Source organism: Amphiura filiformis, chromosome 10 (assembly GCF_039555335.1).
Source record: "Amphiura filiformis chromosome 10, Afil_fr2py, whole genome shotgun sequence".
NCBI lineage: Eukaryota > Metazoa > Echinodermata > Ophiuroidea > Amphilepidida > Amphiuridae > Amphiura > Amphiura filiformis.
Window position 1 is genome coordinate 68,186,328 of NC_092637.1, and position 72,089 is coordinate 68,258,416.

General features: G+C 37.3%; 4 protein-coding genes across 4 annotated transcripts in view; 1 reads left to right on the forward strand and 3 right to left on the reverse strand.

Moving 5' to 3' along the window:
• Nucleotides 1-310: 310 nt before the first annotated feature.
• On the reverse strand, nt 311-10,736 carry LOC140162377 (cytochrome P450 2U1-like). The gene is made up of 4 exons (XM_072185581.1): nt 10,310-10,736; nt 5,004-5,775; nt 4,141-4,338; nt 311-556 (listed from the first exon to the last, which is right to left on the reverse strand). The coding sequence occupies exons 2-4, from the start codon at nt 5,158-5,160 to the stop codon at nt 366-368; spliced, it is 546 nt and encodes a 181-aa protein (XP_072041682.1). The 5' UTR covers nt 5,161-5,775; nt 10,310-10,736; the 3' UTR covers nt 311-365.
• Nucleotides 10,737-20,364: 9,628 nt separating this feature from the next.
• On the reverse strand, nt 20,365-29,373 carry LOC140162071 (cytochrome P450 2U1-like). Its single transcript, XM_072185360.1, has 4 exons — nt 28,983-29,373; nt 26,342-27,115; nt 23,819-24,016; nt 20,365-20,561 (listed from the first exon to the last, which is right to left on the reverse strand). The coding sequence occupies exons 1-4, from the start codon at nt 29,371-29,373 to the stop codon at nt 20,365-20,367; spliced, it is 1,560 nt and encodes a 519-aa protein (XP_072041461.1).
• Nucleotides 29,374-33,918: 4,545 nt separating this feature from the next.
• On the reverse strand, nt 33,919-41,333 carry LOC140162072 (cytochrome P450 2J1-like). The gene is made up of 4 exons (XM_072185361.1): nt 40,943-41,333; nt 38,558-39,331; nt 36,345-36,542; nt 33,919-34,570 (listed from the first exon to the last, which is right to left on the reverse strand). The coding sequence occupies exons 1-4, from the start codon at nt 41,331-41,333 to the stop codon at nt 34,374-34,376; spliced, it is 1,560 nt and encodes a 519-aa protein (XP_072041462.1). The 3' UTR covers nt 33,919-34,373.
• Nucleotides 41,334-57,418: 16,085 nt separating this feature from the next.
• Nucleotides 57,419-72,089, forward strand: part of LOC140162073 (uncharacterized) — a 21,180-nt gene continuing 6,509 nt past the window's right edge. The window contains exons 1-7 of the mRNA XM_072185362.1: nt 57,419-57,755; nt 62,151-62,304; nt 63,567-63,623; nt 63,790-63,873; nt 68,088-68,155; nt 69,663-69,714; nt 71,314-71,419. Of these exons, the coding sequence (XP_072041463.1) occupies nt 57,502-57,755; nt 62,151-62,304; nt 63,567-63,623; nt 63,790-63,873; nt 68,088-68,155; nt 69,663-69,714; nt 71,314-71,419 (775 nt within the window). The 5' untranslated portion in view covers nt 57,419-57,501. The remainder of the gene's footprint in view (nt 57,756-62,150; nt 62,305-63,566; nt 63,624-63,789; nt 63,874-68,087; nt 68,156-69,662; nt 69,715-71,313; nt 71,420-72,089) is intronic.

Sequence of the window (72,089 nt, forward strand, 5' to 3'; positions counted from 1 at the left end):
AGGGGGTGCAAGCCTGTATGGGCGGGGGCCCAAATCCACCAAACAAAAATTTTGCCGCCCCTTCCTCAAAAAGGTTGACCCAATTTTTTTTCGGTGGTTTGAAAAAGTGAAGAGCAAAAAAAAAAAAATGAATACAAGGGATAGCGACTTCATTTTTACAAATTTTTTTAAAATGTTCAAATTCTATCTGTACCTATCGTTGGTTGACCTATGGATTCTCTCTTTCTCTTTCTTTTCCCCTTTTTTCCATATCTCTCACACCTTATTATTTTGCCCTGCGCTAGGGGGGGGGGGCGGGGGCCCAAATAGGCATTGCCAGGGGGAGGCAATTGCCCCTCTGCCCCCCGGCAGCTACACCAATGCTTCTATTCACCTGTACCCTTGGGAATGGCACATATTTTGAAAGGTGCAGGAGTCAATACAGCACCACTTCTTCCTCTGAAATCATAACTTTGTACATCATCTGGTTTTTGGAATGAGAATCGGCCCAGTAGATGGGTTGTGAATATAAACAGCTCCATCTTGGATAATTTTTCTCCCAAGCAAACACGACGACCTGCAGAGAAGACATGCAAACAGAATAAATAATTAATATAAAGTATAGATGAAGATATATAAAGATGAAGATGCTAGTTTTGCTTCTGATGTAACCTGTAAACTATTGTCTGCTCAATTAGCTTAGCTATATCAACCGGAGATAACTACTTCCATCAATTCCAATTAAATACATGTATACTGATTGGTATTGATGCAGTATATAGGTATCTACTGCAGACAGCTACTTTATCAATACCATTATCAGCAGTAGATAGCTACATCATCAATACCTATATCAGCAGTAGATAGCTACTTTATCAACACTGATATCAGCAGTAGATATCTGCTTCATCAATTCTACTACTACTAATAATAATAACTTTATTTATACACGGTAAAAACATGTTCAATACAGTATTGTTCTTCCACATGTCCGTGTGGATATTAAAAATATTACTAACAAACACAGGTTAAGTTAAAATACAATACATTAGTGTACATAGACTAAAAACTAAAATTATATATAATAAATAAAATAGTAACCCTGCATTCTTCCTCATACAATCACACTCTCACTCCCACATGCACACCCCTACACACCCCTCTCAACACATGTCATCCATACATCTTTTCACAATAAAACGTTATATTCAAATTATTAAAACACATCAGCTACTTCATCAATCAGCTACTTCATCAATACCAATATATCAGCAGTAGATAGCTACTTCATAAACACCAATATCAGCAGTAGATAGCTACTTCATTGATACTAATATCAGTAGTAGATAGCTACTTTATCAATACCAATATCAGTAGTAGATAGGTACTTCACCAATACCATTATCAGCTGTAGATAGCTACTTCATCAATACCAATATCCGCAGTAGATAGCTACTTCATCAACACTGATATAGGCAGTAGATATCTACTTCATCGACACTGATATCAGCAGTAGATATCTATTTCATCCGTACCATTATCAGCAGTAGAAAGCTACTTCATCAATACATCCCACTTCCTGCCCCAATTGATAGTTCCCAGGAACCACTTATGTCTTCTATTGTCTTGCTAATTTCCTTTTCCTTTATGTCCATGTCACTATATATATGCATGTTTGTGTGTTGTCTTGTCACTTTGCCTTTGATAAAGATCCTGCTAGGATCGAAAGCTCAGACCCCTAAACTTTGAAATATCAGAAGTAAATAGCTACTTCATCAATGCAAATATCAAAAGTAGATGGCTACTTCATCAATACCAATATCAGCAGTAGATAGCTACTTTATCAACACCAATATCAGCAGTAGATGGCTATATACTGCATTAATACCAATATAAACAATAGATAGCTACCTTATCAATACCAATATCAGCAGCAGATATCTACTTCATGGACACTGATATCAGCAGTAGATATCTACTTCATCAATACCAATATCAGCAGTAGAAAGCTACTTCATCAATATCAGCAGTAAATAGCTACTTCATCAATGCCAATGTCAGAAGTAGATGGCTACGTCATCAATACCAATACCAGCAGTAGATAGCTACTTCATCAATATTGCTATCAGCAGTAGATATCAATACCAATATCAGCAGTAGATAGCTTCTCCATCAAAACCAAATATCAGCAGTAGATGTCTACTTCATCAATACCATTATCAGCAGCAGATAGATACTTCATCAATACCAATATCAGCAGTAGATAGTTACTTCATCAATACCCATATCAGCAGTAGATAGCTACTTCATTAACACTGATATCAGCAGTAGATATCTACTTCATCCGTACCAATATCAGCAGTAGAAAGCTACTTCATCAATATCAGCAGTAAATAGCTACTTCATCAATGCAAATATCAGAAGTAGATGGCTACTTAAGCAATACCAATACCAGCAGTAGATAGCTACATCATCAATATTGCTATCAGCAGTAGATATCAATACCAATATCAATAGTAGATAGCTACTTCATCAACACCAATATCAGCAGTAGATGTCTACTTCATCAATGCCATTATCAGCAGTAGATAGATACTTCATCAATACCAATATAAGCAGTAGATAATTATTTCATCAATAACAATATCAGCAGTAGATAGCTACTTCATTAACACTGATATCGGCAGTAGATATCTACTTCATCCGTACCAATATCAGCAGTAGAAAGCTACTTCATCAATATCAGCAGTAAATAGCTACTTCATCAATGCAAATATCAGAAGTAGATGGCTACTTAATACCAATACCAGCAGTAGATAGCTACTTCATCAATACCAATATCGGCAGTAGATAGCTACTTCATCAATATTGCTATCAGCAGTAGATATCAATACCAATATCAATAGTAGATAGCTACTTCATCAACACCAATATCAGCAGTAGATGTCTACTTCATCAATGCCATTATCAGCAGTAGATAGATACTTCATCAATACCAATATAAGCAGTAGATAGTTACTCTAAGACACCATACACTCTGAAATCTATGTTGACACTGATATCAGCAGTAGATAGCTACTTCATCAACACTGATATCAGCAGTAGAAAGCTACTTCATCAATAGCAGCAGTAAAAAGATACTTCATCAATGCCAATAAAAGAAGTATATAGCTATTTCATCATTGCCAATATCAGCAGCAGATAGCTACTTCACCAAAACTAATATCGGCAGTAGATAGCTACTTTATCAATACCAACATTAGCAGTAGATGGCCACTTCATCAATACCAATATTAGCAGTAGATAAATTGTTCAATACAATAGAGCAATTGAGATTTGGCAATTCCAATTATATCAATCTTTCAATACAAAATTTTCATTCAAATGCAAAATAAATGATGTAAAATCTTGTATAAATCATGTGAAAATTGGTGGTAATTCAGTGGTATTTCAAATGACAAAATCTAAATACAAAAACATATAGGCTACATCAGACGGTTATTAATCAACCAAAAACAGATTGAATTTCCATAATTAATAAACTTATAAACTCTTGATTTAAATCCCCGATTATAAAACATTCGATTGAAATCGCCATTTAAATCAACAAATCCTGGTCACTTCTGATTTAAAGGAAGTCTCCGGCAATCAGTAATCAGCTCCTGATCAATCAGTAATCAGCTCCTGATCAATCAGTAATCAGGTAACCGTTCAGTAATCAGCAACTGGTCAATCAGTAGTCAGTGATCAGCAATCAGTAATCAGCAATCAGTGATCAGTCTTTTATACCTGCCGCGACATTATGCCTAAATGTTAGAACAACAATATTATCAAGCACGAATCACGTGGTTTTATCATATTGACCATAAAAACGAATAAAAACAGCCGCCGTGTCTCAACACGCGATATTCAAAATTCCCGCGCCGAAATTGTCTAGGGCAATGACTTACTTGGACATCATTGCATCTGACAATTTCGGCACCCGTGAATTTTGAATATCGCGTGTTGAGACACGACTGTTTATATTCGTTTTTATGGTCAATATGAGCGTGTTTAAAATAAAACCACGGGTTTCGTGCTTGATAATAATTTTCCTAACAGATAAGGCATAATGTTGTGATTGCCGGAGACTTCCTATAACAGCTATGATTGTATGCCTACCTATTGAAAAGGGTATCCATTCCATGGGCACGTTGACAGCGCCCTCATCGTCAAGAAATCTTTCTGGTCGAAATTCATACGGGTCTTTCCAGACATCCGGGTCATGCATTATTCCCCACAGGTTGGATATGACGAGAGAACCTTTTGGAATACGGAAACCTTGAATGATTGCATCTTGGCAAGCGAAGTGTGGAACACCTAAATGAGGAGAATGTATCAGACAATAGGGCGTGTAAATAGGTTTAGAAAATATATTTAAAAAAAAACCTGAGGTGCATGAATGAGATGAGAGCCATTGAACAAATTTTATATGCATAAAAAAATTCCTAATATGGAGCCTTGCAGTAGATATGGTAGATGTAATTCCATGAGAACACACCATAACATAATAAGGCTTCATATGGAGCCTTGTGGAACACCAAGTACCATCTGCTAGCAAACGTGGTCATTACATAACATCGTAAGGCCTCGTATGGACCCTTGTGGGACACCAGCTACCGTCCGCTAGCAAATAAAGTCATAATATTATAAGGTCTTGCAACCTTGTGGGGGTACCGTTTGTTAATGATAGCAAATATAATCATAACATAATGAGGCCTCGCATGGAGCCTTATGGGACACCAGGTGGGTCTACCGTCCGCTAGCATATATGGTCATAACATAATAAGGCCTTGTATGGAGCCTTGTGGGACACCAGATACCGTCTGATAGCAAACATGGTCATAACATAACAAGGCCTCGCATGGAGCCTTGTGGGACACCAGGTACCGCTTATTAGCAAACACGGTCATAACATAAGGCTTCGTATAGAACCTTGCTGAACCCCAGCACAGTTACTTAATAATATTAATCGTAATACATACCGAGGATAGCAATGCTGTGAAGCCGTGAAACCTCCAAGATAACGGCATGCGTGTAAGGCATATTCTCCTGGTCAGCATATGACGGTAGCCTATCAGCGCCACACACATCCTCAATTTCATCCTGGATTCGTTTTTGTACCTCTGGTTTAGTGGCCATGTTAAGTAATGTCCAGCGTAGTGTCGACGCTGACGTCTCCGTTCCAGCTAAAAATAAACTTTCAATAAGCGCCGCAAGATGGCGCTCGTCCACAAAATCCGACGGTGAATCTTCGCCTTGATTCTTGTCGATATCTCTGAGATACAAATCTATGAGATCATTACATTCAGTATTCCCTTCTGCCTGAGCCCTGTCAAGTTTATGACTCAATAATCGAGGTGAAATAATTCAACAATTCCAAAAGTATTTCGTTATTTTTCTGAGCTGATTGGTAGAATAGATATTGTAGTATCGGAATAGCACTAATTAGACCACCTTGTCCAATCAGCCGTAAACGTGTATCTAAGATTGCCAGCAGGTGTTTAAATTCTTCATCGTCGTACTCAAAACGCCGACCAAAAATGACGGAACATATTACATTAGAAGAAGCACACATGAGATATTCCTGAGGGTCAAAAGGTCGTAGGTCAAAGTTGACGAACTCTTTAGCTAGTTGGCGAATTTCTGTTGCTATTTTCTCTTCAAAACTTTCCTTACCGACACCGAAGCTCCGAAAAACGGAAAGGGCGAAGCGTCGCTGATGATGCCATACGTCTCCAGATGCACCGAAAATACCTGTTAAAGCAAGCGTGGAATGGAGCCTCAAGATTTAGAAAAAAACTTATTGGAAAGAGTGTTGTTTTGTTATGACGTACCAAAAACAATTGCAAAAAAACAAACAATTTTTGTGATGATTAATTTTTACGATCTGCGCATGCTCATTATCCTCTTTAACGTTGCCAACTCAAGGAAATTCAATTTTTCGTCAGTGTTTGTTTTCAAGACGCAGATTGAATTTGCAATACGCACAGTAACGCTTATCATATTCTTTCAACACATTATATTCAACTGCAAGTCTTTCGAAAGTGTTGTACAAAAAGCAAAAATAACGGTATATATATTAGCGGATTGGAGAATATAATCACATCAAAAGAATCTACACAATCATAACACAACATGTGGTCTATTTGAAATACATTGAAAGACTCGAGCTTCACAAATACAGTGACCGACAATAGATTTAGACTGCTTTGAAAGAAAACTCATAGTATTATGAGTCATAATGTACGATCTTATAATATGAATTTGGTTAATTTTTTTCAAACCTGATTTTTTGGCATATTTGTAATGTTTACACATGTCACAACTTGCACATAAATGGAATCAGCCAAATTTGTTGTGCTTGTAGGTAAACAGAGCAAAGTTCGACAATCGACATAAAGTCATAATTCAAGAAATTATGACTTTATGTCCGCCCATAGAACTGCGTGTTAAACGGCCAAAATAACAAGCAGTGTTTCTTTCACGTTACCTCGTTATTTCAGCTCAAAATGGACAGAAACCATTCCCGATCATTATTACTAGTATTATTTGAGCATTTTGAGTATATAATGACAAATTTAAAATTTGAAGGAAATCGTACATTAAGCCTTTAAATCAATTGCTCACCGAGCGTACAAGTATAAGCTTATTTTGTAAGCTACTCTCAGCAGCCGGAGGGCAGTTTATAAACACGTGTGCTTTGATGCCTATGCAAATTAATTCTTTACCTGGCGTGGACGGTGTGTAACGTCACAAAATTGGTCAAGGTCAACAGGGATCAATGGATTTGATCTTTTTTGCTACGTTACCAAGGTAACGAACCATCCGAGATTCAAAAAAATATATTCTTGCAAGTGGACTAATCCGAGACCATTTTTATCAAAATCAGAGAATATCTAAATTTCTGTCCCCTATGGACGTGGAATCCAAATTTTGACACTTGACTTTTCCCTCTCATAACGCAAGAACTGTACCTCGGAGATAGGTCAAACTACATGACGAGAGAAATACATTGGTATGTTTTTATTAAAGGATTACTTCATGATCCTACATCCTCTTTTTATAACATTTTTCAGTAGATATCCACCAAAAAAATATTCCAGTTGATTCCTAATTTGCGTTTGCGAGTTATGCATGATTATAGGGATGCTGATAAATTTTGAAGTTAAATCTTTTTAGCTGAAAGTTCTTTCATTTGAAAGAGAATCAAATTACCTAAACAAGAAGTAGTCAATCATGTTTCTAGTGCATATACTTTTGAAGTTACGGACAAAAATAGTGTCACCAAATTGCCTAAAACTTTGTGTGTGAAGTTATGACAGCAGGCACATGTACAATGTACACTACTGTATGTGACCCCAGATGACCTCCTATTATATGCTTTACTGTAAGAAAGCTGTTTTGGATGGTCTTGATATACACACAAATTGCTTATGCGCTTTAACGAGTGTCGACTTGGTGGAACATAGATTGCACACTTAGGAATCCAGTATGCCAGTACCAACATAATTCATAGTGCAGTGTCGTCGTCCACGGCAAATTCACCGTGACCTTTCCAGCCATAAACCCGCTTATGGGTCATTCCATATGAAATCAAGGAGGCGCCCCACCTGACCCCCTCAGATTTGCTTTATATTTTAGTCATATATTGTACCTGTAAAAATATTAAAACCTGCAAATTTGAGGTCTGTAGCTCTTACGGATTTTCTGTGGCAGCCATTTAAAGTTTGAGTAGGGGGTCTAAATTTGGACCCAAAGTTGCCCTTTAAATAAATTTCATCTTTGGGAGTCTGTGCCTTCCTTATAAAAGAAAAGAGAGGTCTGAAACTTTGTATACACACTAACTGCATGCCCAATTTGTCAAAAATAAAAAATTAAAAAATCTGTAATTGCGCGTTGTGTCACGGGGTCATTAAATATGCAAGAAAAAATGTAATGTTTTGTAAACTGGCAAGTTTAGCCCCCTAAATTCACATTTTTGTCAGATTAATTATTTTTGTTATCACTGATGCTATATATAGGATAAATACAATGCATATCCAAAAATTGAGGTCACAACTCATTCACATTTGGAACAGCGCCCTCACGAAGATGAAATTTATTGCAAATTCAACATCCACCATCAAAACTTTTAAAACATCACTTTTATATAACTACTAGTCTTAAATTACAACTTTGTTAAGTCCCAGCAATTGTATAGGTTGACTTCATATAAAATGAGGGCGCTGTTCCAAATGTAAATGAGTTGTGACCTCAATTTTTTGGATATGCATTGTATTTATCCTATATATAGCATCAGTGATAGCAAAAAATAATTAATCTGACAAAAAATGTGAATTTAGGGGGGCTAAACTTGCCAGTTTACAAAACATTACATTTTTTCTTGCATATTTAATGACCCCGTGACACAACGCGCAATTACAGAATTTTTTTATTTTTTATTTTTTGACAAATTGGGCATGCAGTTAGTGTGTAGGCCCCCTATACAAAGTTTCAGACCTCTTTTTCTTTTTATAAGGAAGGCACAGACTCTCAAAGATGAAATTTATTTAAAGGGCAACTTTTGGGTCCAAATTTAGACCCCCCTACTCAAACTTTAAATGGCTGCCATAGAAAATCCGTAAGAGCTACTAACAGACCTCAAATTTGCAGGTTTTTAATATTTTTACAGGTACAATATATGACTAAAATATAAAGCAAATCTGAGGGGGTCAGGTGGGGCGCCTCCTTGATTTCATATGGAATGACCCTTATTGAAGATTAAACCAATGCAAATTTATTACCACCTGATAATATTGATCCAATGAGCGATCGAATTGTCCGCTACGGACGACTAATCCAGTCGATAATGACGCTATTGACATGTACGAGCGGAGCTCCACTGACCAAGTTTTGGGGTATTTTTCACTGGTTTGCAGCTGTTTGCTGTCATTTACTCATCAAGGCGGACCACCATTATTATAAGGACTATGCCAATTATTTAAAGATTGACATGTAGAGAATAAGCCATAATTAATTGATTTGTACCTATGACGGTTTTATGAAACCAATATTCCAAATACGACCAAAAAAATGGCTGCCCGGTGAAGCAAAATGTGCAGTGGAATAACACGGCGAGTTTGGATTGATGGTAGGATTTCTTTTTAATAAAAATGTATGTTCCCCCGTTATTAAAGCTTGTACCGGGTTGAAGATTCAGATATTTGGAAAAGAATAAGTAATTGAAACATAGAGCAAGTACTAAAATCATAGCTTTTATACTTTTTGATATATGCTAACTAGTTCATCACGTATAGCTACAACACAGCGCTACCAGTAGGGTTCAATTGCCTATTGTGAGTGCCCCTGTGTTGTGTGCATACATGTAGTTAACAATAACTGCATGATGACACATCGCTTAGGTTTTGGTTGTCAAAAAATAATTTTTAGCGATTTTTCCCATTGAGCCCCATAGTAAAGCCTTTTCTGGTACACCAGAACGTAATTCAAATTTCACGATATTTTTGCCAAACAAATTGATCTGCAAGAATTTTTTTACATAAACATCTCAACTTTTTTGGAGAAAAGTGGGGATGATGCTGTATGGATCGCGAAATGCCCTTTTAAAATTCGACTAACTTTGAAATTTCACCCCTGCATAAGCGGCCATTTTGGATTTATGCAAACTAAGCATTGTTCCACTACTGGAATTTTCGGGGACTTTTGATGTGTTAATAAGTATGATTTTCTGAAATGAATGGTGATTAAATGAATTCTGTTGCAATTAATAGAGGTTATCCGTGTTCTTAAAGTTGCATATCCTATCAGCGACTGCTATAGACCACTTAACATCACTGTTTATCAATAAAGGTGAGGGACTCGTCTATCGATATGCCTGAACGAGCCGCTACACTGTTCAATGGTTTTCTTGTATTATATGAAATGTGGCAGGCGATTTAAAATGCACGTGCCCTAAGCAAACTACGATGCGTACGCACACTGCAGGGGAAATTGCCATAATGCGCGCGCATACTGCCGGGCAATGAAATCACATGCCAAGTGGTCTATACCTTGTTTAGGACTTTCAAAAGAAGTAGGCCTACCTGAATGGGCAACCATGACTGCTTCAAAATAGCCCGCCAACGTCATGCAGGTAACTCCGAGGTCGTGCATTGAATTGGTTTGAATGAGGAATTCTACGGGAATCAGCACCTTCTGTCACGCATGAGTAAAGTGGATAACCACTATGGTGGGTGATTAAATATTTTGACTGGCCTAATTGTCAAGCTATTATTCTGCATGATCTTACCAGTAGCACCCGTTAATCTCTCCGCTGCAGACGGTGCTCGATCCGATAAAAACGGATTCTTAAATGCTTCTGACACAGATTTCAAATCATTAAGATAAACCAACCTCACATTGTTTCCAAAGCTCAAGCAGAATATCTTCCCGTAGGTTTTAGATAATCTCGTTACCATTTCATGTGAGCGTTCACCATGAAGAAAGCTTAGGAATACGGTAATGAGATTACCAATAAGTGGATAAGTCGGTGGACTTGGTGGCAATCCATTGCGTTTGGTGCTACGTTGTTTTATAATCACACATACGACAAGGAATGTGACGATCCAAATGAGCAATGTGGTACTATTATTTTGGATGATAGATAGAAGCCCGAATAAAAGAGTCGCCATGTACGCCATGATTACTATGACGACTGCTGTACATTTTCGCATGAATTCAAGCTCACCGACAGTGAACATGGTGAAAGCCCGGGGGACACTCACATATACCATTATTATGTCATGCTCAAACAGCCCCTCAAATTCCCAACCATAAACGCCGACCTTCATTGATGAAATGAACCCTTATCACTGACTTAAGAGCAAAATAGGAACCCTTTTCACTGACCAACTCAAAATATAGACCCTTATTTCACTGATACGAAAACAAAATACAGGAGGGCCCGTTTCATTGATAAAACAGGACCCTTTTCACTGACTTATTATAAAACAAGGCCACTTTTCATGGACATACCATAAATAGGACTCTTTTTCTCCGATTTTATTATTTTCAGCAATATTTCCAATAAAGTTGCTGTGTATGTAAAATATCAGTTGGAAAACTGTTTCCAACAAACATGCAATTCACTACCCTTATTGCTGGACTTGTAAGTGGCTAAAAAGGCTACAATTTTTTTGCAAAAAGCTTGAAATTGATAACGCGCGACGAGGGCCGCGCCAGTTGAAAACACTACCCTTTTCGGCGTTTTTCTGCTCGACGATGACTTCAAGTTTGATTTGAGTGCCCCCGGGCGTGAAAGCTTTTGACCTGGAACCACATGCGTCATTGAACATGTTGAATTAACATTAAATATGAACCCGCTAGGTGAACTTGATATTAAAGCAATAATGTACACTTTCCATATAGGCCTAATTTTAGTAATAACTATTAGGATATTGTTGGGGTTTAACATGGAGTTCTATGATATGAGAGAATATTTGTCTGAAGATGTCAAAAGTGCTTTGTTGACCTGACAAAAACACCCGGGGTGGGCACTCAACATTAGAAGTGACGGGTATGTGCCTACCGGAGTTGCGAAGTAGGGGCCTATCGGGTACAAAGCGTTATTTTAAAAAAGGGGGTCATTGGGTACAAACAAAATAAAAAAGGGGGTCATTGGGTAAAATATTTTGAAAAAAGGGGGTCATCGAGTATAAGATTTTAAAAAAAGGGTCATCGGGTAGAAAATTTTGAAAAAATGGAGCAAAATTTTGAAAATTTCGGCATAATTTTGAAAAAATGGAGCAAAAGATGACAGTTTCGGCATTTTTTTGTTGCATTTTGATGATGCTATTCTAGAAAAAAGGGGGTCATTGGGTAGCCGCAAATAAAAAAAGGGGGGGTCATCGGGTATGGCTTTTAAAAAAGGGGGGTCATCGGGTATAGTCGACTTCAAAAGAGGGGGCCTATTGACAGGCACATACCGTCACTTCCAAAGTTGAGTGCCCCCCCGGGCAAAAACAACAAATTCGTAGCCTACATTATGGCTTTAATATAGGCCCTACGCTATGTCAGCTATTCATGTGATACCAGGGAATCTCTATATTATCGGGAATTGCCTGTTACACATGATCGCACACAAGGTCGTAGGCAATTGGTCGGACCTCATCTGCCCAGAACATATTGACCCAGGTCAGCATACCGCCATATCCTTCCCGACATGCTTAGTAGCCAAGTCCGTAGAAGAGTGGATCCACACACTATGTACACAAATATACATTTGGCCACATTTTATTATACGATTAATACGAATTTATTAAACATGTTAACAAATATTCTCTAGCAAATCGGTTATAGATGGAACTGGTAGGCATATTATAAATTCGGGATATTAAATATCTTCCTGACCAGCCAGATCTGCGCATGGTCAAAGACGAGTATCAGACCGACGCAAACTGGCTTAGTCTCCACATCAGCCAGTTTGGTTCCGCCCCTCCACAGGGAGCCTAACCTGTGTAGGAGATTCGGTCGGACCTGGTCGGACCTCATCTCTCCCCATCAATTGTGTCCTATAATCCCCGACATTGCCCTTATGAAGTCACATCGCCCTGGTGATACCAAGGCTTGATCTTGACCTTTTTGCACTAGCCGTTCGGGCATGTAACTCCAAAAAGTAACCAGCCCCACATAAAATTTACAAGCCCAAATTTATTTCGGGAAATAAATGTTGCAATAAATGCAAACAGAAGACAATAGTCTATTAAGTTGAATGCATGTGTCAGTGTGAATTATAATGTGAACCGGGCCCTGCTTGTGACTTGTTTTTTTATTCAAAAGTAAACAATAAAATTATATGAAAATGTTCTTAAACAAATCTAAATAAAGGTGATGTTAACATACCTCAATCAATGACGTTTCGTGCTGTAACACAGCACTTTCTCAAATTGAATGACCAGCTTTGACCTATGACGTCGGCTGCTTCCTATTGGTAGCTGACGTAGATGGCGCTGTCAATAACTGATCATTTTTAATGGGCACTGATGCACAGCGACATCGCCGTGGTTAATAATTACTTGGTACAGCAGAGATACTAAAATAAAGGGGTCCTCTCGCTTTACATAGGCCTACTCACTAATCCCCTTTTTCCTTTACGGGCATCATTTCGGAATAAAGAACCTGTTTTAGATTTTGGAATGGAGTACCCTTTTTCATATTCGGAATAGAGAACATGGTCACTTATTTCGGAATAAAGATCCTTCTTTCGTTTTCGGAATAGAGAACCCATTTTTTCATATTCGGAATAGAGAACCTTTTCTGTTTTCGTAATAGAGAACCTTCGTAATAAAGAACCTTTTTAATTTTCGGAATAGTGAACCTTCGGAATAGCGAACCTTCGGAATAGCGAATCTTCGGAATAGCGAAGTTCGCCCAAAATAAATACCTGGGATCGATACACGTGAATGTGCTATGCACGATTTTGATATCAGACGAAAATCTTTGGATACCGGGGTAGAAAATGATGAATATCTCCAGTAAATGACTAAAGAAACCAGATGTAGTTCCTTGCACTTGAATATACGTGTTGAACAGATATGATAGTCGATAGCTATAGCGTCTTGAGAAAGAAGCGTGCGTCTTGAACTCAAAATCTGACCAAAATTCTGATTTTATATTGCGTTGGTCCTGTATGGACTACAACGCGCAGGCTATATAGCTGCCCTCACTACTCCCGTGGAGGCAGTATAAATGTCGATGACCATTGACCTCGATGTCGTATACAAGCTTACTCACACTCAGAGAAAAGTCTAAAATCACATGTTTCTCATTTACTTGTGTCATACGATCACAATTACTGTGACAAGTTTGACATGAGTTGTAATATCAACATGGCTGGATAACAATATGCACACTATTGTTCTCATTTCGGAAACAAAGGCCACGCTCAGTATTGTTTACTGTGCGTTTGCTTTCCAACTGAATTTATAATACCTATTTCATCACAGCACATTGCAAATCGCACAGGTAAGCCAGAAACATATGTTTATGGATTTAACCAGGGCTATGAGACACATCCCTGATTTAACATAGTTGAGCTGTTTTCAATTAGGTTTATTTTGGTTTAATGGGGTTTAAATCCTGCAAAGGTCGTGGTGAATTCTGCTGTAGACATGACTGCATAATTAAATGTTATCGTGTTCTATAAGCTGCATATCCTATCAACGACTGCTATACATTGTGTACAGTACAGCAACTTCGTGACCGCTTTTGTTCGACAGAAAATTTATACGGGTTGGTGAACACGAGTTACGTAACGCAATGTTGAAATTTTAGCCGGCAAACACGTTTTATCAAAATAGCTCCAGAAATGGAAGACGCGGGTTGTATATTGCTCCATTTATGTACCCTAACCACAGATAACATATCAAACATTGTGTAAAGCAACAAATAACTTGTAAAAGTTGAATTAAATGGACAATAAAGAAGCTTAAACATGTCCAAAGTAGCTCGGAAAATGAGAAAAATAGCATGTCACGAACACAAAAATGTTCATATCATCAAGCAAGAAAAAGCGCCGGAATCAAAAATGGGTGTCATGTTATAGAATAACTAAAGTGAGCTTGCCTGAAAATTTTTATTAATTTTGGTTGGGGTATATTTTTAGTCGTATATTGAACACGTTGAAATGTTTATCTTTGTGCGTGACTACTGTCACGCAATATATTGTAAGGCCGATCGATGTTTTTCCTGCAAAGAAGCTTGCATTGTCAATTGTCCATTGTTGGGTATTTACCTTGAAAATAATACTTCCAACGTTTAAACAATTTTAAAGTCAGCATAAAGGTTTGTGTTACATTATTTGGACGGTGTTAAGGGATCTAAAATGAGCGTTTATTGCGTTTCGATAGTATTTTTTATGGCACATGAGAGCACCTCAGACCTATAGAATGGTATTCTGAATACGAAGCATGTCTTTCTGATATCAAATAATTTTCATTTTTTGAAAATCACAATATAATACAAATTTTATGACAAATTATAAAAATTTGATATTTTTCGAATTTTTGATATATAACAGTCCTCAAAGTAAATTATATAAATCTAATGATATATTCTTAAATTGTATGTAGCAGGGAGGAAAAGCCGACGGTCAATTGAAAATTTTGACCTTTCATATTGAAGATATGGATTTTTTCCCAAAAAGACCTAATTTTTTTGGTGTTTTGGGAAAAAATCCATATCTTCAATACGAAAGGTCAAAATTTTCAATTGATCGTTTACATTTTATCGTGTACAATTACATACACTTTAAGTATAAATCATCAGATTTATAAAGTTTACTTCAAGTACTGTTAAATATCAAAATATCAATTTTAATGATTTGCCATAAAATGTGTATTAAATTGCGAATTTCAAAATTCAAAATTATTTGATATCAGAAGGACATTCTTCGTATTCAGAATGCAATTCGATATGTCTGATGTGCTCTAATGTCCCAAAATAAATACTGTCCAAACGTTCATACCCCAGCCCTTAATTCATTCCAGAAATAGAATTCACGAGTGAGCCATGAGTGGGAATAACATTGCTATTATTACCGTCTATCAAATCACTGGTATGGCTTGGTGGTAAATACCGGGGGTAAATTAAAAATTTGGAAGTTCGATCTTGGTTCGAACCCCGCTAGCACCTCTCTTTGAATTTTGATTTTATTTTAACTCATTTTTTTAAATCCTAGTTTTCATATTTTTATTAAATTTGAAGTTTTGTTATTCCAAAAATGATAACAATATTTATAATATTAATAAATAACTGTCAGGAAGGTTTTCACGTTACATTTGAAGCAGGAGTAGCGAGATAAAATGAAAGAAAGCACCTAATATCTTGACCGCTTAACTGTGGTGTTCTATGGGGGATTAAATAAGACATCAAAGTTAGTTGCTCTATCTGGAAAACGAACTTGGCTGATTCCAATTAGGTGTAATCCGAGGTGTAAGTTAGACATTGTGTAAAAATGACAAATATGCCAAAATATTAGGTTTGAAATTCGTGCTTCTCGTGATTTAATATGTATGCATAAAAGCTCATAAAATATGTTGTCGATAGGGGAGGGGTCTAGTCCAATTAAAAAATCGTGAAAATCTGTGTTGATGTTCCTTTATTTGATAATCCTACTCCGAGTATATAATCTTGAACTTAAAAATTACTTAAGTTTGACATGCTTTATTTGGAATTATTTCATATTGAAAGCTACTGAACTTAAATGCAATTTTTAAAAAAGATATCAAATCGAATGTAGGATTAGGCCCAAATATGAAATACTTAGCAACAAGAAATAAATCATGAAAAAGGCGGGCCTTCAAGCTGACATTCATTAGGCCTATATTATTAAAGACAAAAGGGAGAGAAAAAGAAAGAAAAACGAACTGAAAAATTCTAAGCATATAACATGATGGGAATCGAACTCTCAACCTTCCGCACTGAAGACCTTCGCTCTGTCCACTAAGCCATCGCATCTTGTTCTTGCAACGGGTATTATTGTGCTATCTTATTTCTCGTTCAACATGTCACGGTATCTCACTCAACAATAGTCTTTTTAAAACTGCTTGTACTTCAGTTAAAGGAGATGATACTACCTTCTTTGACGACTACAATATTTTGTTACACAATAGAGTATTTTGCATTAATAAAATATATAAAAATAGACGTTTTTAATTGCTATATTGATCAATATAACATGCATAATAGACAGCGCCGGCTGGGATCCATTTCGTGAAGCAACGTGCGCGTACGACACGAGGACTCAAAGAACACAACTTTTCAACCTACGACTAGGTTGTTCCACCGCTCATTTTCGCTGAAAATTTAATACAAGCTCTGGTTAATTAATGTTTATCATAACAGAAAAGCATTAGACCGGCGCGGCGTTTCCTCCAAGCTGTAGATATAACCATTTTAGTGATCGTGACATGCATTTTCTCTCATTTTTTAGGCTACTTCGCGCTCCAAAAGCATTCATTTTTTCCACAATAATTCAACTTTTACACGTTATTCTTTGCCTTATACTCATGTTTCATATCTTATCTATGGGCTCAATATGGAAATGAAGGGAGGAACGACTCGTGTATTCCATTTTGTTGATGTTTTCTGAAAAACCGTATTTGCCACCTGATTTTCAACATTACGTTACGTAACATACAGCAGAGGTCACGCCGGTAAAAATTACCGGAAGTGAGCTAAGTTGCTGTCGTACTGTTTAGGACTTTCAAAAGAAGTGCCTGCATGTGCAACCATGACTGTTTCAAAATAGCCCGCCAAAGTCATGCAGGTAACTCCGAGGTCATGCATTGAATTGGGTTGAATGAGGAATACTACGGGTTATTCCTCATTCGGACTGCGAAATGAAATGTTATCGTTATAAAGATGTCGAACATCATCATACTGGCGGGCTCTTTTGTTCAAAGGAAAAGTTAAAAATGCAGCACACTGATGCGTTATATGCACAAGATAAATTTGTATTTAAACTCTACAGAAAAAAAAGTATTGCTTGAATGGGCTACTAGGCCTAATCACGCAAATGTTTTATATTGCAATTCTGGTAGTATTAAAAAACTAATTTATTTTTATACATTTTTACAACATTTGGTTGCTAAAACGATCCGCTTCTTTTTGGTTTTTAATTTAAAATTATATTGTTCACCTTTCGCATGGCATACTTCATTGTTCATAGCATTAAAATAAATGCGGGTCTAACAAATATCGCAATTGAATAGGATAGTTGTTGAATCTTTACAAGCATGACAAGACAGCCAGCATTCAAATTAGGGCTTCTAGGCCGTTGTCTGAGACAGATCGCGTCAGTGGCTTAGCGTGGATCGTCATATTGGGGAGTGGGCACCGACCATGATTGGGGGGAGGCACCCCGGTACCCCAGGTCAACATAAAAAGTGGTAACCATGTGTGTTCTTCCTTTTTCAAAACCCCCTTTTCACTGATTTTTCATTGATTTTACCCCCCTTTTTTGCCAAATCACTGACAAAATCAGGGTAAAAAATACCCCTTTTCAAGGTTTTCAATGAGAAGATTTCCAGACACCCCTTTTCAATGACTCCAAATATTTTAATATATTAAGTACAAAATGTGCAAGTATGAACATTAGGCCTACTTTGTGTCTGTTGTACTCCCAGATGATCCTGTGTTATTAACTGGGGTAATTACAATGCCTGTATACTGATTTTAATTGAAAATGAACCAAAGAGGAACAATCCCTCGAAGTTTTGTGTACAGAGGTTCCTTTAAAGTATTGTGGTACCCAAGTTTTGACACAAGACCTCAGGCTGCACAACACTATGGGTTGGATACTCAGATCAGATATATCTTAAACACATACAGAAACAGATAGTAGAAATTCAAATGTACAATTTTGTGGTATCAGTCCAGGTTCCCATCCAGGTTATCCCAGTTCAGACACCTCTGGGAGATCATCGTGCATGTACAGCTTCTACATTATCTAGGAACATCATGCATGTTCATATTATGTACATAAAATATTAAAATATCTTAGTTTGACACATGTCAAATGCCCCGGTAAGCTTACTTTGATTTATTTACTTCACGAACGAACCGGCGCACGCCAAACTTCAAGTGCAACAGGGGAGAGAAACAACGATACAAAATAAAACTTACATGCATCAGAATTCGAACAGAATTAAAAACCAAGGAAAAATATCACTCGGTCGGTCGTAGAATTCGTGAAATACCCCTTTTTTTAAAAATTTCGCGGAGACAATGCTCAGAATACCCCCTTTTTTCGCGATTTCGCGGTCCGCGATTTCAGTCAACAAAATACTCCTTTTCCGCGAAATTTAGAACACACATGGTTACCACTTTTTATGTTGACCTGGGGTACCGGGGGAGGCACCAGGTCTGATTGGGGGGGGCGTTTTTCGGCAATTTTCCTATGGGATTTTTAAAATTGTGCAATCGATGGGGGAAGGGGCACGTGCCTCCCACGCCCCTATGGCGATACGCTGTTAAATCCCATTGAATTACGTGTTAAGGCTCAAATTAAAAATTTACATGTTATTTTGCCGCTTCGCATTAGGTGATGTGCTATAGTAAAACCATTTTGCGTTTTTTAGCTACATCCTGACACATTCATACAAATTGTTGCTGAGCCTTAAACAATCTGGCATTTGCGGAAAGCTTTTTCCGGCAAATTTGAAATCAACATGAAAAATACACTAAAGTGAGGACAAACAAGCCTAGTAGTTTTAACATAGCTAAAAATCTAAAAACTTAGGCTTAAACTTTTTATGTTCAAGCATTATGACTAGCACGCAGAGCATGCTCTGAAGCTGCGAAATCTGAGTGAATCTGCATAGGCCTACAATGATTTTCTATTCCACATTTCTCAATCAGGGGCGTAGCCAGCTTTCTTGGTGTGTGTGTGTGTGTGGGGGGGGGGGTGAAAATATCGAGTGAAAATACAAAAAAAATCCTGGTTACATTATTTTGACTCGTGGAGACTACATGTGAAGTCTTCGAGTTACCAAAAAAGACTTATTCAAATTAATGGGACACTGTACAAATTTGTGTATTTTACAGCCCAATGTGAAAACGGCTTTATTGGGGAATGTGCGCACGTTGCCAGCAAAAATAATTTGTATTTTACACTATTTTGGCCCGTGATCGTGGTGAACTTTGGTGGAAAACGGGCTCCTTGCCCCCTTTTTTCCCTTTGCCTTTACGATTTTCTCTTTCATTTTTTTTTGTCAGAGGGGCAGATTTCTGTTCCCGACTGGCTACGATCAGGGTGAAAAGGGCTTTATTGGGACAATGTGCGTGCGTAGGCGCGTAACAAAGTGTACACTGCAAAAACAAGTGTTTATATTTAAACACCATATTGTGTTTATCAGAGCAACACTTAATAAACACATAATTCATGTTAATGGTCTAACACTAATGTTAATTTTTCTAACACTAATGTTCATAAATTAACACTTGGTGTTATATTACAAACATTAGTGTTTGTAATATAACACCAAGTGTTAATTTATGAAGATTAGTGTTAGACCATTAACATGAATTATGTGTTTATTAAGTGTTGCTCTGATAAACACAATATGGTGTTTAAATATAAACACTTGTTTTTGCAGTGTATTTTACACAATTTTAGCCCACGAACGGGGTGAACTTTGAAAACAGGCTCCTCAGTTGACCCTTTTTTGCTTTGCTTTTTTGTCAGGGGGGCACTTTGTCTGTCATGTTTTGTTCCCCGCTGGCTACGCTACAGCTTTTTAAAGGGTTAGGACAGTAGGGTTAGCGTTTTCCGTGTCAGACAAGTGGCCAAGTAAATGGAGCCTCCTATTCACAAGTGGGCCTACCCTTGGGGATGGCACATATTTTGAAAGGTGTAGGGGTCAATACAGCGCCACTTCTTCCTCGGAAATCATAACTTTTTACATCATCTGGTTTTGGGAATGAGAATCGGCCCAGTAGATGAGTCGTGAATATAAACAGCTCCATCTTGGCCAATTTTTCTCCCAAGCAAACACGGCGACCTGCAGAGAAGACATGCAAGCAGAATAAATGATTAATCTGAAGCACTCGGAGATGAAGATGCTAGTATTGCTTCTGATATATCAGCCGGAGATCGCTACTTCATTAATACCAATATCAGCAGTAGATAACTACTTCATCAATTCAAATATCAACAGTAGACAACCATGATACTTTATCAATACCAATATCAGCAGTAGATAGCGACTTCATCAAAACCAATATCAACAGTAGACAGCTGTGATACTTTATCAATACCAAAATCAGCAGTAGATAGTTAATTCATCAAAACCAATATCAGCAGAAGATAGCTATATACTGCATCAATAGCAATATAAGCAGTAGATAGTTACTTTATCAATATCAATATCAGCAGTAGATAGCTACTTCATCAATACCATTATCAGCAGTAGATAGCTACTTCATGGACATTGATATCAGCAGTAGATATCTGCTACATCTGTACCAATATCAGCAGTAGAAAGCTACTTCAGAAGTAGATGGCTTCGTCACCAATGCCAGTACCAGCAGTAGATAACTACTTCATCAATACCAATATCGGCAGTAGATACTTTATCAATACTGATATGTCAGCAGTAGATATCAATACCAATATCAGCAGTAGATAGCTACTTCAGCAACACCAATATCAGCAGTAGATGTCTACTTCATCAATACCATTATCAGCAGTAGATAGCTACTTCATCAATACAATATCAGCAATAGATAGCTAATTCATCAATTCATCAATACCAATATCAGCAGTAGATAGCTACTCTATCAACACTGATATCAGCAGTAGATATCTACTTCATCCGTACTAATATCAGCATTAGAAAGCTACTTCATCAATGCCAATATCGGCAGTAGATGGCTACTTTATCAACACTGATATCAGCAATAGATATCTGCTTCCTCAATACTAATATCAGCTACTCCATCAATACCAATATCAGCAGTAGATAGCTACTCCATCAACACTGATATCAGCAGTAGATATCTAATTCATCCGTGCCAATGTCAGCAGTAGAACGTTACTTCATCAATATCAGCAGTAAATAGCTACTTCATGCCAATGTCAGAAGTAGATAGCTATTTCATCATTACCAATATCAGCAGTAGATAGCTACTTCAACAAAACCAATATCGGCAGTAGATATCTACTTTATCAATACCAATACCAATTTTCATTCAAATGCAAAATAAATGTATAAATCATGTGAAAATTGGTGGTAATTCAGTGGTATTTCAAATGATGAAATCTAAATACAAAAACATAGGCTACAGCAGACGGTTATTAATCAACCAAAACGGATTGAATTTCCATAATTAATAAACTTAAAAACTCAGATTTAAATCCCCGATTATAAAACATTCGATTGAAATCGCCATTTAAATCAACCAATCCTGGTCACTTCTGATTTAAAGGAAGTCTCCGGCAACCACGATATTATGCCTTATATGTTAGAACAATAATTATCAAGCACGAATCACATGATTTTATTTAAAACAAACTCACATTGACCATAAAAAACTTATAAAAACAGTCCTCTCTCAACACGCGATATTTAAATTCCCGCGCCGAAATTGTCTAGGGCAATGACCTCCTTCGACGTCATTGCATCAGACAATTTCGGCGCCCGTGAATTTTGAATATCGCGTGTTGAGACACATGATGCAGTCATGTCTACAGTAGAATTCATCTCGACCTTTGCAGGACTTAACCCCATTAAAAGCTATTAAACCAAGTTAACACTCATTGAAACAGCTCAACTGATTAAATCGGATCTTCTCTGGCTGTGCACATGTGACTGGTTTCATGTGCGATATCGCAATAAAGTTTGTATTATAGCTTCAGTTGGGTAACCGATTATAAAGGAAACGAAAGGAAACAATGGTATGTGTACTTTTGTTCACGAAATGAGACAATGGCGTGCTTTTTGTAAACCAGCATTCTTGAAAATGAGCAACATAATGATTGTTGACTTAAGGGATCTCAAATGAGCGTTTATTGCGTTTCGATAGTATTTTTTGTGGCACATGAGAGCACCTCAGACCTATCGAATTGTATTCTGAATACGAAGCATGTCTTTCTGATATCAAATAATTTTCATTTTTTGAAAATCACAATATAATACAAATTTTATGAAAAATAAAAAAAATTTGATATTTTTCGAATTTTTGATATATAACAGTCCTCGAAGTAAATTATATAAATCTAATGATATATTCTTAAAGTGTATGTAGCAGGGAGGAAAAGCCGACGGTCAATTGAAAATTTTGACCTTTCATATTGAAGATATGGATTTTTTTCCCAAAAAGACCTAATTTTTTTTGGTGTTTTTGAAAAAAATCCATATCTTCGATACGAAAGGTCAAAATTTTCAATTGATCGTCGGCTTTTCAACCCACCTACATACACTTTAAGTATAAATCATCAGATTTATAAAGTTTACTTCAAGTACTGTTAAATATCAAAAATATCAATTTTTAATGATTTGCCATAAAATGTGTATTAAATTGCGAATTTCAAAATTCAAAATTATTTGATATCAGAATGACATTCTTCGTATTCAGAATGCAATTCGATATGTCTGATGTGCTCTAATGTCCCAAAATAAATACTGTCCAAACGTTCATACCCCAGCCCTTAACACGGTTTGGAAATAATTTCTTCAAATTTTTGGTGTTATCTGTCGTTTACATATCCTTCCTAAAACACAAAAGTACGACCCTCTCCAAACACCTAAATTAGCTAAAAATTTAGGACATGTTACAAAACTATATTGTCTAGAATTTTAGAAGAGTACTTTTAATATTGGCCGGTTATTTTTCACACAGCGACGTTAACTAGGCAATGTACTATTACCTATAACATTAACTAAAACACCAAAGTACGAATATTTCCAAACATCTAAATTAGCTAAAAATTCAGGACATGTTAAAAAACTATATTTTCTAGAACTTAAGAGTACTTTTAATATTGGCCGGTTATTTTTCACACAGCGACGTTAACTAGTCATATCCCCATACTTATAACGTAGGGCTATTTGTAGAGGTCACGCGTCAATGGGAAAGAGCACTGTGTATTGTGTATAGGAAAACGGACAGTAACTGCAGTATGACGGGTGTTTTTATGGTCAATATGAGTTTGTTTAAAACAAAAACCATGTGATTTGTGCTTGATAATAATTTTCCTAACAGATAAGGCATAATGATTGCCGGAGACTTCCTAGAACAGCTATGATTGTATGCCTACCTATTGAAAAGGGTATCCATTCCATCGGCACGTTGACAGCGCCCTCATCGTCAAGAAATCTTTCTGGTCGAAATTCATACGGGTCTTTCCAGACATCCGGGTCATGCAATATTCCCCACAGGTTGGATATGACGATAGAGCCTTTTGGAACACGGAAACCTTGAATGATTGCATCTTGGCAAGCGAAGTGTGGAACACCTAAATGAAAAGAAGGTATCATATAAATTAGGTGTGTTAGAAAATCTCAAAAAACTGGGGTGCATGATTGAGATGAGAACCATTGAACAAATTGCAGGCCTATGCATAAAAAGGGCCTAATATATATGAAGCCTTGCAGTAGATATGGTAGATGAAATTCCATGAGAACACACCAAAACATAATAAGGCTTCGTATGGAGCCTTATGGGATATCAGGTACCGTCTGCTAGTAGCAACATAGTCATAACATAATAAGTAAGGTATGGCAATAGCATGTATGTAGAGCCTTGTGGGACACCAGTACCGTCTTCTAGCAAACATAGTCATAACATAATAAGGCCTCGTATGGAGCCTTATGGGACACCAGGTACCATAGTCTTCTAGCAAACATGAGTCATAACATAATAAAACATACTCGTATGGAGCCTTGTGGGACACCAGGTACCGCTTCTAGCAAACATGGTCATAACATAATAAGGCCTCGTATGGAGCCTTGTGGGACACCAGGTACCGTCTGCTAGCAAACATAGTCATAACATAATAAGGCCTCGTATGGAGCCTTGTGGGACACCAGGTACCGTCTTCTAGCAAACATAGTCATAACATAATAAGGCCTCGTATGGAGCCTTGTGGGACACCAGGTACCGTCTGCTACCCGGTGTCTCATAAGGCTCCGTACGAGGCCTTATTATGTTATGATTATGTTTGCTAGCAGACTGTACCCGGTGTCCCATAAGGCTCCGTACGAGGCCTTATCATGTTATGATTATGTTTGCTAACAGACGGTACCTGGTGTCCCATAAGGCTCCATACCCAGCCTTATTATGTTATGACTATGTTTGCTAGCAGACGGTACCTGGTGTCCCACAAGGCTCCATACGAGGCCTTTTTATGTTATGATTATGTTTTTTAGCTGACGGTACCTGGTGTCCCACAAGGCTCCATACGAGGCCTTGTTATGTTATGATTATGTTCTAGCAGACGGTACCCGGTGTCCTATAAGGCTCCATACGAGACCTTATTATGTTATGACTATGTTTGCTAGCAGACGGTACCTGGTGTCCCACAAGGCTCCATACGAGGCCTTATTATGTTATGAACATGTTTGCTAGCAGACGGTACCCGGTGTCCCACAAGGCTCCGTACGAGGCCTTATCATGTTATGATTATGTTTGCTAGCAGACGGTACCTTGTGTCCCACAAGGCTCCATACGAGGCCTTATTATGTTATGATTATGTTTGCTAGCAGACGGTACCTGGTATCCCACAAGGCTCCATACGAGGCCTTGTTATGTTATGACCATGTTTGCTAGCAGACGGTACCCGGTATCCCACAAGGCTCCGTTCGAGGCCTTATTATGTTATGATTATGTTTGCTAGCAGACGGTACCCGGTGTCCCACAAGGCTCCATACAAAGCCGTATTATGTTATGATTATGTTTGCCAGCAGACGATACCCGGTGTCCTATAAGGCTCCGTACGAGGCCTTATTATGCTATGACCATGTTTGCTAGCAGACGGTACCCGGTGTCCCACAAGGCTCCATACGAAGCCTTATTATGTTATGATTATGTTTGCTACTAGCAGACGGTACCCGGTGTCCTATAAAGCTCCATACGAAGTCTTATTATGTTATGATTATGTTTGCTAGCAGACGGTACCCGGTGTCCTATAAGGCTCCGTACGAGCCCTTATTATGTTATGACTATGTTTGCTAGTAGACGGTACCCGGTGTCCTATAAGGCTCCATACGAAGCCTTATTATGTTATGATTATGTTTGCTAACAGACGGTACCCTGTGTCCTATAAGGCTCCACACGAAGTCTTATTATGTTATGACTATGTTTGCTAACAGACGGTACCTGGAGTCCCACAAGGCTCCATACGAGGTCTTATTATGTTATGACTATTATTAACTATTCTTTTTTTAAGTGTTTATAGGAGACGAAAAATTTGAGACTATTTTCATAAAAATCAGATTATTTTTCAGGTTTGACCCCTGTGGAGGTCAAATAGTGACCTTTGATCTTTCTGCTTATAACTCTAGAAGGGAATATCTAGAACAGATAGGTAAACTTATACTTTTTCTGGATCGCCATGACAAGAGGAATAATTTGTAAAACTTTTCAACAGCATTTGAGCAGTTTGAATTTTGATCTCTGTATGAACTTTGACCGACCATATCTCAAAATGCTCAATGCTGACAAAGGTCCAGTAAACTTATTTTTGAAGTTGGTGGTATTGAGAAGCACTATCCATCAAAAACAAAACTATGGACACCAAAACAACGTCATACCCACTGGCAGCCGGACAAATAGGGCTTACCGAGGATAGTAATGCTGTGAAGCCGTGAAACCTCCAAGATAACTGCGTGCGTGTAAGGCATTTTCTCCTGGTCAGCATATGACGGTAGCCTATCAGCGCCACACACATCCTCTATTTCATCCTGGATTCGTTTTTGTACCTCTGGTTTAGTGACCATGTTAAGTAATGTCCAGCGGAGTGTCGACGCTGATGTCTCCGTTCCAGCTAAAAATAAACTTTCAATAAGCGCCGCAAGATGGCGCTCGTCAACAAAATCCGACGGTGAATCTTCGCCTTGATTCTTGTCGATTTCTCTGAGATACAAATCTATGAGATCATTACATTCAATAGACCCTTCTGCCTGAGCCCTGTCAAGTTTATGACTATCAATAATCGAGGTGAAATAATTCAACAATTCCAAAAGAATTTCGTTATTTTTCTGCGTTGATTGGTAGAATAGAAATCGTAGTATCGGAATGGCACTAATTAGACCACCTTGTCCAATCAGCCGTAAACGTGTATCTAAGATTGCCAGCAGGTGTTTAAATTCTTCATCGTCGTACTCAAAACGCCGACCAAAAATTACGGAACATATCACATTAGAAGTAGCACACATGAGATATTCCTGAGGGTCAAAAGGTCGTAGGTCAAAGTTGGCGAACTTTTTAGCTAGCTGGCGAACTTCTATCGCTATTTTGTCTCCAAAACTTTCACTACGGACGCCGAAGCTCCGAAAAACGGAAAGAGCGAAGCGTCGCTGATGATGCCATACGTCTCCAGATGCACCGAAAATACCTGTTAAAACAAGGAACAGTTTAAACTGATCAGTATTGAGCAGAATTATCGACGTAAAGCATAAAAGACTGATGTTTGGGTTGTAGGAGTGGTGCATTTACTATAAGTAGTCCTACTTACGAATGAATTATAGGGGTCTACCCACCAGTCCCAAGGTTGATTTGCTCGCCCTATTCCTTTTTATTTATTTTTATTGTAATATTTTGTTAAACCAACCTCCAATAATAGTTAGAGTAGTTAGTTGTTGTGAATTGGCTGAATTGGTCGATGATATCGTGAATATAATTAAAGACCGAATTAAAAAGACTAATTTGCGTCTGACGTCATGACAAAGGCGCGCCGTGATTGGTTGCTGACCTGCGCAGTATGGCATTTTTGGTCTGATTGACAGGACGTCATACGCAAACTAGTCTTTTTAATTCGGTCTTCAATTATAGTAATGACCTCTGGCGAAAATTTGGTTATTTTGAAGCGGGTTTGACGAAAGATGGAAAATTCAAATATCGCAGTTATACATAATTCATGGTTCTTGTGTTACGATGTAAAGAGTGCGCTCATAGAAATGACTTGTTCCCCTTGTTGGCGCAATTCAAAAGGAGTAAGTTTGGACAACTCACAAATAGTGGAAATGTTGCCAAAACAAAATTCATTTTAGTTATCCGAACTTAAAAAATGCTGAAAAAGCTCAAAAAGTTCCGTCAACTAATCAACTTTGTTGGCATTACTTGAAAAGTTGATGTAAGTCGTTGCGTCAACTTTTTAAGTAATGCCAACTTCTGAATTCAAGTTCAGGGAACTTAGAAAAATAAACAAGGTTCAAAGAACCAATTAGTTGAGTTATTGTAACTCAACATGTAAGTTGATGTAACTCGTTCATATTAAGTTACTGGTACTTATTGTTTTGAGTTATTCCAATTTGGTACTTTGTTACTTAATTCACATAATTGGATCATTTTCTGCACAATTAGCAGTATTCAAATATTATTTTTGTAATAAGTGCAAAATTTGGTATACTATAGCACACCTCTAGAAAATTATGCTAACTTAGTTTCATTTTCTGAGTTGTAACAACTCAATAAAGTAAGTGCAAATGAGTGTGACCAACATAATGATATCGAATCAGCGTTTAACTTACTCAAAATTGTACGCGTTGGCATTACTCGAAAAGTTGACGCAACGACTTACATCAACTTACTGAGTAATGCCAACGAACAATTTCTATGAGTGTGTCGAAACGAAACATCTTCATAAAACTAAACATATCTTAAGAACCACAATACAATTTTTGAAGAGTGCATCTTTTGTATTCTGTAGCCATTCAAATCTCAAAGGTGTAACTTTTCCCATAAGCTAGACAGTGTTTTTTTTTAATTTAGAGAGATTAACGACCATGGCTTTTGAAATGCGTCTTTAAGCCATGTGTGATTTGCTCCACAGCGCACAAAATTTTCTCGAATTTCTACTTTTTGCATGAATGTAATGAACAATGGTGTACTACAATACCATGTGAAAGACTTATAAAAAACTTGGAGATCTCCGGTTTTATTCCGAGTTCACCGATCGAGTGGTGACTGACACGTTTCGTTCATGCGAGCTTTAATATGCGTACCATTGCATCGGTGGCGAATAAGCGGCGCACCATTTGATTTTCAGGGGGAAAGGGGATGGGAGTTTTCAGATAAAAAAAAAACTTTGCCCACTAGTCAGACAAAAAAAATTGCCTCATTGATGAGCGAAAAAAAAAGGATTTTGCCCCACCCAACACTGGATGAAGGTTTAGTCGCCGAACATTCTTTATTGAAATCGCACATTATATTATTGCTTTATCATGTTTATTGCATTTTCGATTTGTTGACGATGATCTTACCAGGAGCACCTGTTAATCTCTCTGCAGCAGACGGTGTTCGATCCGACAAAAACGGATTCTTAAATGCTTCTGACACAGATTTCAAATCATTAAGATAAACCAACCTCACATTGCTTCCGAAGCTCAAGCAGAATATCTTCCCGTAGGTTTTAGATAATCTCGTTACCATTTCATGTGAGCGTTCACCATAAAGAAAGCTTAGGAGTACGGTAATGAGATTACCGATGAGTGGATAAGTCGGTGGACTTGGTGGCAATCCATTGCGTTTGGTGCTACGTTGTTTTATAATCACACATACGACAAGGAATGTGACGAGACCAATGAGCAATGTGGTACTATTATTTTGGATGATAGATAGAAGCCCGAATAAAAGAGTCGCCATGTACGCCATGATTACTATAATTATGACGACTGCTGTACATTTTCGCATGAATTCAAGCTCACCGACAGTGAACATGGTGAAAGCCCGGGGGACACTCACATATACCATTATTATGTCATGCTCAAACAGCCCCTCAAATTCCCAACCATAAACGCCGACCTTCATTGATGAAATGAACCCTTATCACTGACTTAAGAGCAAAATAGGAACCCTTTTCACTGACCAACTCAAAATATAGACCCTTATTTCACTGATACGAAAACAAATACAGGAGGGCCCGTTTCATTGATAAAACAGGACCCTTTTCACTGACTTATTATAAAACAAGGCCACTTTTCATGGACATACCATAAATAGGACTCTTTTTCTCCGATTTTATTATTTTCAGCAATATTTCCAATAAAGTTGCTGTGTATGTAAAATATCAGTTGGAAAACTGTTTCCAACAAACATGCAATTCACTACCCTTATTGCTGGACTTGTAAGTGGCTAAAAAGGCTACAATTTTTTTGCAAAAAGCTTGAAATTGATAACGCGCGACGAGGGCCGCGCCAGTTGAAAACACTACCCTTTTCGGCGTTTTTCTGCTCGACGATGACTTCAAGTTTGATTTGAGTGCCCCCGGGCGCAGTGGCGTAGATTTCTTTTTGACATTGGGGGGATGGTGTTGAAAAAAAGTCTTGAAGAATAGTGAATCTAGGACCTTTTGGCGACAGAATAAGTTGATGTTACAAATGCGCGCGAAGCGCGCGAACGATTTTGCTATTTTGAAACTAAACTGATGAAATATGGTGCAAAAGTGGAATAAATACGCGCGAAGCGCGCGAAAATTTGCATTTTTGGGGCTAAAATGGGCAAATATGAGGTTAATTTGGTCAGAAACCTATATTCAGGCGTCAACATTGGGGGGGATGATTGTATGGAGCATCCCCCCCTGGCAAAATATTGGGGGGGGGGGGCTAAATCCCCCCATCCCCCCGGGATCTACGCCTATGCCCGGGCGTGAAAGCTTTTGACCTGGAACCACATGCGTCATTGAACATGTTGAATTAACATTAAATATGAACCCGCTATTATAGCAATAATGTACGATTTCCATATAATTTTGTTACTCTTGACTCAATATGCTGAAATAATGTTAGTAATAACTATTAGGATATTGTTGGGGTTTAACATGGAGTTCTATGATATGAGAGAATATTTGTCTGAAGATGTCAAAATTGCTTTGTTGACCTGACAAAAACAACAAATTTGACTGATAGAGGTTATCCGTGTTCTATAAGCTGCATATCCTATCAACGACTGCTATACCTTGTTTAGGACTTTCAAAAGAAGTACCTGCATGTGCAACCATGACTGTTTCAAAATAGCCCGCCAAGAGTCATGCAGATAACTCCGAGGTCATGCATTGAATTGTTTTGAATAAGGAATACTACGGGAATTAGCGCCTTTTGTTAGAAGTCACACATGAGTGAAGTGGATAACCTCTAGTGCATTCGTAGCCTACATTATGGCTTTAATATAGGCCCTACGCTATGTCAGCTATTCATGTGATACCAAGGTTTGATCTTGACCTTTTTGCACTAGCCGTTCGGGCATGTAACTCTAAAAAGTAACCAGCCCCACTAAATTTTACAAGCCCAAATTTATTTCGGGAAATAAATGTTGCAATAAATGCAAACAGAAGACAATAGTCTATTAAGTTGAATGCATGTATCAGTGTGAATTATAATGTGAACCGGGCCCTGCTTGTGACTTGGTTTTTTATTCAAAAGTAAACAATAAAATTATATAAAAATCTAAATAAAGGTGATGTTAACATACCTCAATCAATGACGTTTCGTGCTGTAACACAGCACTTTCTCAAATTGAATGACCAGCTTTGACCTTTGACGTCGGCTGCTTCCTATTGGTAGCTGACGTAGATGGCGCTGTCAATAACTGATCATTTTTAATGGGCACTAATGCACACCGACATCGCCGTGGTTAATAATTACTTGGTACACCAGAGATACTAAAATAAAGGGGTCCTCTCGCTTTTCATAGGCCTACTCACTAAGCCCTTTTTTCCTTTACGGGCATCATTTCGGAATAAAGAACCTGTTTTAGATTTTGGAGTGGAGTACCCTTTTTCATATTCGGAGTAGAGAACATGGTCACTTATTTCGGAATAAAGATCCTTCTTTCGTTTTCGGAATAGAGAACCCATTTTTTCATATTCGGAAAAGAGAACCCTTTTTCATATTCGGAATAGAGAACCTTTTCTGTTTTCGTAATAGAGAACCTTCGTAATAAAGAACCTTTTTAATTTTCGGAATAGTGAACCTTCGGAATAGCGAACCTTCGGAATAGCGAATCTTCGGAATAGCGAATCTTCGGAATAGCGAAGTTCGCCCAAAATAAATACCTGGGATCGATACACGTGAAAGTGCTATGCACGATTTTGATATCAGACGAAAATCTTTGGATACCGGGGTAGAAAATGATGAATATCTCCAGTAAATGACTAAAGAAACCAGATGTAGTTCCTTGCACTTGAATATACGTGTTGAACAGATATGATAGTCGTTAGCTATAGCGTCTTGAGAAAGAAGCGTGCGTCTTGAACTCAAAATCTGACCAAAATTCTGATTTTATATTGCGTTGGTCCTGTATGGACTACAACGCGCAGGCTATATAGCTGCCCTCACTACTCCCGTGGAGGCAGTATAAATGTCGATGACCATTGACCTCAATGTCGTATACAAGCTTACTCACACTCAGAGAAAAGTCTAAAATCACATGTTTCTCATTTACTTGTGTCATACGATCACAATTACTGTGACAAGTTTGACATGAGTTGTACCATCAACATGGCTGGATAACAATATGCACACTATTGTTCTCATTTCGGAAACAAAGGCCACGCTCAGTATTGTTTACTGTGCGTTTGCTTTGTAATGGTGCATCCAACTGAAATTATAATACCTATTTCATCACAGCACATTGCAAATTGCACAGGTAAGCCAGAAACATATGTTTATGGATTTAACCAGGGCTATGAGACACATCCCTGATTTAACATAGTTTAACATGGTTTAATGGGGTTTAAGTCCTGCAAAGGTCGTGGTGAATTCTGCTGTAGACATGACTGCATAATGAAATGTTATCGTGTTCTATAAGCTGCATATCCTATCAACGACTGCTATGGACTTTCAAAAGAAGTGCCTGCATATGCAACCATGATTGTTTCAAAATAGCCCGCCAAAGTCATGCAGGTAACTCCGAGGTCATGCATTGAATTGGGTTGAATGAGGAATACTACGGGTTATTCCTCATTCGGACTGCGAAAGGAAATGTTATCGTTATAAAGATGTCGAACATCATCATACTGGCGGGCTCTTTTGTTCAAAGGAAAAGTTAAAAATGCAGCACAATAATGCGTAATATGCACAAGATAAATTTGTATTAAACTCTACAGAAAAAAAGTATTGCTTGAATGGGCTACTAGGCCTAATCATGCAAATGTTTTATATATTGCAATTCTGGTAGTATTAAAAAACTAATTTATTTTTATGCATTTTTACAACATTTGGTTGCTAAAACGACCCGCTTCTTTTTGGTTTTTAATTTAAAATTATATTGTTCACTTTTCACATGGCATACTTCATTGTTCATAGTATTAAAATAAATGCGGGTCTAACAAATATCGCAATTGAATAGGATAGTTGTTGAATCTTTACAAGCATGACAAGACAGCCAGCATTCAAATTAGGGCTTCTAGGCCGTTGTCTGAGACAGATCCCGTCAGTGGCTTAGCGTGGATCGTCATATTGGAGAGTGGGCACCGACCATGATTGGGGGGAGGCACCAGGTCTGATTGGGGGGGCCGTTTTCGGCAATTTTCCTATGGGATTTTTAAAATTGTGCAATCGATGGGGGGGGGGGGGGAAGGGGGCACGTGCCTCCCACGCCCCTATGGCGATACGCTGTTAAATCCCATTGAATTACGTGTTAAGGCTCAAATTAAAAATTTACATGTTATTTTGCCGCTTCGCATTAGGTGATGTGCTAAAGTAAAACCATTTTGCGTTTTTTAGCTACATCCTGACGCATTCATACAAATTGTTGCTGAGCCTTAAACAATCTGGCATTTGCGGAAAGCTTTTTCCGGCAAATTTGAAATCAACATGAAAAATACACTAAAGTGAGGACAAACAAGCCTAGTAGTTTTTAACATAGCTAAAAAATCTAAAAACTTAGGCTTAAACTTTTTATGTTCAAGCATTATGACTAGCACGCAGAGCATGCTCTGAAGCTGCGAAATCTGAGTGAATCTGCATAGGCCTACAATGATTTTCTATTCCACATTTCTCAATCAGGGGCGTAGCCAGCTTTCTTGGTGTGTGTGTGGGGGGGGGGGATGAAAATATCGAGTGAAAGTACAAAAAAAATCCTGGTTACATTATTTTGACTCGTAGAGACTACATGTGAAGTCTTCGAGTTACCAAAAAAGACTTATTCAAATTAATGGGACACTGTACAAATTTGTGTATTTTACAGCCCAATGTGAAAACGGCTTTAGGCCTATTGGGGAATGTGCGCACGTTGCCAGCAAAAATAATTTGTATTTTACACTATTTTGGCCCGTGATCGTGGTGAACTTTGGTGGAAAACGGGCTCCTTGCCCCCTTTTTTCCCTTTGCCTTCACGATTTTCTCTTTTATTTTTTTTGTCAGAGGGGCAGATTTCTGTTCCCGACTGGCTACGATCAGGGTGAAAAGGGCTTTATTGGGACAATGTGCGTGCGTAGGCGCGTAACAAAGTGTATTTTACACAATTTTAGCCCACGAACGGGGTGAACTTTGAAAACAGGCTCCTTGACCCTTTTTTGCTTTGCTTTTTTGTCAGGGGGGCACTTTGTCTGTCATTTTTTGTTCCCCGCTGGCTACGCTACAGCTTTTTGAAGGGTTAGGGCAGTAGGGTTAGCGTTTTCCGTGTCAGACAAGTGGCCAAGTAAATGGAGCCTCCTATTCACAAGTGGGCCTACCCTTGGGGATGGCACATATTTTGAAAGGTGTAGGGGTCAATACAGCGCCACTTCTTCCTCGGAAATCATAACTTTTTACATCATCTGGTTTTTGGAATGAGAATCGGCCCAGTAGATGAGTCGTGAATATAAACAGCTCCATCTTGGCCAATTTTTCTCCCAAGCAAACACGGCGACCTGCAGAGAAGACATGCAAACAGAATAAATGATTAACATAAAGTCGGAGATCGCTACTTCATTAATACCAATATCAGCAGTAGATAACTACTTCATCAATTCAAATATCAACAGTAGACAACCATGATACTTTATCAATACCAATATCAGCAGTAGATAGCGACTTCATCAAAACCAATATCAACAGTAGACAGCTGTGATACTTTATCAATACCAAAATCAGCAGTAGATAGTTAATTCATCAAAACCAATATCAGCAGAAGATAGCTATATACTGTATCAATAGCAATATAAGCAGTAGATAGTTACTTTATCAATATCAATATCAGCAGTAGATAGCTACTTCATCAATACCATTATCAGCAGTAGATAGCTACTTCATGGACATTGATATCAGCAGTAGATATCTGCTACATCTGTACCAATATCAGCAGTAGAAAGCTACTTCAGAAGTAGATGGTTTCGTCACCAATGCCAGTATCTGCCGATATTGGTATTGATGAAGTAGTTATCTACTTTATCAATACTGATATGTCAGCAGTAGATATCAATACCAATATCAGCAGTAGATAGCTACTTCAGCAACACCAATATCAGCAGTAGATGTCTACTTCATCAATACCATTATCAGCAGTAGATAGCTACTTCATCAATACAATATCAGCAATAGATAGCTAATTCATCAATTCATCAATACCAATATCAGCAGTAGATAGCTACTCTATCAACACTGATATCAGCAGTAGATATCTACTTCATCCGTACTAATATCAGCATTAGAAAGCTACTTCATCAATGCCAATATCGGCAGTAGATGGCTACTTTATCAACACTGATATCAGCAATAGATATCTGCTTCTTCAATACTAGTATCAGCTACTTCATCAATACCAATATCAGCAGTAGATAGTTACTTCATCAATACCAATATCAGCAGTAGATAGCTACTCCATCAACACTGATATCAGCAGTAGATATCTAATTCATCCGTGCCAATGTCAGCAGTAGAACGTTACTTCATCAATATCAGCAGTAAATAGCTACTTCATGCCAATGTCAGAAGTAGATAGCTATTTCATCATTACCAATATCAGCAGTAGATAGCTACTTCAACAAAACCAATATCGGCAGTAGATAGCTACTTTATCAATACCAATACCAATTTTCATTCAAATGCAAAATAAATGTATAAATCATGTGAAAATTGGTGGTAATTCAGTGGTATTTCAAATGATGAAATCTAAATACAAAAACATAGGCTACAGCAGACGGTTATTAATCAACCAAAACGGATTGAATTTCCATAATTAATAAACTTAAAAACTCAGATTTAAATCCCCGATTATAAAACATTCGATTGAAATCGCCATTTAAATCAACCAATCCTGGTCACTTCTGATTTAAAGGAAGTCTCCGGCAACCACGATATTATGCCTTATGTTAGAACAATAATTATCAAGCACGAATCACATGATTTTATTTAAAACAAACTCACATTGACCATAAAAACTTATAAAACAGTCTCTCAACACGCGATATTTAAATTCCGCCCGAAATTGTCTAGGGCAATGACCTCCTTTGACGTCATTGCATCAGACAATTTCGGCGCCCGTGAATTTTGAATATCGCGTGTTGAGACACGGGTGTTTTTATGGTCAATATGAGTTTGTTTAAAACAAAAACCATGTGATTCGTGCTTGATAATAATTTTCCTAACAGATAAGGCATAATGATTGCCGGAGACTTCCTAGAACAGCTATGATTGCATGCCTACCTATTGAAAAGGGTATCCATTCCATCGGCACGTTGACAGCGCCCTCATCGTCAAGAAATCTTTCTGGTCGAAATTCATACGGGTCTTTCCAGACATCCGGGTCATGCAGTATTCCCCACAGGTTGGATATGACGATAGAACCTTTTGGAACACGGAAACCTTGAATGATTGCATCTTGGCGAGCGAAGTGTGGAACACCTAAATGAAGAGAAGGTATCATATAAATTAGGTGTGTTAGAAAATCTAAAAAAACTGGGGTGCATGACTGAGATGAGAACCATTGAACAAATTGCAGGCCTATGCATAAAAAGGGCCTAATATGAAGCCTTGCAGTAGATATGGTAGATGAGAACACACCAAAACATAATAAGGCTTCGTATGGAGCCTTATGGGATATCAGGTACCGTCTGCTAGTAGCAAACATAGTCATAACATAATAAGGCCTCGTATGGAGCCTTGTGGGAGACCAGGTACCGTCTTCTAGCAAACATAGTCATAACATAATAACGCCTCGTATGGGGCCTTGTGGGACACCAGGTACCGTCTGCTAGCAAACATAGTCATAACATAATAAGGCCTCGCATGGAGCCTTGTGGGACACCAGGTACCGTCTGCTAGCAAACATAGTCATAACATAATAAGGCCTCGTATGGAGCCTTGTGGGACACCAGGTACCGTCTGCTAGCAAACATGGTCATACGAGGCCTTATTATGTTACATTATGTTTGCTATCAGACTGTACCTGGTGTCCCATAAGGTCTGTACGAGGCCTTATCATGTTATGATTATGTTTGCTAACAGACGGTACCTGGTGTCCCATAAGGCTCCATACCCAGCCTTATTATGTTATGACTATGTTTGCTAGCAGACGGTACCTGGTGTCCCATAAGGCTCCATACTCAGCCTTATTATGTTATGACTATGTTTGCTAGCAGACGGTACCGGGTGTCCCACAAGGCTCCATACGAGTCCTTTTTATGTTATGATTATGTTTTTTAGCTGACGGTACCTGGTGTCCCACAAGGCTCCATACGAGGCCTTGTTATGTTATGATTATGTTCTAGCAGATGGTACCCGGTGTCCTATAAGGCTCCATAAGAGACCTTATTATGTTATGACTATGTTTGCTAGCAGACGGTACCTGGTGTCCCACAAGGCTCCATACGAGGCCTTATTATGTTATGAACATGTTTGCTAGCAGACGGTACCCGGTGTCCCACAAGGCTCCGTACGAGGCCTTATCATGTTATGATTATGTTTGCTAGCAGACGGTACCTGGTGTCCCACAAGGCTCCATACGAGGCCTTATTATGTTATGATTATGTTTGCTAGCAGACGGTACCTGGTATCCCACAAGGCTCCATACGAGGCCTTGTTATGTTATGACCATGTTTGCTAGCAGACGGTACCCGGTGTCCCACAAGGCTCCATACAAAGCCGTATTATGTTATGATTATGTTTGCCAGCAGACGGTACCCGGTGTCCTATAAGGCTCCGTACGAGGCCTTATTATGCTATGACCATATTTGCTAGCAGACGGTACCCGGTGTCCCACAAGGCTCCATACGAAGCCTTATTTTGTTATGATTATGTTTGCTACTAGCAGACGGTACCCGGTGTCCTATAAGGCTCCGTACGAGCCCTTATTATGTTATGACTATGTTTGCTAGCAGACGGTACCCGGTGTCCTATAAGGCTCCATACGAAGCCTTATGATTATGTTATGATTATGTTTGCTAACAGACGGTACCCTATGTCCTATAAGGCTCCATACGAAGTCTTATTATGTTATGACTATTATTAACTATTCTTTTTTTAAGTGTTTATAGGAGACGAAAATTTTGAGACTATTTTCATAAAAATCAGAGTATTTTTCAGGTTTGACCCCTGTGGAGGTCAAATAGTGACCTTTGATCTTTCTGCTTATAACTCTAGAAGGGAATAACTAGAACAGATAGGTAAACTTATACTTTTTCTGGATCGCCATGACAAGAGGAATAATTTGTAAAACTTTTCAACAGCATTTGAGCAGTTTGAATTTTGATCTCTGTATGAACTTTGACCGACCATATCTCAAAATGCTCAATGCTGACAAAGGTCCAGTAAACTTATTTTTGAAGTTGGTGGTATTGAGAAGCACTATCCATCAAAAACAAAACTATGGACACCAAAACAACGTCATACCCACTGGCAGCCGGACAAATAGGGCTTACCGAGGATAGTAATGCTGTGAAGCCGTGAAACCTCCAAGATAACTGCGTGCGTGTAAGGCATTTTCTCCTGGTCAGCATATGACGGTAGCCTATCAGCGCCACACACATCCTCTATTTCATCCTGGATTCGTTTTTGTACCTCTGGTTTAGTGACCATGTTAAGTAATGTCCAGCGGAGTGTCGACGCTGACGTCTCCGTTCCAGCTAAAAATAAACTTTCAATAAGCGCCGCAAGATGGCGCTCGTCAACAAAATCCGACGGTGAATCTTCGCCTTGATTCTTGTCGATTTCTCTGAGATACAAATCTATAAGATCATTACATTCAGTAGTCCCTTCTGCCTGAGCCCTGTCAAGTTTATGACTATCAATAATCGAGGTGAAATAATTCAACAATTCCAAAAGAATTTCGTTATTTTTCTGCGTTGATTGGTAGAATAGAAATCGTAGTATCGGAATAGCACTAATTAGACCACCTTGTCCAATCAGCCGTAAACGTGTATCTAAGATTGCCAGCAGGTGTTGAAATTCTTCATCGTCGTACTCAAAACGCCGACCAAAAATGACGGAACATATCACATTAGAAGTAGCACACATGAGATATTCCTGAGGGTCAAAAGGTCGTAGGTCAAAGTTGGCGAACTTTTTAGCTAGCTGGCGAACTTCTATCGCTATTTTGTCTCCAAAACTTTCCCTACGGACGCCGAAGCTCCGAAAAACGGAAAGAGCGAAGCGTCGCTGATGATGCCAAACGTCTCCAGATGCACCAAAAATACCTGTTAAAGCAAAGAACAGTTTAAACTGATCAGTATTGAGCAGAATTCGCGACGTAAAGCAGAATAGACTGATGTTTGGGTTGCATTTACTATAGATGAGGTGACCTATGATGTCACATGTTTACATTCAGACCGCCCTCTGTTGTTTCAAGTCAGGCAAAATAACACAGGAGTGTCTATGACAGACCAAATAAATCTCTTCAAAACTCGACTTTTAAAAAGTTGAACAGTTAAAAAGTTGAAAGTTTGTGTGATATTATGTGTATAGCTTGATGCATTTGTAAACAAGTTTGATAACATTTTTAGTATTATTTGCTTTGAAATCAAACTTAATGAATAAAAATCAACTTCTTCCATGTAAACCATAGTGTTTTTTGCCTGTCAGTTTTCATCTCAGACCAACAGAGGGCGTATCAAATGTAAACACATGTCACCTCATCTATAAGTAGTCCTATTTACGAATGAATTATAGGGATCTACCCGCCAGTCCCAAGGTTGATTTGCTCGCCCTATTCCCTTTAAAGGAATTTTTATTGTAATATTTTGTTAAACCAACTTCCAATAATAGTTAGAGTAGTTAGTTGTTGTGAATTGGTCGATGATATTGTGAATAGTAATGACCTCTGGCGGAAATTGCTGTGGTTATTTTGAAGCGGGTTTGACGAAAATGGAAAATTCGAATATCACAGTTATACTTAATGATCTGCGTGCTAGCCATACGCTTCAACGGGAAAAGTTGAAGTTTTGAAATATTTTCTCAAAATATCAATATCTATCTTTAGAACTACTGAACCAATACTAGGCTTGTTTGTACTCATTTTAATGCATTTTTCATGCTGATTTCAAATATGGTCATGAAAATTTACATTTCTGAAATTTTTGCATTAAAATTTTTTTTTTGAAACATGTCGTCTGCAGTCGACACCCGCGTGAAGAGAGTTAATTCATGGTTCTTGAGTTACGATGTAAAGAGTGTCGAAACGAAACATCTTCATAAAACTAAACATATCTTAAGAACCACAATACAATTTTTGAAGAGTGCATCTTTTGTATTCTGTAGCCATTCAAATCTCAAAGGTGTAACTTTTCCCATAAGCTAGACAGTGTTTTTTTTTAATTTAGAGAGATTAACGACCATGGCTTTTCAAATACGTCTTTAAGCCATGTGTGATTTGCTCCACAGCGCACTAAATTTTCTCGAATTTCTACTTTTTGCATGAATGTAATGAACAATGGTGTACTACAATACCATGTGAAAGACTTATAAAAACTTGGAGATCTCCGGTTTTATTCCGAGTTCACCGATCGAGTGGTGACTGACACGTTTCGTTCATGCGAGCTTTAATATGCGTACCATTGCATCGGTGGCGAATAAGCGGCGCACCATTTGATTTTCAGGGGGAAAGGGGATGGGAGTTTTAAGATAAAAAAAACTTTGCCCACTAGTCAGACAAAAAAATTGCCTCATTGATGAGCGAAAAAAAAAAGGATTTTGCCCCACCCACACACTGGATGAAGGTTTAGTCGCCGAACATTCTTTATTGAAATCGCACATTATATTATTGCTTTATCATGTTTATTGCATTTTCGATTTGTTTAAGATGATCTTACCAGGAGCACCTGTTAATCTCTCTGCAGCAGACGGTGTTCGATCCGACAAAAACGGATTCTTAAATGCTTCTGACACAGATTTCAAATCATTAAGATAAACCAACCTCACATTGCTTCCGAAGCTCAAGCAGAATATCTTCCCGTAGGTTTTAGATAATCTCGTTACCATTTCATGTGAGCGTTCACCATGAAGAAAGCTTAGGAATACGGTAATTAGATTGCCGATGAGTGGATAAGTCGTTGGACTTGGTGGCAATCCATTGCGTTTGGTGCTGCGTTGTTTTATAATCACACATACGACAAGGAATGTGACGAGACCAATGAGTAATGTGGTTCTATTATTTTGGATGATAGATAGAAGCCCGAATAAAAGAGTCGCCATGTACGCCATGATTATCTAACGACTAATGAATGTACTGATCTTGTTCTTATCTACACAATCTGCTGATAGTGATAAGATTTGGACATTGAGCGTCATTGAATTAAGACTGATAAGAAAGATATTAAAGCGATAATAACCCGGGCATAATGACGGTACGATTTCCATCAAATTTTATGTCAGGATTAAATAATACCATTGTTTTTTATCAAAAATTGCTGAATTGTAAAGGCAAATACGCCTGAATCTGGTATTTCATCCCGTATTCATCAGTGTTGCCACGTTAAACAACTCTACCACTTCGCCTTCAGTCGCCGTTCCAGTAGCGCACGCATGGCAACGGGCGAATGAACTAGATTTAGGAGCGTGCTTGCCTTTATTAATATTATTCAGCAATTTTTTGATAAAAAATGGTACACAGTAAAGTTGAATATGCGAAGACAAGTAATTAATTTTATTTTATTAATCCATACATGCTAGAGTATATTCAGTTCCCATTTTAGTTGTATTTGATGCTGATTTTGTTCGGTCCCTTCATTTCATAATGGCTTATTCAGTGTGTGATTGTCAATGAAACGGCAACGTACCAGCTCGAGCTCAGCGATGTTTTTCTACGTCATTTGATTTGATTTGATGCGGTATCTCCATATTGCACACACAACAATACAAGGCTAATAGATATAAAATGCATTAAGATAAATAAGGGACCGTTCATTATTTCTACCGGAGGGGGGGCCGGGAGCAGACAGAAAGTCACTGTCGAAAACTATATGACCCCCCCTTCTCCGATAATAAAAACCATATGACCCCCCCTCCGAGCTACATGAAAATCATATGACCCCCCCCCCACCCACCAACCAAAATAGAAAGTATTGCTGCGGAGGAGTGGGGTCTGTGTAATTTTGGTTAAAGGGATGTGCCACACAGACCTATGATATGCTGACTTTCTCGCATCTGTACCATTTTTCATCCCCATGTAGCAGTGATGTCAGTGTGCATTTCATTTATAGGCATATAGCTTCAAGTAGCTAGTGGACACTTAAAGCGCTGACGTATGCACACGCGCAATGACACGCAATAGATGCGCGCCTGGATCAGCTGCCTCAACGCATCACGTCACTGCCACATATCAGGCTGAAAAATTATGCCTTTACTGTTTTTGCCACCTGGCTATCAGCTCAGTATACCAATTTTTCACAAAAAGCACCTAAATTTACCCTTAATTGCAGTAATTGGGCACTTTTCTCCAAATATTGGTCTTTACTGAATAGCCACCCATCAATATACCAAAATCGCTGAAAAGGACCCCAAAATCGTGGCACATCTCATATACCTTCAACTAGGTAGAACCCCACAGGGTATTTTAACTTGTTTTATTTATTTTTCTAAAATATTATTTATTTCACATGCATGTACACAGTTTTTGGTTCAAACTGCATCTGCCACCCTGTGCTCCAGCTAGTACATGTACTTCAATACCACAGGTCCCTGAACAAACCACAGTGATATTATCCATAGGACTACAGTTTTCTGAGAACAATCTTTCAAGTGGCAGGTTTGGAAACTTAGGGTCAAAATTTTGATATTTATAAGCTAAACTGATGAAAATATGGCGCAAAAGTGGAATAAATGCGCGCGAAGCGCGCGGAAATTTGCACTTTTGGGGCTACAATGGGCAATTGCAAATATGTGGTCAGAAACCTATATTCAGGCGTCAACATTGGGGGGGGGGGGATAATTGTATGGAGCATCCCCCCTGGCAAATATTGGGGGGATCTACGCCTATGGTGATGTATCGATCGGACTCAAGTCCACTTTTTGCCGGACTCTGACACAAACAGACTCGGTTCGGCTCAAACTTGGACACAGAAGGTCCAATTAGATCCATGTAATTATGTGAAATGATTATCAAAAAAATGTCAAAATGGATCTTAAATTTGATTCAAAATTTGTTGTCATAATATCCAACATATCCACAAAATTATTTAGATTTATCTGTCACTTCCCAGAATCATTACTGTTATCGTTAATGAAATAATTGATAATTATACATATTTTAATTAATATTTTGACTATATAAAAATATGTAAAATTTCTTTCATGGAACTCTCTAATTCATTCAACTCTTGAAAGAGAGAAAACATGCACACAGACATATACACCCCATCCACAGGGCTAGGGTGGCTGTGGTTTGTGTGTTCACTACTCAGTGGCAGTCACTGCACATATGTCCGGAACATTTGTCCATCACACAGCCATAATATAATTTCTGAAAGGGTGAATTTCTATTAGTATTATGATTATGATGATGATGATGACGACGACGACGACGACGACGACGATATTTTTCTATAAATGTATTTGAATACATTGCCCAAGTTTACTGTCATGGTGGTTTGGGCGAGTCTTTGTAGTTTAACTAGGGTATGGAAATGACACCTGTGGTGGGGTTTGATAGTGGATGTGTATGGGGGAGCGGTTTGGGGTGGTTATGGTCTCAGGGTGTAGTGGTCTCTTTTCATTATATTGTAAAAGAACAAAGAAGAGTCTGACCACAGCATTACTGTGCAGCAGCTTTTGATTATTCTTAATTCTCTATTACGAAAATGGCAGTTTACATGTATATTTATGAAATATGGTTCAAAATTCTCTTATTTCAGCAAATTTGTATTGTACATTTGGCAAATTAGAAGCAAAACCTAGAATTTTTCTCCATTTTTGGTCACCCAATGACCCATTTTTTCAAAATGTTATAATAAATTACTTACTTTTGGTGCAAATTTATGTCAATTCACACCATGGCAGGTGAAAAACAGGTGAGGTCCTAGGACCAAAGTGTCGGCCGACATGCAAAGCGCAAACCTAATGGTCAGGGGTCCAGGGGCAATGTTCCAGATGGGGGTCCAGGGGGCGAAGCCCCCGGAAGCTCCAGGATTTTTGAGATGCAAAACCATCTGACCCCCCCTTTCAATAACTAAAAACCATCTGACCCCCCTTTTGCCTGACAAAAACCATCTGACCCCCCCATGTATTCTCCCGGCCCCCCCTCCGGTACAAATAATGAACGGTCCCTAACATATAATACACATAAAAACAATGCAAGGAGATATCACAGGATAGCCCTTTAAGCCCAGAGGCTTATTTCCGAAGGTGTCCTTTATACATAGAATTGCAAAAGGCATAAATAAAAACAAAAACATACAAATAAATATATACAAGTGAATATTAAAAGTTAAAAAAAGTATTTAAACATGATTAAAATCATTAGAAACTAAATTTGGTTAAAAAGATGAGTTTTTACAGACTTTTTGAAACTTGGTTTATCAGAAATTGATTTGATTGCACTTGGTAAGTTGGCCCAATCCTGCATTATAATAATAAAAATTCATTTAAAAAGGATTAACAGGGCGAGCAAATGAGGAAGTGTCAAGATAAAGGTGTAGTTATTTTATTGTTTTAACTGTTTTTATAATTCGCATCGATCATAATGAGTATGTTTTTACGTACCTCAAATGACAAGGACTACGGTATTTAGCCCATGATCTTGCGATGAGACTGTACAGGGTATCCTATTTGTCTAATCAATCAATCAATCAATCTTTATTTCATTCAAAATACAACAATACAATAACAGCAAAACAACACATTTGAATGAGGAGATGCTCAGAAGGCCAAAAAGGCCTGAACAAGCACCCCTTAACCTTAGCCTAAGTTTCTTAATTTGTCTAATAAAATACAATTACATACATACAAACACCCCACCCTCTTTCATACATTCATGTAGAACGAACTAAGCAGGAAAAAGAACATGCAGAATATAAGTGTAAGACAAATTAGGATTTCATAACATTTGCTCACGTATATCGCACAAGAAAGCTGACATTTTGTGAATATAGTATAAATGCTAAGAGATCAGTTAATTTTAATCGATTTTTTGTTTTAAAAGGGAGAAAAATAAAAATAAGTAAATCCAAACTAAAAGGTATTAAGTGTACATTTCTATAAGGTTTGTTTTAATTTGGGATCTAAAGAGTTTTACTGCATGATGTAGCCGTTTTGGCGCATCTGTCAATCGAATGCCATTTTCTTGGCCCGGCGGTTCTTATTGTTTTGTTACCAAACTCTGTTTTTGTAAGACAGATCTAATCATTTTGACTATTTAATTCTGACCATTGTGATTAAAACAGGCTTTCAGGTTAGTGAGCTATTGTGTACCAAGTGATAAGGCCGGGCACGTATAATAAAAATAGGCCTACACTGGGTAATTCATGACAGCCTATTTACTTGTAAAAGGTGGGCCAAATAAATCTTAGTTGATTCTTGAACACAATTTAAGCAGGAACCTTGAGGCAGAATGTGAATACATATTATCCTGTAACGTTTAAGCGCTCCACAGACTCCGAGTGTTGTACGTACAATATTGTATGTAACATATATACGTTATTTAATCTATTGCCATTCTATTTCCAATAATGTTTAAGTTCTAACGAATGTTTGATGACGAAAAATCGATAATATGTTACATGTAATATCTAGCAGAAATATATTATCGATTTTTCGTCATCAAACATTCGTTAGAACTTAAACATTACTGAAAATAGAATGGCAATATATTAAATAACGTATATATGTTACATACAATATTGTACGTACAATAAAAAGTCTGAATACTGCTTACAGGGTGCACAATAGTAATAAATTTCCCTATACTTTGTGTACAAAATGGCCTCTATTCAAATGGCTCTACCTACCTTACGAAGCGACTCAATTTTTCAAAGTGATGTTTTCCTGACTGACAAACATACAAGCAAGTAAACAAACTAAATTAAATATATTGGTGACCATTGAATTTTCGAGCTACCGGACCACGAATGCAATACACTTTTTTCACCCAATTTTCAAAATAGAAGCACTTGTGATTTTACCTAGAAGCAGCCGGTTTAAGAAATACATGAAAAATCTGAATAAAAGCCCAGAATTTTTTCCAATCTTGGTAGATGCTTAGATTCAAGCCTACATTTATTACCTGGCACAAATTTTTCCCAAAATCTGCACAATTGTTTTGGTTTTTAATATTGATTTATAGTTGGTTAACTTTTACCGAAATGTAAAAACACCGCAGATCAGGACGGAATCCCACAAGAGACATTATTTGGTGATGTGAAATCTACAGTCAATGAACGTTCATTGTTAGCATAATAAGTAGCTCTGGGTATCCTATGTTTATGAAAAAAGGTGTTTACAAACGAATAACATCTGTTATACATATACATCTACTTGCTAATACACTGAAACATACTGCAGTTACTGTCCGTTTTCCTATACACAATACACAGTGCTCTTTCCCATTGACGCGTGACCTCTACAAATAGCCCTACGTTAAAAGTATGGGGATATGACTAGTTAACGTCGCTGTGTGAAAAATAACCGGCCAATATTAAAAGTACTCTTCTAAAGTTCTAGAAAATATAGTTTTTTAACATGTCCTAAATTTTTAGCTAATTTAGATGTTTGGAAATATTCGTACTTTGGTGTTTTAGTTAATGTTATAGGTAATAGTACATTGCCTAATTAACGTCGCTGTGTGAAAAATAACCGGCCAATATTAAAAGTACTCTTCTAAAATTCTAGACAATATAGTTTTGTAACATGTCCTAAATTTTTAGCTAATTTAGGTGTTTGGAGAGGGTCGCACTTTTGTGTTTTAGGAAGGATATGTAAACGACAGATAACACCAAAAATATGAAGAAATTATTTCCAAACCGTGTTAAGTCAACAATCATTATGTTGCTCATTTTCAAGAATGCTGGTTTACAAAAAGCAGGCCATTGTCTCATTTCGTGAACAAAGGTACACATACCATTGTTTCCTTTCGTTTCCTTTATAATCGGTTACCCAACTGAAGCTATAATACCAGCTTTATTAAATAAATAAAAAATAAATGTAGACATTTATATAGCGCTTTATGCCGTAAACAGCCTCTAAGCGCTTTACATTTATTCCGCCGTCATTAGAATATGTCGGAACCACGTTTGCAGCCTACAAGTGGCGCAGGGTCCATCAGTACAACGACTGTGACTACCCCTAACAGCTTCCCATTGCACCTGGGTGGGGTGAGGCAAGCGAGGCAAAGCGCCTTGCCCAAGGGCGCAACACGGTGGTGGGACGGGGAATCGAACCCACGCACGTCGTGCAAGCTCTCAGATTATGAGTCCAAGGCCGTAACCACTGAGCCACCGTGCCCTCCTATTGCGATATCGCACATGAAAACAGACACATGTGCACAACCAGAGAAGATCCGATTTAATCAGTTGAGCTGTTTCAATGAGTGTTATCTTGGTTTAATAGCTTTTAATGGGGTTTAAGTCCTGCAAAGGTCGAGATGAATTCTACTGTAGACATGATTGCATCATGAGTCTAATAGAAATGAAGGATAAAGAACAATTACAGAACATTTATTGTTGATTAAAGTAGCTATGGGTATACAATGTTTACAAAATAAGAGCGTTAATGTTTTGTACATGAAGTTAACGTCTTTGCTACATAGCTAGTTGTTAATACATCGAAAATGTGACTAGAGATTTACAATTTGATGACATTCAAAATAATTTAGTATTGAAGAATTTCAAAGTACATAACTTTCATTTGTTGACATACTACATACATACATACATAATGCTTATATAGCGCTGCTACATAAAGAACGCAGCGATGAAAGAACCATAATTAAAACTACAAATATGAGAAACAATAGGCATATATAAGAAAAACAAAGTCACTTAAGCAGGAAACAAATGTGTTTTCAGTGATTTCGTAAAAGCAGGTAATGTGGTAGATGTGACATACTAGCAATATTGTTAACAATGTTGAAAATCATGTTCATAAGCGTAACATCCTCTATACATCTATTTATTAATGTTCATAAACGTATAACAATTTGATACATCTATGTCTTAATGCGCATAAACGTAACATCCTCGATACATCTATTTTTTAATGTTCATAAACGTCCTTGAAACATCTATTTCTATTTCAATGCTATTTTATCTCCGTGTTCTGACAATAAATTTGACCCGAATAACATTTGTAAGAGGTAGAAACATATCAGGCGGCGAGTGGCATGATAGAGCCGGCAACTTGTGACACCGCTCGGCCGTATGGCATTTTCCAATATACTCGGTTAGTTTTGTGGGGTTCATTATCGAACCCCAACGGTTCTAACTTGTATTTATATTATTTATTAACATAGGCCTATTTGTTTGTGATATTCCAAGCGTTTTAAAATTTCAAAATAATCCCATTCAATTACACGGTTGACGATGGAAATTTACTGAATTTAGAGAATGCACTGCGACAACCACCTGAAACCTATCAAAATATATAGTATTATTAGCTAATCCCATAACGAGTTACTGTTCAAATATTTATGATATGTTAACATGTTTTATGTCAACAACACCCCACACTTAACATTGGCAGGATCCATAAGTGCTAAAGTAAATATATTTTCTCTTATCGCCTGCAGAAGTTTGCCCATTTAAGGGGTGGGGTATGAACGTTTGGACAATATTTATTGTGGGACATTTAGCACATCAGACATATCAAATTGCATTCTGAACACGAAGAATGTCCTTTTGATATAAAATAATTTTGATTTTTTTTTTTAATTCGCAATGTAATACACATTTTATGGCAAATGATTAAAAATTAATATTTTTGATACTTAACAATACTCGAAGTAAACTTTATAAATCTGATGATTTTTACTTCGTGTATGTAGGTGGGATGAAAAGCCGACGATCAATTGAACATTTTGACCTTTCGTATTGAGGATATGGATCTTTTTCCTAAAAACAAAAAAAATAGGTCAGTTTGGGTAAAATCCATATCTTCAATATGAAAAGTCAAACATTTTTAATTGATCGGCTTTTCCTCCCAGCTACATTTCTTTAAGACTATGTCATTAGATTTATAAAATTTACTCCGAGGACTGTTATATATCAAAAATATGAAAAATATCAAATTTTAATAATTTGTCATAAAATTTGTATTACATCGTGATTTTCAAAATATGAAAATTATTTGATATCAGAAAGACATTCTTCGTATTAGGAATGCAATTCGATATGTCTGATGTGCTCTCATGTCCCCGCTCATGTCCTACAAAAAATACTATCGAAACGCTCATTCCAAATCCCTTAAGTACTCTCTTTAATTTACTCAACTCTCAAGGTTGTGTTTGCATAAATGAATTCAGTTATATAAACACAGCCCCGTGAAAAGGACATGTTGACATAAATTAATTGACTGTGTGGTTATAGTATCATTAACAGATTCTATACGCTATAGTAGAACAACAAGCACATACAGGCAAGTATTTTGTCAGTATCAATAAAACTATAATGAGGCTACTAATGTAGCCCAACTGTACGTACAATCTGGCAATACCGCAAAATCTTAAAGAAATGAAAAATATCTGTTGCAATTTCGGATTTGCCTAAAAGTAATTCTAGTTCATCCAAGTTGTAAAACAATTATTTCTTTTAATACAAAGACATTCCTTGGTAAGACAACTTTATAGCGCTGTTTGAATATCAACATGAAGTAGTAATGACAAATTTAAATGTACACTATCGCCTCTGTAGTTTCCTGATTACATAGACATCACGATTATTTTATTTTTATTCTGCAACGCTGTGAGGAAATTAGTAGTTTCTCGCCCCAAAAGAGCCAGAAGTGATGGTAGTGGATTTGAGAACACGAAAATTTTGCGCACTGTTTCTGGTACTATATTGGTGCACGTTTGAAACTCTGGTAAAATTTGAACTAAGATAGTCTGGGCCAACTTCATTAAAAATATCAAAAACATGGTTCAACCTGAGTTGTTTTGTCCTATTTTGTATGTTAAGGAAATTAAGATCTTTAAGGGGGTACTACACCCCTGGCAAATTTTGTGCCTATTTTTGCATTTTTCTAAAAAATCACAACACATTGGTGACAATTTAGATATGTATATTATAGGGACAAGGACTACAACTACTGTACTGAACATTCAGCAACTCAAAGCAAGTAGTTATTGATTTATTGATCAAATATTGGTTTCCCCTCATTTTTGACTGTAACTCCACAACTGTTGTCTGTGCTGAAATAAAATTTGCAGTGCAGTAGTTATAGTCCTTGCCCCTATAATATACATATCTTGCTTGTCCCCAATACGCTATAATTTTGGAGAAAACTGCAAAAATAGGCACAAAGTTGGGTAGGGGTGTAGTACCCCCTTAAAATCATCTTCGGTAATATGATGCATGCAATTCTTATTTAAAATGAATCTGATAACTTTGTTTTGAGCAATGTGTAGGCTTTTACTCATCTGCTTATGTGTGCCAGCATGCCAAGAAGAAATAGAATAATCAAACAAACAAAGTACAAGAGCAGAGCATAAAATTTTCTTGATATTTTGATCAAGAAACTTTGCCTGTCTGTAAAGAAATTTTAGTCTAGAATTTACTTTTTTTATGACACCAAGACCCATTTCTTCACCATTCAAGCACTGGTCAATAGTAAGACCTAAGTATTTAACTGACGGGGTAGCATGAATTGTTTGCCCTTCACACTCAATGGTATAATTTTGCCAATTCTTCAATTTACGTTTTGTTCCAAAAAGAATGAGTTCTGTTTTACCCTTGTGGAGAGACAGTTTATTATCAATGAGCCATTTGTTACAGCTTTCAAGATTTTGCTAAGCTGCTGCCCAATTCTTTACGGATCTTTATCAGAAACCAAGAGCGCTATCTTCTGCATACTGAAGGAGCATACAATCAACACAGTTGGGCATGTCGTTCACGTAACAAAGGAACAAAATGGGACCCAAGATACTCCCCTGTGGAACTCCGCACGTTAAAGCCATAGAGTTGGAGTCTGAGCCATTAACATTGACAATCTGAGATCTGCAATTCAGATATGACTCAAACCATTTAGTGGAGTTCATTCCCAGAGCAGTTAGCTTTTGACATAAAATAGAGTGATTAACACTGTCGAATGCTAGTGGATGGATGTCAAGAAGCACCATTCCAGTAAACAGACCAGCACTGATTTGGTTTCTGATATGATCTTGAAGATAGATAAGACATGTGTCTGTGAAATATCTACCTCTAAAATCTGACTGGAATTTAAATAAGATGTTATTTTCCGTGAGATACCTGTTAAATTGTACAAACACTGCTTTCTCCAAAATTTTGGAGGCCACAGACAAAATACTAACAGGTCTGTAGTTGCCTACTTCCAACCTGCTCTTCTTTTTATATAATGGTTTGACCTCGGCAATTTTCATTTCACTTGGAAATGCTTCAGTCCTGATAGAGATTATAATAGATGTGATTGGAGTTTTAATGACCTCTGCAGCATCTTTCAGAAAACGAGCCGGCAAGCCATCTAAGCCAGTACTTTTATCGATGTTAAGATTGTTTAGCTCATCATAAACAAAGGCCTCACTGACCTCGTGGAGATCAAAGGATCCATACCTAATATGACTGTAATAGCTTTGGAACCTGTTGGAGTTAACATCGTACAGACCACTTGGCTCAGGTAGCTCACCAACAAGTTTGGCAGCAACTCCAGTAAAGAATTTGTTGAAGTGATTAGCAACTTCTTTGTTTTCAAAACACTTTTTACCATCAATATCTAAAACCATATTGGAGTCTCTTGTTTTGTTTTGGTACCCAAGCTCTTTGAGATTTTCCAGAGCTTTTTAGAATCATTTTTATTTGCTTCAATCTTATGCAACATGTACTGTTGTTTAGCAGATCTTATCTCTCTTTGGACTTTATTACGTAACTTACAGTACTCTTTATAATACTCAGATATATGTTTGTTTTTATTAAATTTTGCAAGCAAACAGTCTCTTTCTCTGACATGTCTGATGTCATCAATAATCTCACTTGTCATCCATGGTTCAGAGCGTTGTTTAATCCGAACTTTCCTTAGAGGAGCAACAGAGTCAAGAGTGTTCAAGAATACGTTACAAAACATGGACCAAGCTCTATCAACATCGTTACATAACAATATTTCAGACCAGTCAGTTTCAGACAACTTATCATTGAAAGCCGGGATTGAAAGATTCCTTGCTGTAATTCTTTAAAGATCTTACTTTAACCCTTTTATGCTCGTTAAATGTTGGTTTGGGTGACTTCCTTGTACAGTACGTGAAAAAGTGATCGCATAACCCAGTTGTTACCACACCATATTGACTGATCACATTATCATAATTATATTTATAATGTGATCAAGAGCAGACTTTGTGGTAGGGGTGATTCTAGTTGGGGTATGAATAAGTTGTTTATGTCCAAACAAGTGGAGCATGTTAGCATATTTGGTGTATACTTGGTCTTTACGTAAAGCACACATGTTCATATCACCCAAAATAATCACTTCAGAATCGGCAGTCAATTTTGAAATGACATTCTCAAGATTGTTGATAAACTGTGAATGCAATTCAGGCCTGTAACAGGAACCAACAATAAAAGGTTTGCATCTTGGTAGCAAAATCTCAGTCCAAATAGCTTCCATTTTGGGAATGTCTAAATCAGGCCTGGGATTAAATGCCAAATCAGAATGAATGTAGATGCAGGTACCGCCACCATTTTTGTTACGGTCCTTACGGATAACAGAGAAATTAGGAATGTTGATTTCATTATCGGTGACTGACTCATCAAGCCATGTTTCACAGACAGTAATTATTTTGGCTCTAGTATTGGATGCAATCAATTTTAATTCACTCATTTTGGGACACACAGATTGCATCTTACAGAAGGCCAATGACTAGGAACTCGTAATGGATGAGGAACACAACCAAATAGTGTTTCCTCCTCAAAGAACAGAGACAGCAAAGCGTCCGCATATCACCATCTATTCTGAAAGGACAAAAACGGTTGTCATCATAGAACTTACTTACTGTCCCGATGGAAGAGAACTTGTAAACGACTATGCAAGAAAGAAATGCAAGTACCAAAAACTTGTAGCCGAATGTGAAAATGGGGGAGGAATTCTTGACAGGTCTAAAGGACCGAGGGGCGAGATATTTCTGGCAAGTAAGTCAGCAGGGAGGGGCAAGATATTTGGCACACATTCACTTGGATTCATGGGTCCCTCTGAAATAAACCGCCGCATTTGAAAAGGCTTTTGAAAACATACGGAAACGTTCCTGCTCGCTACGCACACGCATTGTATTAATATAGAGCTCATAAGATTTGCAAAGTGGGTTCCGAAATTTGAGTTTGTAGGCCCAAGGGGGGGTGGTGGCAAGGATTTGTTGGTAAGCCGATAGGGGGACAGGAAATTTGTGACAGGCCGGCTGAGGGGAGGGGCAAGGTTTAGCATGCCGAGTGGGGGGGGGGGGGCAAAAATGTTGGCAGGCCAATTTGAAATGTTCCCAACCAGGGGAAAAACGTCGCCCGGTGGCATACACGGCATAGTCACATGCTGGCGTCCGGAATGGGGGTACTGCGGGATTACCACTTTGGATGTGACCTATTATACATGCATGATGCAGTCATGTCTATAGTAGAATTCACCACGACCTTTGCAGGACTTAAACCCCATTAAAAGCTATTAAACCAAGATAACACTCATTGAAAACAGCTTAACTATGTTAAATAAGATCATATCCACACTACACATGTTTCTGCTTTACCTGTGTAATGACCAATGAGCTGGTGTTATAGTTTCAGACGGTGAACGATTATAAAGCAAACACAAGGTAACAATACTGTGTGGGCATTTGTTTTCGAAATGAGACAATAGTCTGCATATTGTTACCCAGCATTCTTGAAAATGAGAAACATAATGGTTGCAGACTTAACACGGTTTGGAAATAATTTCTTCATATTTTTTGGTGTTATCTGTCGTTTACATATCCTTCCTAAAACACCAAAGTGCGAATATTTCCAAACACCTATATTAGCTAAAAATTTAGGACATGTCACAAAACTATATTTTCTAGAATTTCAGAGAGAACTTTAAATATTGGCCGGTTATTTTTCACACAGTGACGTTAACTAGGCAATGCCCTATTACCTATAACATACATTAGAACACCAAAGTGCGAATATTTCCAAACACCTAAATTAGCTAAAAATTTAGGACATGTTACAAAACTATATTTTCTAGAATTTCAGAGAGTAGGCCCCTACTTTAAATATTGGCCGGTTATTTTTCACACAGTGACGTTAACTAGGCAATGCCCATATACCTATAACATACACTGTTTGTAGAGGTCACGAGTCAATGGTGAGAGTACTGTGTATTATGTATAGGAAAAGGAACAGTAACTGCAGTATGGTAGGGCTGTTAAGACCCCTTTTTCAGTTTCGCTGTCACCAAATATGCCCGGGGGTGGGGGTACTCAAGTTTGGTTTTGGTAGGGACGTGCCGCTGAGATTTTGGAAGTGGACCCATAACCAATTTTTCAAGAAATTTGGACCCATTGATATAGGCCTACCAAAAGTCAAAATTGTCGGCCGAATTTAACCAAAATTGTCGTAGTTTTTTAAAATTTTCCCAAAATTTTGGGAAATTTTGAAATTTTTGGCTAGATTATGGAAAAATTGGGCTGTTTTCCGAAAAAATTGAGAAAACTTTGAAAAAAAAGGACCCATTCATATACCAAAATAGGTTTTGAAAAAGGGGTCATTGATATACCAGAAGGCCGAAAATGCTACCCATGTTTGCGGCACGTCCCCGTATGGTCATTTGTACTGAGTACCCCCCAGGGCAAATATGCAGACCCCAATTTGTCCGGACACATGATCCATGCTCTGTCACCTAAAGACCCTTCTCCTCCATCGTTCGAACTGGTATGGATAAGTAACCCTCGCAGGCGGCGAGATTTGTTCTCAATAATTGGCAACAGAACGACTAGTGTTTCTGCTACTCAACCGAGAATGGGACTCTCTTACCACACATTTTATATGATGTTCCATGTTCTACAAAATCCATCATGGCCTGGTGAATATTACCTTCCCCCTTGTATATACCATCCATTCGGCAAGGAAGAGCCAACCTGAGCTACCAGAACATCACCGCTCCAGCTGATATAAAGCACATCAGTATGACGGTTGAAACTCATATTTTGCGCCCAAAATTGGGGTATTTTTGTAGTAGTTCAGAGCCTAGCTAATGAGGTAAGGCATGTATGTACGGTACTCCTTCCTACTTATGTCCGCACCATATGGAATAGACGTCCAAATAACTATATGGTGGCACCCTAAGTTCGCCAGTTCAAAAGCTTGACTCTACCAGTCCTGAGAGAGATACCAACAGGCACCCTCCGGAAGGGGGGCTTTCATGAAGTACAGTGAATCCAGCACCTGTGGCAACATGATTTAAGTTATAGTACAAATGCGCGCGAAGCGCGCAAAAAAATGCCACATTGAAGCTCAACTGATGATAAAATATTTGAATAAATTCGCGTGAAGCGCGTAGAATTGGCACTTTGAGGGCTGAAATGACCAAATAAGAGGTTAATTTGGTCAGAAACCCACATAGTAGAAGCAAATTATGGGGGGGGGGGGGTTATCCCATCCCCGGGTTCTGGTGTACCAAATGAGCACCTACGCACAGATTCCTCCTACGTCAAGCTTTCTACTTGTTTTATTATTGGAGTGTATCATGTCAAGCAAGCATCAAGAGGGGGGGGGGGGGAGGGGTGCGAATTTTTATGTCCATTTTTTGGGTTAAGGGTATACGATGTATCTTGCAAATGGTAGTGAGCTTTAGCGAAAATTGCATTGCTCAATTCATAGCGAGCGTGTAGAAGAATTCAAATATCACAGATATACTTTTATAGGTCCTGTGGTTCTTGAGTTATGTTATAAAGAGTGCTGAAACAACAACACTTTTGTAAAACGTGCATAACTCAGTAACAACAATAAGCAAGTTTTCAAAGTATAATGATTTGTAGAATGAACTTTTTCAAAACACCAAAGTGTTATTTTTCAATAATATATTGATTCAGATAATGAAACTTGGATTTTTTTGGCTGCTCCGACCAACCTTGTAGGCCTATACCCTTAAATGTCTCATTTAAGACAGACCAGCACAGTATAATTAGGGTCAGGGGTTACTAACCCTAACTCTAACCCTAACCCCGTAACCCTAATTAGTGTAATTATCGTGACTATGATGTCTTGATGAGACATCTACCTTTTTGGTCAAACCAAAAACTAATCTACCTTTTTGGTCCCTGACACAAATATTGAACGGTCCCTAGTCAATAGTTATTGATAGTCGAATAAAGATCTATAAGTATTTTCATCGTCTTCCCCCGTACAAATACAATATTTATTCAATCTATAAATCAATATCCTTACACATCCTTAGCTGAGTGCGATAATTCAGTGCGACCTCCATTAATACAAATTATGTCGGTCAAATTCTAGGAAAGTGAGCATTTGCCTACACATAATAGTTTTATGACTATTTACCAACAATTTACCATTGATAAATCATGTTAAACTTTATGAACCGTTTCAGTTCATTTCGACTGCGGAGCGAAATACAAAGTTTCTACAAGCAGTTAGCGTCATAATGCAGTACATCGTAGATGATAACAACTCAAAGTGAGCAGTCATAAAGTCTTCAGTTCATCGTCATCTTTATTTTTACATGGACTATCATGACTATATAATGCCTACTCGATTTTCAAAACTTGCGCTTGCATGCATGACGCCCGGCATGACGCCACCTCTTGAAGAAGTTACGAGTTTGACTTAAAATGACTAAAACTGAGCATACAAAGTGAGCAACCAAACATCCCCGTTGACTGGTGGCGTTGTGCTTCGTTCATGTACATGTAGGCCCACAGTTTGATTTGAATAGGCTCAGTGATCAATTATCATCTTCTCATCTTCTCTGGAATCTGGATGGACATACATTAGTACAGCTCAAGTCCTTCACGGCATCGTCTGTCATAGTTTTGTGGACACAATTATTTTGTCCAAAGATGACGCTTCTCATCCGATAAATGGTAGATATTTGAGTCGGCATTGCTATCTGCTTCACCAGCTTCTGTGGTCAAAGGCCTATGCACCATTATCTAATTAATATGTCATGTTGCAGGTGGTAACTTGATTGCAAGTCGCGCAATTGAATATTCTACTTATCAGAAATTTTCTCTTGATAAGTTATGATGGTTAAATTGACAGCAATGGTACTTATGAAGCATCGTGCATTCATCATTGGTTCATTCATAGGAATATCCATCGGACTTTTCCCTCTCCTTTTCCTGATAAGTTACCATTACCAACAACAACTTTGTAGTGATACTATCATTGCGGCACCTCTGGCTCCAGAGATATGGCATCCCAGAGCTGGCCCGTCGGGCAAGCTGGTAATACGATCATTGCGGAGTAAGGAGGAGGAGATATTTGACGATGTAAGGTAGGTTATATAATCGAAACCGCTCATGATAAGCGAAATAAACAAGTTGTGCTAGAAGTATAATTTTATTTAAGTTTTATTGTTTTAAATGAGGCGTTTGGTTTTATGTTATTTAAGTTTTACTTGTTTCAAATGAGGCGCTCGGTTTTATAGAGTTTATCATTACAGACATAGGCCCTAATGTATTATTTCTGTCAATGCTTTTTAATTCTTTACCAAATGTTATGGAATTAGAAATAACTGTTTATTGCCGCAAACTTAAAAAATAAAATGGCTGTTTTTACCGTTGATAACACGGTAGTTCGCAACGCAAACTTAAAAAACCAGGCAAAACAGACACATCATTTAATAGTATGACATTTTCGTATTGGAGGCCGGGGGTACATAAACACAATCATTTTGAATGAGGTCAATTCAGATATTAGATGTAAATTGAGACATGTGTATAAACATTACATAATTATGCCAAATTTCGGGCCAAATTCATTAAAAAATCGTACATTATGACTTTAATTTCACAAGATCACCAAAGATCAGCGGAACTTGACAACCTTAAGGGCTGGGGTATGAACGTTTGGACAGTATTTATTGTGGGACATTAGAGCACATCAGACATATCGAATTGCATTCTGAATACGAAGAATGTCATTCTGATATCAAATAATTTTGATTTTTGAAATTCGCAATTTAATACACATTTTATGGCAAATCATTAAAAATTGATATTTTTGATATTTAACAGTACTTGAAGTAAACTTTATAAATCTGATGATTTATACTTAAAGTGTATGTAGGTGGGATGAAAAGCCGACGATCAATTGAAAATTTTGACCTTTCGTATTGAAGATATGGATTTTTTCCCCAAAACACAAAAAAAAAATTAGGTCTTTTTGGGAAAAAATCCATATCTTCAATATGAAAGGTCAAAATTTTCAATTGACCGTCGGCTTTTCCTCCCTGCTACATACACTTTAAGAATATGTCATTAGATTTATATAATTTACTTCGAGGACTGTTATATATCAAAATTTGACAAATATCAAATTTGTATAATTTGTCATAAAATTTGTATTATATTGTGATTTTCAAAAATGAAAATTATTTGATATCAGAAAGACATGCTTCGTATTCAGAATGCAATTCGATAGGTCTGAGGTGCTCTCATGTCCCACAAAAAAAAATACTGTCGAAACGCAATAAACGCTCATTTTAGATCCCTTAAAGCAAATCTGTTTTTTTCCACATCGACACCATCGTCTCTGCTTGCCTCTTTCTTTTTCTCGCTTCGTTCTGTTCTTATTTCCAACTTCTTTCGTTTGTTCATGTTCTTTCTGTTCTTTCCCTGTTATATCGTACAAGGGCGAGTCCTAAAACGATGCGTTAGGTGATAATATTTTTTAATAATATTTTCTAATTTTGTAATGCAATTAAACAACTTCCTTTAATTCTAATGTGTATTCATGGCGATTTCTGTCCATGTACCATCTAGAAAAGCTTGATACGGGAGATTGATATACAGTATGCTATTAGGGGGTGTATGTGGGAATACGAACCAAAATGGAACATTTGAGAAGGCAATATAATGTAACAGATTGTTACATTAGAGACTATCGTTAAATTTCAAAATATATATTTTTTAAACAGTAAAATATTTAAAAATGGGGGTAAGGCGCCCAAGGCGACGAAACAAAGAAACCCTGTTCTACGGGACGGACCTTAGGGTCGGTCGGTCGGTCTTTTTTTTTTTCTTTTTTTTTTTTTTGGAAATGACCCAAAAAGCACTAAAATTTATAAATAATTTGCTAATTGAGAAAAAAAAAATTGCTCCTGAAATTTCCGAAATTTGGGTCGGCATTCATTTGTACAGGAAATATTTTTTCACAATTTGTTCAAAATCTGGGTCGGTCGGGCCCGTAGAACAGGGTTTTCGTTTAATAATACAATACGATACTGAAGTATGCTATCAGTAATAAATAATTTTACTTCCGCGAAAGTATTCAATTCTACACTGTATACCATCTTCTAATTGCATTGTAAGAAATCAATATGAATAAATAATAACCTTGTCAAGTAACAATACAACCATGTTATCATCAGCTTATTCTGTTTAATTTAACACCATTTGCTTTTGTCCGCCCTTAATCGGGTTATTGGATTTTAAATATTTTACCAGGGGGTTACCCATACATGACACCTTTGTTCCATAACCATTAAGGTAGGCCCTATAGGACATTTTTTGTTTTTTCTATAGCCCCCGAATGAAATGTATTTAATTTATGTTTGTACTCACTCAGGCAGCATTGTGTGTGAATTTTACATCCAAACTAAGTGCTATTCTTTTTTATGGGCATTTTAGTGTCTAAAATGGCCCAATATGAGGGTTTTTCAATATTGCCGTCCATTTCTAATCGTCATCCCCATAGGCTCATAAAAATTTAATAGCACCTAGTTTAAATGTAAAATTCACACAAAAAGATTTTGAGTGATGATTAAATACTTTTCATTCGGGGGCTATGTGGAATTATTTTAATTTTTTTTAATGTATCCCTTGTATAATGAAATTTCACAATAAAATGTCCATTGGAAGCAAAGGTGCCTATGACGCGTATAGCAATGGCGGCGGTTTGACGGACATTGTTCCGGTGGGGGGGACACTCGAATATGAAAGTGACGTACCTGTGCCCACCAGCGTACGAAACTAGGGGTCTATCAGTGTGGAAATTTTCAGAAAAAAGGGGCCATTGTCAAAAATGGGGTGATTTTTTATGGGAGCACCCAAAGTTTTACATCATTAACAATCAAAATAGCTTTTTACCCAATTTTACAGTACAAAATAGACAAAACTCGGGTCATTGGGTAGGATTTGCGAAAAATAACGGGGTCATTATATGACAGTGCCCCCACCCCCACCCGGGAAATTGTTGTATGCATGTAGGCCTACAGTTGTTTAGGGCAAAAGGTAGATTTATTTTGACTGAAAAAAACAAAACAAATGTAAAATGAGAGGAAAATTGCAACAATTTTTTTTATTTATTTACAGATTTTGAGGTTTTTTAGAATCATTTACACCCCAACACACACACCAGGCAAACCAGCAAATATACATATTTAGAATGGCAAAGATTTTAAATTCATATGTGAGGGTAAAAGTGCTACTTTTTGGAAAAAATTATAAAAAATAAGTTTTTGGTTGACCCAAATTTTTTCGGACTACGTACCAAAAAAAAAAAAAATTCTTGAGTCAAGAAAAAAAAAATCATTTTTAAAAACTAGATAAAAATATCTTGGACCCGTTTTTTAATTTTTATAAAAAAATTGGACCAACTTTGAGAAGTTTGAACTAATAATGATTAAAAAATGCTAAATTTTGCCCAAAAATCATAAGAAAAGATTAATTTTTGCCCACATTTATAAAAATGATCAAAAAAAAAAAAAATTAAAATAAATAAAAAAACGTGTCCTAGATATTTTTATCTAGTTTCTAAAAATTAATGACTTTTTTTATTTTTTTATTTTATGTAAAACCATAAAAAACTCGTTTTGGGGAGACTTTCTCCAAAACTGAACATTTTTGCCTACATCATACATGGTTAGTTTTGATGAATTCATCATGTCTTTGTCATTCTAAGTATACTTTTCTATACATTAGGCCAATGATTTCGCAGTTATGAGGCCAAGTGTTTCCATAATACCAGGGTTAAGACCACCCTTAGATAGAGAATACAGATTCATGTAAAATGTCTTATTATATCTTTAAGGTTATACGACGTATTGTTGGTCGAAGCAGCCGATTTTCATTATCTGAATCAATATATTATTGAAAAATAACACTTTGGTGTTTTGCAAAAGTTCATTCTAAAAATCATATACTTTGAAAACTTGCTTAATTTATTGATGTTATTGAGTTATAAATGTACCTTTTACAAAAGTGTTGTTGTTTCAGCCCTCTTTACAACATAACTCAAGAACCACAGGACCAACCAAAGTATATCTGTGATATTTGAATTATTCTACACGCTCGCTATGAATTGAGCAATGCAATGTTTGCTTAAGCTCACTACCATTGGCAAGATGCTGTGAACTACTTTTTTTCTGCTGCTTCGACCAACAATACATCGTATAACCTTAATACAGTGTAGGCCTTTATCATGCTTTAACAAGTACAAGGCTAGACATTATTGCACTCTTGAACCAATACTCGGCTTCTTTGTATTCATTCTAATGCATTTTTCATAGTGATTTCAAATAATTATGGACATGAAAGTTTCTGAAATTTGTCGTCTACAGTCGACACCATCCCAGGTACACGCGTGGGGAGAGTTATTAAACAAGGCCAGAAAATTACACTAATATCACGTTTCCTCGTTGTCTTTTTTTTCCATTTTTTTTCTATAGTGATACTAGTAATATCAATATTGCTGATATGCAGAATCTTCTGTCACAAAAAGTAATATCGGGTGACGAATTAGGAATAGATGGTTGGTGGATGTCACACTCAAAATGGAATGCCACAACACGTTGCGATCAGGATGCCAAGAATTGTACGCAGGTAGGTAATGATAATAGGGAAAATGGCCGCCATCTTGGAAACTAATATGGCCGATGTATAAAATGGAATACTACAACACGAAGTGATCAGGATGCCAAGAATTGTACGTAGGTACGTATGTAATGATAATAGGGAAAATGGCCGCCATCTTGGAAACTAATTATGGCCGATGTATAAAATGGAATGCTACAACACGTAGTGATCAGGATGCCAAGAATTGTACGCAGGTATGTAATGATAATAGGGAAAATGGCCGCCATCTTGGAAACTAATATGGCCGATGTATAAAATGGAATGCTACAACACGAAGTGATCAGGATGCCAAGAATTGTACGCAGGTAGGTAATGATAATAGGAAAATGGCCGCCATCTTGGAAACTAATATGGCCGATGTATAAAATGGAATGCTACAACACGAAGTGATCAGGATGCCAAGAATTGTACGCAGGTAGGTAATGATAATAGGGAAAATGGCCGCCATCTTGGAAACTAATATGGCCGATGTATAAAATGGAATGCTACAACACGAAGTGATCAGGATGCCAAGAATTGTACGCAGGTAGGTAATGATAATAGGGAAAATGGCCGCCATCTTGGAAACTAATTATGGCCGATGTATAAAATGGAATGCTACAACACGAAGTGATCAGGATGCGAAGCATAAGTTGTGTGCAGGTAGGTATATGATATAATAGGGTAAATGGCCGCCATCTTGGAATCTAATATGGCCGCTGATTTAAAGAAATCAATTAATATGAAGTTGAGAGTTGGTCATGTATAAAATGGAATGCCACAGCACGATGCGATCGGGATGAGAAGCGTTGATTGTACGCAGGTATAATCATGATAGTCTCTAATTATATAGAAGAAATAGTGGTCATGGCCGCTTTTTTTTAGAAAAAGAAGTGACGCTTGACAGTTGTGGAATCATGGGCATATACAATATGGAATGCATGATGCGATCGGTCTGCGTAGCATTATACTTTTGTAATTATATATGGAAATGGCCGCCATTTTGGAATTTAATATGGCCGCTGATTTAGAAAAAGAAATAAATTTGATGTTGATAGTTAGTGCATCATGTTAGGTAATGATATACGGCATGGGAAATGGGCCGACCATTTGGGAATCTAATGTTAGAGAAGAGATATAGCCAGGAGTTTATTTGATGGCTTTTGGAAGTTTGAAAAACTATTCAAACTGAGTTACAGGTATATAGCATCAGTCATTGTTCAATAATTTGTTACTTTTTTCCCCCTCAGGTTTTTACTACTGCTTGCAGAAAACAAATGACCACGGCTATCTACCAGTTCCTACCTGTAAGTGATAGATTCTTTGATTTAAAGCATAGACGGCTAATTACTCACTAATTGATAATAGCTCCTCCTACCCAGATTATAATTCTAATTGTACACATCTTAAGATAATGACACCTGGCAGCTATTGTTGATAGGCTTTCATATATTTTGTTTGATTCCAATACAGATAGAGGCAGATAGTGGAATCATCGGTATTGAATTCTCTGGTAAAGGATCGTCACAGTCAGATTTCCACTGGAGGAACAAAAAGGTAGGCCCTATCGGTTTAGTATAGGCCTATGTCTGTTTTTTTTTTTTTTTTGTCTGCTAAAAACGCACCTCGATTTTCCAAAAATACGCAAAAATGCACGATATCCCGCCGAAAACGCAAAATGTTAATAACAAAATAATTGGGGATTTGCAGAGTCTCTGGACCCAACGAAACGTTCTGCAATCATTCATAATTCATATTTAAAATATTACAATTTTGTATCCAAAAGAGGCATATTAACTGCATAATCTTTTCAGGATCTAAAAATGCATTGGTTTTGTACACATTTCTATATCTTTTAAGTGAGCACATGTTACAAATCAGCCCCCATTGGGATACAAAAATGTAATTGTTTTGGTGAGTTGTTTCCAAAATGTTCTTTTAAATCAACCATAAATGATCGAATCACTTGGCTCTAGGTCAAAGGAACTGGAAATGTCAGTTACCAACTGATTTATATCCCAAGGGAACTGTACCTACGACGACCAGTTTACCAGGTTGGTCAAAAACCAGGGGCAGCTCAGATGGAATCAGTTATCAGCAGATATATATCTACCAAAAAACGTTTCAAAACGTAAAAAGCGGCCAAAGTTTAAAAAATCTTTCCTGTGTGGCTTTTCACCCTTTTTTAAACTTGGTCCCATTTAGTTAAGTAGTATTAACATGAAGAATGAGTCCTAATTTTTACATGCAACAATGTACTCTTATTATAGGTTTAAGACTGTTCGAAAGCGGTGCAATATGACGTAGGCTACCGTATGTATTATCAAAAACATTTCAAGGTTTATGTTTTATTATATTGCGTGATCATAAAGAGTAGTAGAGTATTATATATACTTAGCAAATTGACTGTGTGTCAACCTGCTACATATAGGCCCTACATCTGTACATAAGGCGCAGAATCGCACATGACGATGAAGAATTTAACAAAGTGAGTATTTGCTACAAAATACATTATAACGTCTATACGGAAAAAAACTTCAATTACGCACGAACATTAATTCATTTGCTCTACAAAATAAACATTGACAACTAAGAAAACCAACAAGTAGCCTATAGATGATTTCGTATGGGTCTTTAAAAACTTTCATAAATAAAAAAAAATAAAAAAAAGGGTGAAAAGCCACACAGGAAAGATTTTTAAACTTTGGCCGCTTTTTACGTTTTGAAACGTTTTTTGAGGTAAAAAAAAATATTGCGCGCTAAGTGGTTCTTTGTAGCCATGCGAGGTGAACTAGTTGGATATCCATATTTCGCGGTTAACGGTGCTTTGTAGCCCTGCGGGGCAAACTAGTTGGATATCCATATTTCGGGGTGAGTGGTTTTTTGAAGCTCCGAGGGGCAAACTAGTTGGATATCCATATTTCGCGGTTAGCGGTTCTTTGTAGCCCTGCGGGCAAACTAGTTGGATATCCATATTTCGCGGTTAGCGGTTCTTTGTAGCCCTGCAGGGCAAACTAGTTGGATATCCATATTTCGCGGTTAGCGGTTCTTTGTAGCCCGGCGGGGCAAACTAGTTGGATATCCATATTTCGCGGTTTGTGGTTCTAGTGGTTTTAACAACCCGTAACCACCCCAGTCAGCTGCATACCGCATCCAGCTATTTTAATTATCAAAATACTAGTTTTTAATGCTATGGGGTAACAGAATTATTAAAAAATTAATAGCTGAACCCAATAGTTCAGCCAAGGACTGGAAACGACATATTGATGACTTTATATAGAGTGTATTCAATAAACCCAAGGCGGAGCGAGAGTTGCCAAGTAACCGCTATCCGAACCATAAATACACATGCATGATCAGACAACGAGTATTCAATTTCCTCATAGCATCCCACGTTGTACACACGTCAGTCGAATTTGGCGGTGCTGGTTTGTTAGCCCTCCAAGTTATAACATCGTTCACTTTGTGTTGAACATTGTATTTGGGCCTCGCTGTAATAACATAAAGATCAGTATGATCAGTGTGGTATCACAGAGCAGACCCTTGAGAGGGTCTGCTCATTTGGCTCATTTGCATGGCAGTCGGACTCGCCATTGTATTTGATCATTTGTGTATGGAGAGCAATGGCGACCCGTCATTGTATTTGTTCATGTGTGTATGGAGATCCACTCTTGGAGCCCATGGGACTTGGGCTAGGTCCTCAGGTAGAGTCAGACGCTGTATGTACTAGAAACGCCCATTCTTGATTCTGCGTTCATTCAATGTTAGCATTAAATTTGTATTGCCCGGCGGCCCCGCGTAATGGAAAAACCTGAATTTGTTACATAAAAAGAAATGAAAATTAGAAAAAGCAAGGTTCCACCTGAGTACATATTAAATTGGTGTAGAAATTGTTTTCAAATATATATATGAATTTAGACAAACATACGGGATATAATGAACCTTTGACATGACGCCATGATGACATGATTTTATTAGTCGTTTTGTATGTCATAATACCAGTATTTGTAATTTTATATTATATAGAACTAATATTTTGCATCATAAATGCGCAGTTCATATGCACAGACGATTACTAATCTTCAAGACTTCAAAATAACGTGTTACTAAGCAGGTAATAGGTGCTGGCCTTGTCCTATTGTACTTGTTCATTTGTGTATGGAGAGCTCACTGACCTGTTAATAGAGGTCAATGGGATAGCTTCTTTATGGGGCACTTCTCCATCGGTTTCAGGGCGCAGTTCATTGAACTCAGCGGGATTCTATTGCAAGTGCTTTTATATTATTACAAAACGGATCGTGGTTATTGCCTTGACAAATCTAATACATAATTCATACCAGGGATTAATAAATCCAGGGTGCGGACATTTCATTGGTCGCAAACCACCGGGATTCGATACAAGTTTGCGTTGTAAATGAATGCGTGAATAAGAGTGTCATCCCCTTGGCGCGATATTTGATTTCTGAAAATACTCAAGTTGTCGTTCAAAATGCCTAAAAATCATCAAGATATTGCAATACTGTCTAAAGTGATGTAAAATTGTGGCAAATTTGTATGATTTATCGCACATAATTTCTGCGTAGCGTGGAGAATCATTTACATAGGATTTTGGAAAAAAAATGTGATAATTTTAGGGAAATATAGAATGGCGGAAGAAACAAATAAAACATTTTCCTGGAATGTGTAGACCATACTCTTTCTGTTCCTATTGATTTGGATACTGAAATAATTCTTAAAATGAAGCTGTTGGGTGATTTAAGTTGGCGTTTCTAGAGTGTGTCATTATTGGCAAACATCTAGGGATATTGTTGAGAGGGCACTCGATTCACGAGATTTCTTTTTGCAAGAACGCCAAAATAGCACGAATTTTGTTGGTTTGCGACTGAAGAGTGTCCGCACTATAGATTTCTGCCATGCAAATTAGCTAGTGTCAGTGGGTAAGAAAGTGGCATCTTTTGAATCGTCAAGACAAGCCACATAATCTTATGTAAGACTCTGCTGGGTGTTTCGATCATGTATTATGCGTGTTTGGTCAAGTGAGGATAATTTGTAAAGCATCAATTTCGAAGTCATAGAGGGTTTGATCATGCTGATGATGTTGCCATTTTGTACGACTTCTGAGTGTTTATAGCCCAAAATGAATGAATAAAATCGTGTATGAGATATTTGCGGGGATATTTGGGTGCATTGGGCACTTATGGGTTGGGTATAATAGATTTCTATGTATACAATTAAGTCTGATATATTTTCGATGGAATATATATTTTCACTTGAAAAGTTAGTAGTTTTCCGAATTGCAATTTCTGAATATTATATAAAAGGTGAGAATAAGACTATAAATGTAAGAGTATGGGATAATTTTGATTGTTAATAAATGCGAAACGCCGGCGGTAGACATCAGCAATATCAGGGATTGCCGCGATTCTTGCAGTAGCTTTTATGAATAGAATACAATAGTGGATACAATAGCGGATACAATAGCGGAACAATAGAGCTCTCTTACGGGCAAATAAACCTCGTCGCGTTTTGCTAAATTTCACTTCTTCTTTTTCATGAACTAACCGTTATTTTTTTAAACTTGTGGCAAAACTTCGACCGAAGTTTTTAATCCAAGGGAACTGATCTATAAGACGATCAGTTTACCAGTTTGGTCAAAACCACATTATTTGACCAAGGGGTTTTGTACAAGATGTAAGAAAATAAAATTAGTAAAAACAGTTAAATATCATTTGATGATTAAAATTTGAAGATTCTTTTTATAATTGACACAGATGGATGCCGCTATTAACGGCGCCCAAACATTGCTGAAATACACAGACGACAGCTACGATATAGCCAGGTTAGTTCAGTACGTTATTACAGGAGTAGCTAGGAGTATGGGTCATGTATAGGTTAAATATGGGTCATGCATAGGTTAGATATGGGTCATGCATAGATTCAATACCACTAATTAGAGTCGGGCAGTGCCTGAAAAACGAGAGGGACTATTTTCTTTTATGGCATCTAAAAATGTGTTTAAAAATCACTGAAAATACCAACCTGTAGAGTCAAATATAATTATGTGAGTAACATGCAGAAATGACATGCTGTCTACCATTATTTTATCGTTTTGATGAAAAGTTCACCCATATTCATCCGCTGCCCATCAATTTCCAGCCGGGCGAACTATACAATAGTGATATAATAATAAATAATATGACGTCGTTCCTTTAAGGGATCTGGAATGAGCGTTTTGACAGTATTTTTTATGGGACATGAGAGCACATCAGACATATCGAATTGCATTCTGAATACGAAGAAGTCTTTCTGATATCAAATAATTTTCATTTTTTGAAATTCACGATATAATACAAATTTTATGACAAATTATTAAAATTGGATATTTGTCACATTTTTGATATATAACAGTCCTCGAAGTAAATTTTATAAATCTAATGATATATTCTTAAAGTGTATGTAGCTGGAAGGAAAAGCCGACGATCAATTGAAAAATTTGACCTTTCATATTGAAGATATGGATTTTTCCCCAAAAATGACCTAATATTTTTTGGTGTTTTGGGAAAAAAATCCATATCTTCAATACGAAAGGTCACAATTTTCAATTGATCGTTGGCTTTTCATCCCACCTACATACACTTTAAGTATAAATCATCAGATTTATAAAGTTTACTTCGAGTACTGTTAAATATCAAAAATATCAATTTTTAATCATTTCCCATAAAATGTGTATTACATTGCGAATTTCAAAAAATCAAAATTATTTGATCAGAAAGACATTCTTCGTATTCAGAATGCAATTCGATATGTCTGATGTGCTCTAATGTCCCACAATAAATACTGTCAAAACGTTCATACCCCACCCCTTAAGCGTGGCCATTTGGCCCGAATTTGGCAAATATACGGTACTACAAATTATGTTCATTTAGAATACCATTGTAAAATAACAAATGAAGAGCTTGTTTCCAAACCATGTTAAGTCCACAACCACATGTTTCTCATTTACTTGTGTGATACAATCACAATTACTTTGACAAGTTTGACATTAGCAACAATGAGTTGTACCATCAACTAGCCATTATTTACCACAACAAATGCTGCTTAACAATATGCAGACTATTGTTCTCACTTGGGTAGCAAATGCCTCACACAGTATTGTTACTGTGCATCCATCCACTGTTTGCTTTGTAATGGTGCATCCAACTGAAATTCCTATACCTATAGCATCACAACCCATTGCAATATCGCACAGTTAAATCAGAAACATGTGTTTGTGGACTTAACATGGTTTAGAACCACTGAACTTAGAGCCTGCCTGTCTGACCATCTTATCATGTTATCCTTTACAGACTTCTTTTTCCGACTGGGAATTATTCAATAATGTCAGCTCAAGTATCAAAGGTAAATAAGTGGCAAGGGTGTGTGGGGGTGTGTTGGGTGGGGGGGGGGCGTGTCGGATGCAATATCGGATTAACACGTAATCATGAAATCTTCATAAATACTCGTAAATGTAGTGTGTGTTGCTGAAGCAAGATTATGTTATTCTAAAACCGCCGAGGTGCGATTAACATGATTAAGTACCCCACAGTAAGTAGGCCTGTGTTGGCAGCGACGTAGCTTGCTTCTTCATTCATCATTCAGCGCTGTGTTTACAATCCTCCGGTCTCCTGACCACCCGATGGGTGGTCATCGGGTGGTCAAGTGTCAGCAGATCATTGTAGATGGCAGGCAAGTCATATCCGGCGTCCCCGTTGAGTGTAAACCCTACGCTGAATGAAGGTGTCGTAAAATGGTGTCGCAAACTACGTCGCTGCTAACCAAGACTCTGGAAAAGGTAACTTTTTAAGCAAATTAATGTCAAGAATGAGTAACCCAGCAAACACAAAAACGTTTTAAAAACGTTTTAAATAAGTTATATTTTGGCTTTTGGTTTAGGTAAAAACGTTTTAATAACATTAAAATGTCGGGTTATATAAAGGTCATGATAACGTTATAAAACGTTTTGTATGAATACACACTACAACAATATTTTTAAATGTTTTCAAAAAATGTTATTGTAAACTCTTTTGCAAACATTTTTGCCGAATATTGTGTCAATACTTAAATAACATTATGTAAAAATATTTGAACCCAGCAAACACAGAAATGTTCTTAAAATGTTTTTTCAAAACATTTTAATAACAATTAAATGTCGGGTTATATAAAGGTCATGAAAACGTTTTTAAAACGTTATTGAAAATATTTTGGGCAAACAATTTTCGCAAAATATTTTTTCAACCCCAAAATAACATTTTGTTTAGAATGTTTTGTATCAAGTTTTCCAGAATGTTTTTGGAATGTTATTAAAACGTTTTTATACCCTTTATATAACCCGACATTTAAACGTTTTCTCTAAAACATTTTTGTTTGCTGAGCAGTAGATTATCAAACAATGTTTTTAAGGTTATGAAAACGTTTTATACTCTTAATATACCCTTTATATAACCCGACATTTAAACGTTTTCTGACAACATTTTATAACATTTTGCGAATGATGTCGAAAACGTTTTGTGTTTGCTGGGAAGTCCAATAGCAGTATCCACGCTGCTAGGCCTGTGTTGTTTTTCAATTTGTAACTGTTAACCGTTTATTTTGAATGGTCTGTCAGCCTTTTTGTTTCATCAACATTGGCGGTACGTCGTATGCGATAGGATCTCACCTGTCCCTTTTTTGGGAAAAAATCGCGTACGCCCCTAAATTCCTCCTGGAGTAAATAATGACCGCTCACTTCATGAAATGAGCTATTCAAGTTAAAATCCACACACCCCTGGAACTTATGACCTTAATCTTTCTCACATGCAAGGAGTGTGAATTGCAAATGGGATTACCTGAATGGGTGACTCCATTTGAAACCTGCACCCTCTGTGTGCGATATTAAGGACATGTCTTCCATAGTGGGAGTGTGGATTTTGCTAGCCCAAGGGGATCTTTTGTTGACCTCACCTGTTTTTGACATTTCAGATTTTTCCGCATGACAAGCAGATTAAGAGCATTACAGCCATGTTAACGTGTTATGGGTACGACGGCTTTGCTATGTTTCAAGATATTGTAATCAAACCAATATATGGTAAGAATTAACAAATAACCGTTTACAAACAATATACCAATTAAAAGACAGCTCATATACACACGAGCCCCCACATAATGTAAACACATAATAATATAATAATAATACTTTATTTTTATAAAGCGCATTTACATCAAACAAGATCACAAAGCGCTGAACAATATTAAAACAAAATATAATAGTACAGATAAAATATAAAAACATCAATAAAAAGTACAGATAACATTATCATAAAAACAAATTAATATGAAAAACAAGATAATCACGAGATAATATAAGATAAAAGAAAAATACAATAACACCAAGATGGGTAATGCAATGAAGGAATGATTAATGAGCAGCAGATGCAGAAACACATTGCACTAACCAACTGGCTAACAGCAAAAAGCAAATGATGTAGGGCCGCCACAACAAATTCACGAGAGTAAAAACAATCAAAACTGAGCGGGCGTACACCAAAAGCAACAAACAATATGAATGAATAAAAAATATATAACTGCGCAAAAAGAAACTTTAACTAACACCTAAAATGCAATCTGCACAGGAAACGGAAACACGAGATCAAAGGCCACAAAAATTAACTGTGCAGAAAGCAAAAAGGAAAAAATTTGAAGCAAAATTTACCAAAAAAATATATAGACAAAAACCGTGATGAGAATTGCAAAGGAAG

What these genes read in the sequence shown, in the direction of transcription:
- LOC140162377 (XM_072185581.1), bottom strand. Translation starts at nt 5,160, where the DNA reads ATGGCCACTAAACCAGAGGTACAAAAACGAATCCAGGATGAAATTGAG. An exon ending in TCACAGCATTGCTATCCTCG is followed by an intron (nt 4,339 to 5,003) that starts GTATGTATTACG and finishes CTCCTCATTTAG; the next exon opens with GTGTTCCACACTTCGCTTGC. An exon ending in ATGGATACCCTTTTCAATAG is followed by an intron (nt 557 to 4,140) that starts GTAGGCATACAA and finishes TCTTCTCTGCAG; the next exon opens with GTCGTCGTGTTTGCTTGGGA.
- LOC140162071 (XM_072185360.1), bottom strand. Translation starts at nt 29,373, where the DNA reads ATGGCGTACATGGCGACTCTTTTATTCGGGCTTCTATCTATCATCCAA. An exon ending in TCACAGCATTACTATCCTCG is followed by an intron (nt 24,017 to 26,341) that starts GTAAGCCCTATT and finishes CTTTTCATTTAG; the next exon opens with GTGTTCCACACTTCGCTTGC. An exon ending in ATGGATACCCTTTTCAATAG is followed by an intron (nt 20,562 to 23,818) that starts GTAGGCATACAA and finishes TCTTCTCTGCAG; the next exon opens with GTCGCCGTGTTTGCTTGGGA.
- LOC140162072 (XM_072185361.1), bottom strand. Translation starts at nt 41,333, where the DNA reads ATGGCGTACATGGCGACTCTTTTATTCGGGCTTCTATCTATCATCCAA. An exon ending in GAGATTAACAGGTGCTCCTG is followed by an intron (nt 39,332 to 40,942) that starts GTAAGATCATCT and finishes TTGCTTTAACAG; the next exon opens with GTATTTTTGGTGCATCTGGA. An exon ending in ATGGATACCCTTTTCAATAG is followed by an intron (nt 34,571 to 36,344) that starts GTAGGCATGCAA and finishes TCTTCTCTGCAG; the next exon opens with GTCGCCGTGTTTGCTTGGGA.